The sequence below is a fragment of the Megalobrama amblycephala genome, linkage group LG20 (genome assembly GCF_018812025.1).
Source record: "Megalobrama amblycephala isolate DHTTF-2021 linkage group LG20, ASM1881202v1, whole genome shotgun sequence".
Lineage (NCBI taxonomy): Eukaryota > Metazoa > Chordata > Actinopteri > Cypriniformes > Xenocyprididae > Megalobrama > Megalobrama amblycephala.
Genome location: NC_063063.1, coordinates 35029988 through 35102076, shown reverse-complemented (window position 1 = coordinate 35102076; position 72089 = coordinate 35029988). Strand labels below are relative to the sequence as shown.

General features: G+C 36.5%; 4 protein-coding genes and 3 long non-coding RNA genes across 13 annotated transcripts in view; 4 read left to right on the top strand and 3 right to left on the bottom strand.

The window, feature by feature from the left end:
• Nucleotides 1–2235, top strand: part of LOC125255252 (testican-2-like) — a 113386-nt gene extending 111151 nt beyond the window's left edge. For all 4 annotated transcript variants that reach the window (XM_048170302.1, XM_048170300.1, XM_048170299.1 and 1 more), the window contains 2 exons: nucleotides 1111–1248; nucleotides 1362–2235. In XM_048170302.1, the coding sequence (XP_048026259.1) occupies nucleotides 1111–1248; nucleotides 1362–1504 (281 nt within the window). In that variant the 3' untranslated portion in view covers nucleotides 1505–2235. The remainder of the gene's footprint in view (nucleotides 1–1110; nucleotides 1249–1361) is intronic.
• Nucleotides 2236–14975: 12740 nt separating this feature from the next.
• sar1aa (secretion associated, Ras related GTPase 1Aa) lies at nucleotides 14976–22033 on the bottom strand. Its single transcript, XM_048171255.1, has 7 exons — nucleotides 21841–22033; nucleotides 21271–21340; nucleotides 20152–20271; nucleotides 19989–20054; nucleotides 18176–18279; nucleotides 17556–17687; nucleotides 14976–15794 (listed from the first exon to the last, which is right to left on the bottom strand). The coding sequence occupies exons 2-7, from the start codon at nucleotides 21326–21328 to the stop codon at nucleotides 15678–15680; spliced, it is 597 nt and encodes a 198-aa protein (XP_048027212.1). The 5' UTR covers nucleotides 21329–21340; nucleotides 21841–22033; the 3' UTR covers nucleotides 14976–15677.
• Nucleotides 22034–22654: 621 nt separating this feature from the next.
• On the bottom strand, nucleotides 22655–51225 carry ppa1a (inorganic pyrophosphatase 1a). 3 transcript variants are annotated; one of them, XM_048171387.1, is made up of 12 exons: nucleotides 51167–51225; nucleotides 44457–44605; nucleotides 41259–41323; nucleotides 39030–39083; nucleotides 34502–34621; nucleotides 34125–34211; nucleotides 32754–32880; nucleotides 32555–32682; nucleotides 30815–30900; nucleotides 27418–27487; nucleotides 25817–25856; nucleotides 22655–23783 (listed from the first exon to the last, which is right to left on the bottom strand). In XM_048171387.1, the coding sequence occupies exons 2-12, from the start codon at nucleotides 44515–44517 to the stop codon at nucleotides 23752–23754; spliced, it is 870 nt and encodes a 289-aa protein (XP_048027344.1). In that variant the 5' UTR covers nucleotides 44518–44605; nucleotides 51167–51225; the 3' UTR covers nucleotides 22655–23751. The 3 variants fall into 3 exon arrangements, with proteins under 3 accessions (XP_048027344.1, XP_048027343.1, XP_048027345.1); XM_048171386.1 differs by lacking the exon at nucleotides 27418–27487; XM_048171388.1 differs by lacking the exons at nucleotides 25817–25856; nucleotides 27418–27487 and having other exon boundaries at nucleotides 23649–23783.
• Nucleotides 25458–36711, top strand: LOC125255880. Of its 2 annotated transcripts, XR_007182018.1 has the most exons (7): nucleotides 25458–25869; nucleotides 27091–27137; nucleotides 30329–30439; nucleotides 32608–32738; nucleotides 34144–34297; nucleotides 36268–36367; nucleotides 36661–36711. It is a non-coding gene; the product is annotated as an uncharacterized LOC125255880 (long non-coding RNA). The 2 variants fall into 2 exon arrangements; XR_007182017.1 differs by lacking the exon at nucleotides 32608–32738 and having other exon boundaries at nucleotides 25466–25869.
• Nucleotides 36755–40592, top strand: LOC125255881. Its single transcript, XR_007182019.1, has 3 exons — nucleotides 36755–36815; nucleotides 39056–39466; nucleotides 39661–40592. It is a non-coding gene; the product is annotated as an uncharacterized LOC125255881 (long non-coding RNA).
• Nucleotides 51226–51454: 229 nt separating the features above from the next.
• Nucleotides 51455–61917, top strand: LOC125256017. Its single transcript, XR_007182035.1, has 3 exons — nucleotides 51455–51691; nucleotides 52050–52137; nucleotides 61813–61917. It is a non-coding gene; the product is annotated as an uncharacterized LOC125256017 (long non-coding RNA).
• Nucleotides 54145–67641, bottom strand: LOC125256016 (neuropeptide FF receptor 1-like). Its single transcript, XM_048171644.1, has 4 exons — nucleotides 67442–67641; nucleotides 61695–62021; nucleotides 57389–57488; nucleotides 54145–55119 (listed from the first exon to the last, which is right to left on the bottom strand). Exons 1-4 carry the CDS (start codon nucleotides 67464–67466, stop codon nucleotides 54339–54341), a joined length of 1233 nt encoding a protein of 410 aa, XP_048027601.1. The 5' UTR covers nucleotides 67467–67641; the 3' UTR covers nucleotides 54145–54338.
• Nucleotides 67642–72089: the final 4448 nt, after the last annotated feature.

Below are 72089 nucleotides of genomic sequence, written 5' to 3'. Positions count from 1 at the left end.
GAGAGAGAGTGTGTGTGCGTGAGAGTGTGTGAAAGTGTTTTTGTGTGTGTGTGTGTGTGTGTGTGAGAGAGAGAGTGTGTGTGCGTGAGAGTGTGTGAAAGTGTTTTTGTGTATGTGTGTGTGTGTGTGTGTGTGTGTGTGTGTGTGTGTGTGAGAGAGAGAGTGTGTGTGCGTGAGAGTGTGTGAAAGTGTTTTTGTGTATGTGTGTGTGTGTGTGTGAGAGAGAGAGTGTGTGTGCGTGAGAGTGTGTGAAAGTGTTTTTGTGTGTGTGTGTGTGTGTGTGTGAGAGAGAGAGTGTGTGTGCGTGAGAGTGTGTGAAAGTGTTTTTGTGTATGTGTGTGTGTGTGTGTGTGTGTGTGTGTGTGTGTGAGAGAGAGTGTGTGTGTGAGAGAGAGTGTGTGTGAAAGTGTTTGTGTGTGTGTGTGTGTGTGTGTGTGTGTGAAAGAGTGTGTGTGAGAGAGAGTGTGTGTGAGAGTGTGTTTTTGTGTGTGTGTGTGTGTGTGTGTGTGAAAGAGTGTGTGTGAGAGAGAGTGTGTGTGAGAGAGAGTGTGTGTGTGTGTGTGTGAGTGTGAGAGAGTATGTGAAAGAGTGTTTTTGTGTGTGTCTGAGTGTGTGAGAGAGTGTGTTTTTGTGTAAGAGTGTGTGTGTGTGCGTGTGTGAGTGTTTTTGTGTGTGTGAGAGAGATGTGAGAGTGTGTGTGTGCGTTTGTGAGATTGTGTATGTTTTGTGTGTGTGAAATAGTGTTTGTGTGAGAGAGAGTGTGTGTGTGTGTGTGTGTTTTTGTGATTAATGAGGACACAAATGTGTATAATGTCATGGTTATTACACTGGTATTATGACATAAACATGTTTTATGAGGACATTTCATGAGTCCTCATATTTAAAATAGCTTTAAAAACACACTAAACAATGTTTTATTAAAAATGTAAAAATGCAGAATGTTTTCTGTGATGGTTTAGGAGTAGAGGTGGAGTAGAGGGAGAGAATGTACAGTTTGTACAGTATAAAAACCATTACGCCTATGGAGAGTCCTCACTAAGATAGCAAAACAAAACTGTGTGTGTGTGTGTGTGTGTGTGTGTGTGTGTGTGTGTGTGTGCGCGCGCTCAGGCATGTACATCCCCAGCTGTGATGAGGACGGCTACTACAGGAAGCTGCAGTGCGACCGCAGCCGAGACGAGTGCTGGTGCGTCGACCCTCACGGATCGGAGGCCACCGGGTCACGTATCCATGGAAACCCAGACTGCGGTGAGTGACAGCAGGTCTATCGCTTTCACGTCTCCCTGTTACACGGGCCGTTCAGTGACTGTGTGTGTGTGTGTGTGTGTGTGTGTGTGTGTGTGTGTGTGTGTGTCCTATAGACGAGCTGCTCAGCTCTGGAGATTTCAGCAGCGGCGTCGGATGGGAGGACGAGGAGGAGAAAGACACAGATGAGAACGCAGAGGAGGAGGAGGAGGAGGAAGAGGAGGCAGGAGAGAGTGATGATGGTGGATACATCTGGTAAAACACCTGCATCATGTGATCAGATGAAACACGTGCCGTCCAGCGCACTGACAAACCACCTTTTATACGCTTCCTAAAATATTTGCCCAACATTTATGTTTGTATTTTAGTGTCACTGATTTCCTGACTAGTGATTGTCATTGATTTAAAGAGGTCATGTTATGCCCTTATACAAAGTCTTGATGTTGTTTTTGGCTTTACTAGAACAGCTTTGATTATGCTTGAATGTTGATTATTTTCCTCATATTCTCCATTGTTGCAAAAAGCATAATAAGACCTCTTTAACTCTGACACACAGATCATTCGTCCTCATTGAGATGCAAGAAAGACTCAAACTCTAACGAAAGAACCTTGAAGTTTATGTTGACGTCTACAGATGCATCTTCATTAACAGGGTATTAATTTATTTGACGTGATTTATGCAAAAGAACTTGAAACCTCTGGAGATCAAGTTCAACACTCACTGTACAGAAGTTCATCTGTGTGTTTGTGAATGTAGCCTGTAAAGAACACGTGTGACGGGCGTCAGCAGCTCCGACGCACTGGAAAGAAGATACCGACACTTCTGCAGATGTGTGCGCTCATTCGATGAGTTTAAGACTCAGACTATGGAAGCTTGTTTCCGCCACTATTCTGACTTTTCTTCTTGCAATTGCGAGTTTGAATCTTATAAATGAGTTATAAAGTCAGAATTGTGAGATTTAAAGTCGGAATTGCGAGATATAAAGTTGGAATTGTGTGTTATAAAGTCGGAGTTGCGAGTTATAAAGTTGGAATTGCATTATATAAAGTCAGAATTGCGAGAGATAAAGTCGGAATTACAAGATAAATCATAATTGCGAGTTGTAAAGTCGGAATTTCATTATATAGAGTCAGAATTGGGAGATATAAAGTCGTAATTGGGAGATATAAAGTCGGAATTGCAAGTTATAAAGTTGGAATTGGGAGTTATAAAGTCAGAATTGAGAGATATAAAGTCGGAATTGCGAGATATAAAGTCGGAGTTGCGAGTTATAAAGTCGGAATTACATTATATAAAGTCAGAATTGCGAGAGATAAAGTCAGAACTGCAAGATAAATCATAATTGTGAGATATAAAGTCAGAATTGCGAGATATAAAGTTGGAATTGCGAGATAGAAAGTCAGAATTGCATTATATAAAGAAAATTGTGAGATATAAAGTCGGAATTGCGAGTTGTAAAGTCGGAATTACATTATATAAAGTCAGAATTGGGAGATATAAAGTCGTAATTGGGAGATATAAAGTCGGAATTGCAAGTTATAAAGTTGGAATTGGGAGTTATAAAGTCAGAATTGAGAGATATAAAGTCGGAATTGCGAGATATAAAGTCGGAGTTGCGAGTTATAAAGTCGGAATTACATTATATAAAGTCAGAATTGCGAGAGATAAAGTCAGAACTGCAAGATAAATCATAATTGTGAGATATAAAGTCGGAATTGCGAGTTGTTATAAAGTCGGAATTGCGAGTTGTAAAGTCGGAATTACATTATATAAAGTCAGAATTGGGAGATATAAAGTCGTAATTGTGAGATATAAAGTCGGATTTGCAAGTTATAAAGTTGGAATTGCGAGTTGTTATAAAGTCGGAATTGCGAGTTGTAAAGTCGGAATTACATTATATAAAGTCAGAATTGGGAGATATAAAGTCGGAATTGCAAGTTATAAAGTCGGAATTGCATTATATAAAGAAAATTGTGAGATATAAAGTCAATTGCAAGTTGTTATAAAGTCGGAATTACGAGTTGTTATAAAGTCGGAAATTGCGAGTTGTAAAGTCGGAATTACATTATATAAAGTCAGAATTGGGAGATATAAAGTCGGAATTGCGAGTTGTAAAGTTGGAATTGCATGAGATATAAAGTCGGAATTGCGACTTGTAAAGTCGGAATTTCACGAGATATAAAATCAGAATTGCAAGTTATAAAGTTGGAATTGTGAGATATAAAGTCGGAATTGCATGAGATATAAAGTCGGAATTGCGAGCTGTAAAGTCTGAATTACATTATATAAAGAGAATTGGGAGATATAAAGTCGGAATTATGAGTTCTAGTCGGAATTGCATTATATAAAGTAAGAATTTACGAATTTAAGAATCACGCAATTCTGACTTTATATCACGCAATTCTCATTTTATAACTCACAATTGTGACCGTATATCACACAATTCTGAGAAAAAAGTTGAATCGTGAGATAAAAATAATAATAGTAATTACCTTCTTTATTTTTGATTTCATGGTGGAGACAAGCTTCCATTTCAGTCAAGAGAGCTGTGTATTAAGATTGAGTTACGCAATGAAATCAGGTGTGGAGCATCTAAAAGTCTCAAAATGAATTCTCTGATTCAAGAAAATGTAAATTTGTGCATTAAATGTGCAAACATACTTGTGTATTTATGAATTGTGTGTTGCATTTGCAAATCATATTTTGTGAATTTATCTATTGTTTGCAAATATTTAAACTTTTTTTGTAACTTACGTAAGTGTATAAAAGTATATATTTATTATTTATAAGTGATGTATTTCGTATATATTTGCAAGCAGAAATTGACAGTCATAACCTCATGATTTGCAAATGCACAAAGTACGATTCAAAACCTAATTCATAAATACACAAGTGTTGTTTGAAGGTTTCTACATGAATAAAGCAATTTATTTTGATAATGTGAATTAGCTTAAGCATGTGTGAATCATATTTTGTAAATGCATCAATTTTGAGACTATTTTAGCTCCATATTGTTCTGCCAACAAAAGAATGTATGTAGCGAACACGGACGGAGAAATACAGTATCAGAACTCTTTAAACAGGAATGTAACTGTTGTATAATTTATTATGACTGAAGGCTGCAGAATAGATGGTTTCACACTTGTTTCAGCTTCTGAATCAGAACTGACTCCGGATTCTTGAATGTACAATTCAATGTATGTGTATTTCTGTTCATTTAGACTGGGAGTTGAATGCAGTAAAAAAAAAGAAACGTTAATAATAGAAATGTTTGAATTGCTTTATTTTTCGTATTGCATGATAGTTCACAACAAAAAGCTCTTTTATTGGCTCCTTCTCTGTAAAATAAGAGTAAAACCGTGATGTCTAATGTTGAGATTGTGGCACTATGGCTGAAGTCGGCTCCTCTAAATCTGTGAAATAAAATGTTGTAAATAATTGAACCGTCTCTCTGATACATTATCAACTGTGTGTTCGTGTGTAAAAGACATATTTGATGTTGCCAGACATCTTAAGAAACTCCTGAGGAGAAATATCTCACGACGCAGCTCGTTCATTTACTCCGCATTGACTGAGCTTGACACAGCGTCTGAAAATCAATATCTGGCAGCGTTGCTGTTTGCAGTGAACTGAATTATTATACAGCCTCAAAGTCACTGAAAGCACATTCCATGACCGTGTTTCAGCTTTATTCAGGGCAAGGTAAAAAAAAAAAAAAATCATGCAATGTAGTAGATCTTCTATAGCAATTTGCTCAGTATACATTCTATACTGCGGGACTAGTAAGAGTAGTATGCCTTTACGTTCATGCATTTGGCAGTCGCTTTTATCCAAAGCAACTTGCAGTATTTTAATGCATGCATTCAGATACTGAATATTTTTTATTCATGCATTCCCTGGGAATCAATCTCATGACCTTTGTGTTGCTACGTAATTAAAGCTACGACAGTTGAATGCCTGAAGTGTCAAACATTCCCTATTTGTTTTTGTTTTTCTTCAGTTAATTAAATGCGGGTATTTAAAATCGCCATGAAATAAAAATGGAAGTTTTTTTGGCTTTTAGTATGGATATGTTAGCTTTAAGATTATCTATAAACTAGTGTTCCAAAACAATGGCAAAATTGCATTTAGAAGATATAAGCATTCAAAACAACGCAAGTCTCGTCACTTCCGCCAATATGGATCAACAGTTTTGATGGCATCACCCTGCATTTCAGCTTCTCTTCAGATTTTCTGACCAATCATTCAATTCTGGGAAGCGGAAGTCGTAGTTGGGTAAGATTCTATGGCGGTGAATGAGAGAATACATTAAATATATTTTTGTGTCCCCGTTTTCTCAAATAGCAAAAGAAAAACTCAACAACAGTGTTTTCACAACTTTCAAAAAGAGGGAAAAAAATATAGAGAGAGAGTGATAACGGCAGTCAGAAGAGAAAGATATCAACTTTACGTCACTCCCACAGCCGCTGTATTATTAGAAACATTATTAACTATTATTATTAACATTAGATGTTATTTATTTATTTTTTTTTGTAATTTGATGAAAAGGTAATACAGTACTAGTGTTATAAATGTACACACATCAAAAAAAGAAAAAAACATTGCAAGATTTACCATGATGATAACCATTAAATCGCGTGATCACAGTCCGTGAAAAGGGTCCATTGGTTCTATTTTTGTAACCTAAAGAGAACGTTCCCTGCAGGTTATTTATTTATTCATTTATTTTTTATATTATTATTATTTATACACAAATCCGCCGCGAACTCTATGGGCGCCGCCATCTTGCCTGCCGCCATTACTGCGTGCCTGCGAAGTGTGACGGTGTGACACTTGCCGGTGCCCTCTAATGACATTTCATTTAAAGCGCATCCTGCTCATTAAAGAAAATGTCTGGTGAAAGGGAACATGGGTAGATGATGTCAGGCAGTGGCCAAAACTTACAGATAAAGGTAATTTATTGACAACATAAGTAATAATGTAAAAATGTAATGTAATGTAATTAAGAAGTGTATTAATTGATGACAACAATAAAACCGAATGCTGTCATTACTAGCTGTGTTGCTAATATGTTCACAAGCTTAAGTTTCAAATAATTATTAGGCCATCCTTAAAAATATTCTTGTTTGCCATAACCCGACCGACCCTGTCAATTTAGGACCGACCAAATTAATTATTTTTTTCCCCTTTTAGTCCGACCGACTTGACGATTGTAATTGCGTTAAGACCCACGGATTTTTTTTACTCTTCAAACAGCTAATACAAATGCAATAAAATGTGAGACACACGCAATTGACGCTTTTCACACGCTCTCACGCCACACATCCATTTTCTCACGCACAGAAAAATCGCGAAGTAAAGAGGACACAGAGACCGACAGACTAGACAGAGCAGGTTACTTATGATAGAAAAAAATCTCAGCTCTCAGATTCTGTCAATTTTATTACGAAATTCAAACAATAAATACCGTTTTGGTGCTTGTAAATGTGACATGCTAGAAATACAGATTAAAAAATATTACAACATCAAACGACGTATAATGTTATGTTCTTGTAAACATGTTTTTCAAAATGGATTTATGTATTCACACTTACCTTCGTCTGAGGTAAATCTCAGAAATGACCGAACGCTGTCAGCTAGCAGCCCCTCACACAGAACCTGTTTTGGCTGATATGTGTACTGTATTACATCTTTATTATATTTTTACTTATAGCATTAAATAAAGTTGTTATTATAATAAAAAATGCATTATATTTAAATTGTTATTTTTAAATAATACTGCCAGCTGATAGGGCTCTCTGTATGTTTACAGCATTAAGTTAGGTTGTAAGTTGTAGTTTTTTTCTTGAGAAAAATTAATGCCTACCTTGTGTAGCCTAGCTAATATTTATCCAAATGAGTCAATATTAAATCAAATCACAATAATAATTAAATGATAATAATTGAATAAAAATAATAAAAAAGTGTAGCTTACCAGAAATTGTAGCCTACCGTGTAAACATTGTAACATGTCACTAAACCTAATAAAATTCAGCTTAGTTACTAAAATGTTTTGACAATCACAATACACTTAATGTGATGCAATAAAATTTTTTTTTTTTTTTTTTTTTTTTTACATTTTTTACGACCTACCGACCATTTTTTATTTTTTACGGCAAACCAAAATATTTTTAAGGAGCCTTAGTCACGACCAGTTGTAGCAATAAAATACATGTTCTTACAGGTATTGAAGATTATTTTATTAATCATCTGGCATGCGATGAGCCATCTCGGTTTATGTGTTTCATCCACTTTTGACGCACATCTTGGTCCTCCGCTCGACCAGGAACTCTGTGCAATCCGTATGGCAGTAAACATGGGCAGTCAATGTGCAACAAAGCTTCGTGGATTACACAAACGGTTTTATTCCAGGCCTGTAGTTTTGTGCTGTTGTTAAAACAACCAACCACACAACACGCTCTGCCCGGCATCACTGGACAGCATACGTACTAAAAAAACTATATAGCTAACATCTGCTACAGCCTACGGGACCAACACGCTACTTCTGCTACTTCCTTAGCAGCAAGGCACGCAGTAATGGCGGCGCTGCTTTACTTCCGTGTTTCGCCGGATTTGTCTATACAACAGTTCTGTCTGGTTCTCGAATCTGATTGGCTGATAGCCATGCGATATTTCAGTGATAACAGCACTCCTACTGCCTTTTCACCGTTTGTATCACTCCGCTTGAAGTGACCGTCATGGCGGCCGATCAAATCAACCGTAATTTTTACAAATACTACTTCTTGTACCACGAACTGTAGTTTTAATAGTTTTTTAGGCGATAATGTAGTTGTTTAGACCTGAAATATGTGACTCATATTTAATAACAGCGCCTATTTTACAATTTGTTTTGACGTTTTCGGAGATGCGAGCTCGAGTGCGTCAGCGGCCGTTAGTGCTTCTGTAACCGCCGAGAACAGCTTCATCTCGCCAGTGCCTCGGGGATTTGCCGCTGGCTCTTATAGTGGTTAAACATGACACATAATTCAATTTGAGTACATAGAACGGGCAATCTTTGGTCTTATTAATCTATTATTTGTTCCAGAGCAAGTCGAATTGTACTATATTAAATTTGATAATAATAAACGTTACCTTACATCCTTATATAGCATATTGGCTACAACTAGACGGGACATATCAGACTCTTCTCCGCTCTTCAAATACGTAAAACATTAAACTTTATAAACATATGGTTTTTTGAGTAAAGAAAACGCTTTACAATTTTTTCCAAACATCAGATCTTTATTTACCTTTGCATTGCACAGAGGAGATGTCCAAACTGCGTGCGCACTTCATTCAGGAGGTAAGGCAGATTAATGAGGCTTGATTGACAGTTTGAGGATCCAATGGAGTTAGGAGGTTTTGTCATAAGCTCTTTAAAATCATTTTCATTTGTTAAATATTTATAAAAACCCACATACCAGCATAAATGGTGACCTTTTTTTTTTTTTAATAACTAGTGCTTTATGTTTGACTGAACTGTACAGTTGTGCTTATTTGTTGTTCAATAAATATTATGATATATAAATATGTCCATTAAGTAATATGCATTGAGTGAACATTACATTAATACGGCATTAGATGGCGGCAACACTTTACAGGAGAATGAGTCAGTGAAGCACAAGAGACTTTTAAATTGAAAGGAACTTTTGCAAAAGGAAGTTGTTTTAGCGCTGTAAAAAAGGACAAATACAAAGATCGCTTTCCTCGGCGGACATTCAAACGGACTTGTATAATGGATATAATATTATGGACATCGACTTGAAGAATGAATGTAATGCAATATACCATACACAGGTAATAGCCTACTCTCTCTCTCTCTCTCTAATACTGTACAAAATTCAATGTGTTTCAATGAAGCGACTCAACGTTCCTTCGTTACTAGTTCTGAAGTGACGTTTTAGAGTTAGTAACGGAGGCTTGGTCCAACTGACAACCTGAGATTTGAATCCGTGGCGGAAGGAAGTAGTGCTGCACAAAAGAGGGTTTTAAAGACACTCCGTTGTTGTTCTTATTTATTTACACACTCGTGCCGTCGAACTGTTGTATAAACGCAATATCACACTCGTAGCCGTGCGATATGGCTGTATATCAGCACGCTGTGATTACCTACGGCACTCTGCGGCCTCGTGCCTACGGACGAATCACAGCGTGCTGATATACAGCCATATCGCACGGCTACGAGTGTGATATTGCTCATTTATTGCACGCCTCCAAAGACTTTAGAATAACACAAGACGCGTCACTCATATTATTATGAATGGGTGAAAGTTCAACGTGCAATATGGTGGAATAAGTCCCGCCTTCTAAATAAGAGCCAATTGCAGACTGGTAAAGTCATTGCGTCACTGCAGCGGCTGTTAAAAGCTCCGGTTCCTATAGACAAATCCGGCGAAACACGGAAGTAAAGCAGCGCCGCCATTACTGCGTGCCTTGCTGCTAAGGAAGTAGCAGAAGTAGCGTGTTGGTCCCGTAGGCTGTAGCAGATGTTAGCTATATAGTTTTTTTAGTACGTATGCTGTCCTGTGATGCCGGGCAGAGCGTGTTGTGTGGTTGGTTGTTTTAACAACAGCACAAAACTACAGGCCTGGAATAAAACCGTTTGTGTAATCCACGAAGCTTTGTTGCACATTTACTGCCCATGTTTACTGCCATACGGATTGCACAGAGTTCCTGGTCGAGCGGAGGACCAAGATGTGCGTCAAAAGTGGATGAAACGCATAACTGAGATGGCTCATCGCATGCCAGATGATTAATAAAATAATCTTGATATACCTATAAGAACATGTATTTTATTGCTACAACTGGTCGTGGCTAAGGCCATCCTTAAAAATATTTTGGTTTGCCGTAACAGCCAAAAAAATAAAAAATGGTCGGTAGGTCGTAAAAAATGTAAAACATTTTTTTTTTTATTGCATCACATTAAGTGTATTGTGATTGTCAAAACATTTTAGTAACTAAGCTGAATTTTATTAGGTTTAATGACATGTTACAATGTTTACATGGTAGGCTACAATTTCTGGTAAGCTACACTTTTTTATTATTTTTATTCAATTATTATTATTTAATTATTATTGTGATTTGATTTAATATTGACTCATTTGGATAAATATTAGCTAGGCTACACAAGGTAGGCATTAATTTTTCTCAAGAAAAAAACAACTCACCTAACTTAATGCTGTAAACATACAGAGAGCCCTATCAGCTGGCAGTATTATTTAAAAATAACAATTTAAATATAATGCATTTTTTATTATAATAACAACTTTATTTAATGATATAAGTAAAAATATAATAAAGATGTAATACAGTACACATATCAGCCAAAACAGGTTCTGTGTGAGGGGCTGCTAGCTGACAGCGTTCGGTCATTTCTGAGATTTACCTCAGACGAAGGTAAGTGTGAATACATAAATCCATTTTGAAAAACATGTTTACAAGAACATAACATACGTCGTTTGATGTTGTAATATTTTTTAATCTGTATTTCTAGCATGTCACATTTACAAGCACCAAAACGGTATTTATTGTTTGAATTTCGTAATAAAATTGACAGAATCTGAGAGCTGAGATTTTTTTCTATCATAAGTAACCTGCTCTGTCTAGTCTGTCGGTCTCTGTGTCCTCTTTACTTCGCGATTTTTCTGTGCGTGAGAAAATGGATGTGTGGCGTGAGAGCGTGTGAAAAGCGTCAATTGCGTGTGTCTCACATTTTATTGCATTTGTATTAGCTGTTTGAAGAGTAAAAAAAAATCCGTGGGTCTTAACGCAATTACAATCGGCAAGTCGGTCGGACTAAAAGGGGAAAAAATAATTAATTGGGTCGGTCCTAAATTGACAGGGTCGGTCGGGTTATGGCAAACAAGAATATTTTTAAGGATGGCCTAATCATTATTTGAAACTGTGAAGCTTGTGAACATATTAGAAACACAGCTAGTAATGACAGCGTTCGGTTTTATTGTTGTCATCAATTAATACACTTCTTAATTACATTACATTACATTTTTACATTATTACATTATGTTGTCAATAAATTACCTTTATCGGTAAGTTTTGGCCACTGCCTGACATCATCTACCCATGTTCCCTTTCACCAGACATTTTCTTTAATGAGCAGGATGCGCTTTAATAATTGAAATGTCATTAGAGGGCACCGGCAAGTGTCACACCGTCACACTTCGCAGGCACGCAGTAATGGCGGCAGGCAAGATGGCGGCGCCCATAGAGTTCGCGGCGGATTTGTGTATAGAAACAGTCAGATGCGCGCCTCTGAAATGAGGCACAAGAGACGCGCATTTAAGACTCGATTAGCTTGATCCAGCCTAAAAAATACCATTTTTTGTCATGATTCGAGCGTTTAGAAACAAAATTTATGAGACAGTTGTTGTCAGATTTCATTGGTGATTTCAAATATGAAATTTAATCGAAAGCTTGGCAAACAGCTTCAGAGAATTTGATGTTTCCCCATTCAAAGAGATAGGAGTTACACTTGAATGCCCAAGACAGTGTTGCCAGACGTACGATAATTTTGACCTCTGTACAATGTACGATCAATAATGAAAAAATCCCATAATGTACGATAATTTCAGTATTTTGTGACACTTAAAATGATGGTCGTTATAATTGGCTCATTGATCTAGCTGTGTGGATGCTAATGTGAACTTTGTTAGGCACATCTTCCATCTCATCGTTAAGTCTTCTCGGCCAATCATCGTGGAGAATGGATCTCTCTCACGAGCTCAACCCTGCATCCCAATGTGCATACTGTCCACCCTATCCGCCTGAAATAGTATTGAAAATGACTAATGTCACATACTATTTAGGATGGATAGTATGCACATTGAGACTCAGGCCAAGTTAACGTTTCTGCCGCGGTGCTTAGGTCAGTTGTTTCCCACTAAGGTACGCCTAATAATTATTTATGTATTGTGGTAATTTGCAGGTCATGTCAAAAATAGCTGTATTCTGTACGTTTGACTCGTCATGTCACCTTTATTTATACAGCTCTTTTTACAATGCAGATTGTGTCAAAGTATAGTTTTACAGAGATAGAGGGAACATAATTTTGGCTGTACAGCAGGTAAAATAGTGTGATTGTCCAGCTTAAGTTAGTTCAGTATTGATTCTTTACCTTGTAAAAATCATTAGTTATTAATTTAGTTCATTTACCTATACTAAAAAGTCGTGTACGATAATTTTCTTCCAAATACGATAATTTTGAGCTTGGACATTTCCAATCTGGCAACAATGGCCCGAGATGCATTTCAAAGATGGCCGCCGAGTGAAATTAAGGGACTTTGGCGCCTCTGATCTGCGCGCGTAATTTAAAAATTAACGGTCATTTCGTTTTACTGGCTAACATTCGTTTATCGATCTCTTTATGTGAATTGGGACGCACCTAGTCATTGAATCTTCAGGGTGAAGGGGGGAAACTTTGGCAGAAGAGACCAGAAAAGTCTTTCAGCATATTGCAGAGGTGATGCAAGTGTTTCAAACACTCACACATTCACATTTGTGCACATTTTGCATTTACAGCGTGTAGATACACTACGGTTTAACCATTATAAAACCGTTTTATTGACAGCCTGAGGCTTAAACACACATTTATAGCCAATGTGAATGAACATGCACTATTTATTCTGAAGACATCAACTGGTGTTTGCCACGATACTGCTTATTTCTGCTTACAGTCACCAGATTTGATAATAAAACTGTCTCTTGTCTGAATAATCTGTGTGAACTGTGAGATCTGGAGATCACTGCTGCCTCCTGGTGTTTTGTAATGGAACTAAACATGGCTGACGTTACAGGAAATGTTTCAGCCAATAATGAGAATTCAGCAATTTACTCGTGTGTTTTAAACCCATATGAGTTTAAACCACATTATTTCTTCAGTGAAACACAAAAAGAGACATTCTGAAAAATCCCTACGGTTAGTGACCACGTCTGTCAAGCTCCAAAAAGCACCATAAATGATCATAACAGTAGTGCATTTTAATTGTTTGTTAATTTGTTTACTGAAATCTAGCTTTCAAATCTCGTTTGTGTTGATGTACATGAGTTATATGAACTGCTGTTATGCTTTTATCACACTTGTAGAAAATCCACGATTTACAGGTTTATCTTCTGTGACCGTTTCAAAGTTCATCACTTAAAGGGTTAGTTCACCTAAAGATGAAAATAATGTCATAAATGACTCACCCTCATGCCGTTCCACACCCGTAAGACCTTCGTTAATCTTCAGAACGCAAATTAAGATATTTTTGTTGAAATCCGATGGCTCAGAGAGGCCTGCATAGCCAGCAATGACATTTCCTCTCTCAAGATCCATTAATGTACTAAAAACATATTTAAATCAGTTCATGTGAGTACAGTGGTTCAATATTAATATTATAAAGCAACGAGAATATTTTTGGTGCGGCAAAAAAACAAAATAACGACTTATTTAGTGATGGCCGATTTCAAAACAGTGCTTCAGGAAGCTTCGGAGCGTTATGAATCTTTTGTGTCGAATCAGCGGTTCGGATCGCATGTCAAACCGCCAAACTGCTGAAATCACGTGACTTTGGCGATCCCAACCGCTGATTCGACACGCTAATTCATAACGCTCTGAAGCTTCATGAAAAATATTCTTGTTGCTTTATAATATTAATATTGAACCACTGTACTCACATGAACTGATTTAAATATGTTTTTAGTACATTAATGGATCTTGAGAGAGGAAATGTTATTGCTGGCTATGCAGGCCTCACGGAGCCAACGGATTTCAACAAAAATATCTTAATTTGCGTTCCAAAGATTAACGAAGGTCTTACAGGTTTGGAACGACATGAGGGTGAGTAATTAATGACAGAATTTTCATTTTTGAGTGAACTAACCCTTTAAAAGGGACTTTATGTAGAATTCATAAACTTATTAGCGACACCGGTGGCCGTTAAGTGAACTACAGCCAGCTCATGCTCGTTATGTACAAAAGACTGAACGTGATTCAAGGCCGCGATATACTCAAGCTGAAGTTCTTCGTTCTTCGCTTAGAAGTAAAAATAAATTGGAAATACCTTTGCAGCGATACTTTTAACGAACATTGAACGGAAGATAGGTTATCTGGAGCGCACGTTAACGTCACATCCTTTTGATTTTCCCGGCAAAAACGTCCCGATTCCTTCACATAAAAATCAGTCTACAGGCTTTCAGAGATAACCTAGGAAGTTGGGGAAAGTCTCGTTTTTTTTAAGTTTCTTTACAAGCACATATTGGCAATATAAAAAGCAATTAATACATGAAAATTCTTACATAGCCTTGTTCTTGCTTTAATTGCATCGTGGTTCATTTAAACTAGCAAGTTGAAAGATTGATTGCATGAATGATTAAGTAAGTTTTCCCCCTTTTTTGGGAAATATTTGAACACTTGGTTGTATGATCATGCATTTTAATTTGTAGTCGTGATTTTTTAAATTTTTTTTTTTACTCTGAGACAGCCCAGGTCATTTTCATTGTACTGAAAAAATCATCTTGTTTGTGTTTCACAGAAGAAAGTAAGTCCGGTACAGGTTTGGACAGCATGAGGGTGAGTAAGTGACAGATTTGTTTCGTGCAAAAGATACTGAGTGAATTATCAGTTTCAGAGGTTTGAGGATTACTAACAATCTGCAACTGAAAATCAAGATCTTGAATGACTGCAGAAACATTCTTCAAAATATTAATAGTTTATAGATGTTTACAGTCTGTTAGGATGGATTCCTGTACACTCAAGTCAAGGCTATGAACAATAAAAACACATTTATACTCCATTATACAATATTTACAAATTTGCAAAAAAAATTATCACGTGTCTCTGCCATAGGCGTTCTCCTATCAGACCTTCATCTGATGATCAACAAACACTAACGGCATCTGATGACATACACTATATGAACATTATCTACACAAACACTGTACAGTAGAATATATTACAACATACTATACATCTCAAACCACAGATCAGCTTTTTACAACATCTATAGATGAGAGTACGCCAAATAATACTACAACACTCAAGTGTATCAGTGCGACTCGAAGTTTAAAAACTTAAGCAAAAGCGGCAGGAACTGAAATATCACATGTGCTTGTACTTTGATCATCGTTTAAAAACGAATGGCTTGATTCCACTTTGCATCCACATTCGCAGGCTTTAATAAAGTGACAGCATGTTCTTCTGCATTTAAAGCTGCAGTGTGTAAGCTGCAGAAATGACACCCTCCATCTTTAACATGCAGAATTGAGACTAAAATGACAAAACCAATCAGTAATATCCACTAAAACACAATAAAATGGTCAAATCAACACCTCTTATTGCTGATAATCACAGAGCAGGACTAAGATCAGGACAGAACGGATGTAATGGTGTCTGAAATCAGTCGATGTACTGCGAGAGCCATCGGAAACCTTCCCCGTAGCCCTGCTTCTTCAAAACACTGCACATGAAAACCTCCAGCGGCCGCACGCTCAGCTCCTTCAGCGACACGCTGCCCTGTAAACACAGCATGCAAAATGTGAAGCTACATTACTAAGACTGGGCATTGACACAAATTGCATAGTTCGATTCACATTGGACTCAAGCAGATTCAATATTGATTCAGGGTTTGGACAAAATAATGTAAACACCCATTATTATAGGAGTTAATTTCATTTGAGTAGCTACAGTGAAAAACAGTTCCAAAAAGAACAGCCCCAACTCTGACCGGGTGTATCTCTAGATCTACGTAATCAAATTACTTTAAGTAACTAGTAAAGTAACACATTACAAGTAACTTGAATTACATAATCAGATTACTTTAAGTAACTAGTAAAATGATGCATTACAAGTTACGTAATCAGATTACTTTTTCAAGTAACTAGTAATATAACGCATTACAAGTTACGTAATCAGATTACTTTTTCAAGTAACTAGTAAAATAATGCATTACATGTTACATAATCAGATTACTTTTTCAAGTGACTAGTAAAGTAACGCATTACAAGTAACTCAAGTTACATAATCTGATTACTGTAACTAGTAAAGTAACACATTACAAGAAACTTGAATTGCTTAATCAGATTACTTTAAGTAACTAGTAAAATAATGCATTACAAATTACGTAATCAGATTACTTTTTCAAGTAACTAGTACAGTAATGCATTACAAGTAACTCGAGTTACATATTCCAATTACTTTATTAAGTAACTAGTAAAGTAACACATTACAAGTAACTTGAATTACGTAATCAGATTACTTTTTCAAGTCACTAATAAAATAATGCATTACAAGTAACTCGAGTTACATATTCCAATTACTTTAAGTAACTAGTAAAGTAACACATTACAAGTAACTTGAATTACGTAATCAGATAACTTTCAAGTAACTAGTAAAAAAACGCATTACAAGTTATGTGATCAGATTACTTTCAAGTAACTAGTAAAATAATGCATTACATGTTACGTAATCAGATTACTTTTTCAAGTAACTAGTAAAATAACACATTACAAGTTACGTAATCAGATTACTTTTTCAAGTGACTAGTAAAGTAACACATTACAAGTAACTCGAGTTACATAGTCCGATTACTTTAACTAGTAAAGTAACACATTACAAGTAACTTAAATTACGTAATCAGATTACTTTAAGTAACTAGTAAAATAATGCATTACAAGTTACATAATCAGATTACTTTTTCAAGTAACTAGTAAAAATTGACATTTTTGGCGGGGTTCACCTGATAAAATTCAAATTCCAGGGGCTGAATATCATGTTATTTGGGGTCGCTTATTAGAAATAAGAGTGTTGAACTTCCTTCTCCTATATCCTATTCTTCTTTAATCCAGAATGGCAGTACATCTGAAAGATTTGTTTGAGCTGCGCCCTCTACTGTGCACGTGTAAATATGCACTTCCTTCAGCCTGAGACTTATTCATTTCACTTTTGGTGTGAAAGGGCCTTAGTATTTACCAAAAATAGAACTTTTGTTGTTATTAAAAAAAAACATACTTTCCCCAACAATGGGCATGATCATAACATCATCTGCCCTGGTCAGTTTAATCACCTGATATTATTGAACTACTGTGGGCAGTTTAGGAGAGAAGAGAGAGAGGCAGATTCCCTCCTTCAACATCTCTGAAGCACCTGGCAGAGATTGATACTTGGTTTTTAAGAGCTCATCAAAATGAGAATCAAATCAAGAAATCAATATTTTCAACCCAGCCCTACATGTTACCTTACATTAGTGTTATTTGTCTGTAATTGCTTGGCACTGACCTTCCCAGTGGTCTGTCCTTCCAGAGCGAAAACCTCTCGTAGTCTCATTTCACTCACGGCCTCGGGTCGGTCGATCTTATTACCCAACACCAGCACCGGCACGCTGGAGATTGTCTCGTCCGACAGCAGAGCCTGAAAACACAGAGATTCACCTCAAAAAAACGCAGTTACTGAGAGGCACGTCTGCCACGCCATCAGCTGAAGTAGCGAATTCTAGTGCAGTTAAGTTATTCGACATTCACAACGGCACAACGTGGAATTTTAACTCTTTCCCTTCAATGAATATCTGAACATGCAATATATCAAAATAAAGAAAAAGCTGAGAAAATCATGTTTTTTTTTTAAAGACTACAACGTGCATAAGCAATGCTTTTATCGCTTCTTTCTGCTCTTTTTTGTTAAAAGTGAAACCAACAGTATGTTGAAACACTTATTCCTTATTATATAGTACAAGGCTTGTTTTGAAGAGTGCACCTTCAGTCATTTTCAATTGTTTAACTGATTTATGAAATTGATATGAAAAAGTGCAATGCAAAGAAAATCTATTCATGCGTTTCCAAGTTGGTTTGGCTTGAGTATGTGATAGAAGCGGAGAATATAATGGGCATTTCGCGGCTTACGTCAAGTTCCACCTTAGATTCTGCGAGACGCTCGTGATCGGCACAATCCACAAGGAAGACCACGGCGTTGACGGCAGGCAGGTAGTTCCTCCACACTCGCCGTGCTGGAGATGAAAAGAGTGAGCGCAGCGGTCAAGCTCCAGAATTCACATTTGGTGCATTCAAGTCATGTCGGAAAGATCGTATTTTCTTTCGTAACTGTCGTTGTAAACACTACTTCCCACCTCGTAAATACAATCTTCCCAGAAGGACTTGAACGCACTAAAGAGCACTGCAATGATGACGTATTTTTGTAGACCAACACGGAAGTTAGAATCAAACTGGTTCCCTCAACAAAAACCCAATATGGTTTTAAGGGGTTCAAGCATGTAGATCTGAAACCCTATTGTAATTCTTAAAATTTCCAAGGATCAGCATTCTGCTCTAAAATAGATCGGGCAGACCAAACCATAAGTCATAGAGACTTGAAACTTTGAGAGCTGGTAGTACCAGTACGTCACCAAGGCTCGCCCCAATCGGCCTGACGGGGGCATTACAGTGGTCAAAAGTACGAAATGGCTCATAACTCCTAAACTGTAAGTACTAAGTTTTTGGCCCGATCAGAACCAAACCAGTGCAGCAAGATTCTCCGGAGTCTGATTTTCAATAAATATCCCAAAAAAAGCTGAAATTTCAATTCACGGCCCCTAAGGGCTGACAAAACGTTTGAAGTGGGCGGAGCCACTTTTACTAAAATGGCTATAAATCGTGAAAGGAATGAGATATTTTCACCAAATTTGGTACACCTATGTTAGAGCTCATTCGGAGGTTGCATCAAAAAGGATGCGGTGACTGGCCACTTGGTGGCGCTATAACAGGAAAAAAACATGAAAATGGCTATAACTACTTAACCTTTAGTCGGATTCACTTGAAAATTGGCATGCAGTGTCTTTGTCCAAGGTACCATGATTGTACCATGACCATGACTATCAGACAATATTAACGGAGGCCGATCCGAATGAAACTCGCTGGGCCTGTTTGACTCACGGCTCTGGAGCCCTGTGAGAAATTCGAAAGAAATCATGTTTTTCCACGTGCTTAAAGGATTGTGTATCGCGCAATTTTTCGCACACGTCCACGACATTCATACCACATGGTAGAACTCCTCATTCTGAGCAACTTTGACTCCAGGACCGCTGCTGTCCATCGAATCGTTCATTAAATATTGGAGATTATTTCAAAAGCCAACTTTGGTGAACTAGTCCTAGGTTTCTGGCTCAACCTCGATAACTGTTACAAAGCTTTAAAAACCATATATTTCCAATGGTAATTTGCCTGTATTGGCTGTAAATGGTCTTTTCCATCTATGATCGAGATGGTTACAGGCTTGCTAATTAAAACATTATACCTTTTTACGCATGTGCTGAAAAGCCTTAAAGTGCATGAACCACAATAATTGCTCCTCGCAGCTATATTTCCATAGACTTTTGAACTATTGCAAAACATCAACAAAAGTTTATACTTGCAGATTTTGTCCATCAATATAATTTTCACAAAAAACACAACTTCTTGAATTTTGAAGCCTAAAAAGAATCTCCAGAAATAAAAAGCTAAACTTAAAAGCGAAACTACACCATCATCACTCAAGCTAATTCAGTCTTTATTAAAAAAATAACTTTACAAATATTATTCTCCAATGCACGTTCACAAGAGCATCACAATGTATGCGTGTTGTTACATAAACGTGCATCTGAGTTTAATATTTTTAATCTTCTCCTTTGTGTTAATTGAATTAAACCAAATGATCAGATTGATATTGATTTATAATTCTGACCTTGTACATGACCACCCAGATCGAACGTAGTGAACGTCATTCCTGCGATGGTCAGCTCCTCTGACGCTGACATAAAACACAAACAGGATCAGGTCATCAACCGTGAGCGATGCCTGATGGGAATTATTAATTTCACAGTTCTATTGTAGTGATTCGGTCTTACTGGGGTGTAATGTGGGCACATGTTGTCCTAATCTGTCGTCTTTGAGCATGTGCAGTAGAGTCGTTTTTCCAGCATTGTCCAGCCCGAGAAAAACCAGCTTCCCAGACTTCTTATACAAACCTGCAAAAAAACAAAGACTACGTTAACATATATCAAACTATACATATTGCTCTATTAAATATTACTGCCAAAAACATATGCAGGCAGGAGTTAAAGGATTAGATCAGAATTAAAATTTCCTGATAATTTACTCACCCCCATGTCTTCCAAGATGTTTGTTTTTCTTTCTTCAGTCGGAAAGAAATTAAGATTTTTAAGAAAAACATTCCAGGATTTTTCTCCATATAGTGGACTTCACTGGGGTTCAATGGGTTGAAGGTCCAAATATCAGTTTCAGTGCAGCTTCAAAGAGCTCTACATGATCCCAGACGAGGAATAAGAGTCTTATCTAGAGAAACCATCGGCCATTTTCTAAAATAAATAAAAATTATGTACTTTTAACCACAAATGCTCATCTTGCACTGCTCTGTGATGCGCCACGCATTACGTAATCATGTTGGAAAGGTCATGCGTAGGCAGAAGTACCGCATTTTGTCCAACATCTTTGTTTTACCTTTTTTTGTAAAGGCTGTTTGACTTAGTCTTTGCACGTTTGCTTTGTAGACGCTGAATCGGTATTTCCATGACCTTTCCAACATGATTACGTCATGCGTGGCGCATCGCAGAGCAGTGCAAGATGAGCATTTGTGGTTAAAAAGTGTATCATTTTTTTTTTTTTTTAGAAAATGGCCGATGGTTTCTCTAGATAAGACTCTTATTCCTCGTCTGGGATCATGTAGAGCTCTTTGAAGCTGCACTGAAACTGACATTTGGACCTTCAACCCGTTGAACGCCAGTGAAGTCCACTATATGGAGAAAAATCCTGGAATGTTTTCCTCAAAAACCTTCATTTCTTTCCAACTGAAGAATGAAAGACATGAACATCTTGGATGACATGGGGGTGAGCAAATTATCAGGAAATTTTAATTCTGAAGTGAAATAATTCTTTAAATAGTCATGTGACCGATATCTAGATGAGCAGAAGAGACACAAACTCAAGCGTTTATAATCTGAACTCACCTAAAAACTGCAGCACTCCACTAAACCCTCTGTAGATCCAGTCAAATATAAATGACATTGCAGATGTTTCCTATCCAAATAAAAAAACAAAAACAGAAAATATTACTAAAATGTTAAGAACATGGGAATACCATGGTACATTATGTTACTTTTTGTACCATGTTGGGCACTAAACAAAAAAGTACCATAATAATATTAGCATGTTTTTCCACATTTATCAGCGTGCATGTAAATACCATGGTAAAGAAATTCAGTACCATAACATCTTTACTGTACTCTGTAGTGTAGATCAGCTGCCAGTGATGTATTTACACATAAATCATTTGATTCACCTGATTTTAATCATATAACACTCATGACAGCTTGAGCAGGCGACACAAACACAGACACACACACACACACACACACACACACACACACACACACACACACACACACACACATCATATGAGTGACAAAGTCATCAGGTGTAAGATCACACACACACTGTTAATCCCGGGCCTGAATAAAGCCTCATCCGGCTCCAGTACAACTCTCGCTCTGCTTCAGTGTGTTTTTATCATCTCTCACCGTTTATCAGACGCGTGTCACAGCCTCAATGTGTCGCCGATGAATCCTCCGGTTTATGATGCGATTATATTAAAGCGCGCGTGCCGCGGAGCGTCTCTAGTAACCCGCAGAATCTCTCACATGAGCGCGCACGCCAACCTGACACCACTTCCGCCTTGACGCACGTCATCATCGATGCGCGATCTCATTGGTCAGAGCAAGTGGGGTCCGTGAAAATCAGAAATATTTAGAGAAAAACAGTATATATATATAAATATATATTTTAAAGAACTTTATATATATATTTATATATGACATTTCCTCTCTCAAGATCCATTAATGTACTAAAAACATATTTAAATCAGTTCATGTGAGTACAGTGGTTCAATAATAATATTATAAAGCGACGAGAATATTTTTGGTGCGCCAAAAAAACAAAATAACGACTTATTTAGTGATGGCCGATTTCAAAACACTGCTTCATGAAGCTTCGGAGCGTTATGAATCTTTTGTGTCGATTCAGCGGTTCGGAGCACCAAAGTCAGTTTGACACGCGATCCGAATCATGATTCGACACGCTGATTCATAACGCTCCGAAGCTTCCTGAAGCAGTGTTTTGAAATCGGCCATCACTAAATAAGTCGTTATTTTGTTTTTTTGGCGCACCAAAAATATTCTCGTTGCTTTATAATATTAATATTGAACCACTGTACTCACATGAACTGATTTAAATATGTTTTTAGTACATTAATGGATCTTGAGAGAGGAAAGGTCATTGCTGGCTATGCAGGCCTTACTGAGCTATTGGATTTCATCAAAAATATCTGCGTTCTGAAGATTAACGAAGGTCTTACGGGTGTGGAACGGCATGAGGATGAGTAATTAATGACATTATTTTCATTTTTGGGTGTACTAACCCTTTCAATCGCCAACCTCTGTCAATGCAGGTCTGTTGCACATACAATTACTGACCACTAGATGCCACTATTTACTCATCAATTCCAACACCTTATTACTTACTCTGCTCAATCTACTCAACGTATTTTAAATGTTGTATTAAAAAAGTGTAACAAATGGGTGATTTTACTTTAATTCTTATTCAGTCTACATATCAAATGTTAAAACATTAATCACATATCCTGTAATAAAGCTCTCATTTCTGCCTTAATCAATCTTTAAGTGGATTTTAATTTTGTATGATGGTAATGACAGGCTTAAAATTAAATTTTCAATACTTGCTTAAGAGAAATAATTAAAGGGACGCGATAAAGTTTAAAGCTTTTATTTAATTCTTTAAAATCAGAATGAGTTTTTTTTCTTCTGTGTAGAACAGGAAATTTCCCTTAATTGCAGGAAGATAATCTTTATGCATGGTTAACACCATCCTCTAATGACAATGAAATGTTCGTTTTCCTGTAAACAGCAGTTCACACCTGCTTGACATTTGGAGTAACAGATGCTGCTTCATTGATGATGGTTGCCATGGTGATGGTGCATGAAGTCAAGAATAACATCATGTTAGCAACAATTACCTGTAGAATCAGGTGTTGCCATGCAGTTATACAAATTAATCTAATATGCTACAATTAGATGTTCCTTTAACATACACATGATGACCATATATAAATAGATGTGAGAAAGATGCATTATATTAACATGTATTTCAGTAAAATAGTTTATCATAATGACCACCAGAGATGTTTATAAAGTCACATTGTTTAATTCGGATTCACAGTTTGCATGTTCATACAGACTTTCTAACATCCGAGACCTTTCTCAGGCCCTACAACTTTATTAATCAAACTATACAGTGTTGATCAGTAACTAATATAACATACTGCAGAAATATGACAGCCGTGATTGATGGATTCGTTTGTGGTGAAATAAAATGTTTTCTGACAATTTATTGTTCCTGTCGCCGCTGATGATCTTCTATGGTTGTTTGTAATAGAACCATTGATCAGCTGGAAAGAGAGAAAACATGATTTAATTATTTATTCATTCATTATTATTATTTTAAAATAAAATAAAAATGCTTGAATCTTAGAGTCATTTCACTCGGCGGCCGTCTTAGAAACGCATCTCTTTGAATGGCGAAACATCAAATTCCCCAAAGCTGTTCGCCAAACTTTCAATTAAATTTCATATTTTAAATCACCAATGAAATCTGACAACAACTGTCTCATAAATTTTGTTTCTAAACGGTCGAATCATGACAAAAAACGGCATTGTTCAGGCTGGATTAAGCCGTTTCAATAGGTTGTTTTCAATCACATGGTTCTGGTGATGCACGAAATTCCAGTGGAGGGCAAGCAGTGAAAATTAGAATGGAAAAGATGGAGAAAAGTCCTTTCTGTGCTGGTTTAGAAAGGTATAAACAGAAAATCACAACATATGTTGGACGTGATCCTAATGTTATGAAGAGAAGCGACTTTTCCGCTGAACTGAAAAACTTCATTGCCATCGAGGAGGTAGATATAGAGAATGTGAAGCTGCCGTCAAGCCGCATTCAGTTCTAGCGCTGCCTTTCTGCTAGTGAAGTTACGGGCACTATTTTGATTTTCTGTCGTGATTGTGAAAAATTTCGCCATTGTAGGTCATTTATGCTGAATCGAGAATTGCAACAGGAGCTCACATCATCGTTCAGGGAAAAAACTGGACGGTAATACAATTTTTGCCTTTCCTACGTGTAAAAACACACCAAGGTAAGCAGGTATCCATATTCATTTCAGTATCAGCAGACGCAAAACACTATAAAAGGTAACAACTTTTAAAGTTAAAAAACTATATAAGTTATGTAAACAATAAAAGCTCCTTGTGGGTTCTCGGTTTGATCGATTTGAGCAACCATAAATGACGCAAAACATACGAATTTTGAGTTTTTGATAGGATTCCTATAGAAAAATCAGTCCCTGCCCTCCAGCCGCATTTCGCGTGCAGCAGTCGTGTGCAAACAACCTATAGAGGGTATGCACGTGACGTCACCGTCGACTGCGGTTACGCCCACTGAGTGGAAAATGACTGAGCTGCAGCATTGGTTTTCAGCGTGATTGCAGCGAAAAACACCCAAAACGGGAAAGAGCTTTGTGATCGACTGTACAAATAGCTTTGACACAAAATCTGACGTATATAATTAAAGACTCCCGAAAGCTACAGAAAAAAGAAGCAAATATGTCGCGGCAATTCACAACTGGACTCCAAGCAGAGAAACATTTGCAGTTACCATTTTGTGTCAAAACATTGGATTTTGAGGTAAAATCATACCCTATATATATTGTATTGTTATATATTGTGTTGACAACTCATCAATTAAATATTTACCATCTTATATTCTGCATAATTGGGTGTTTTTAAATAAACACTGACAAAAACTATACAAGTTTTAGGGCTGGACAATATTACGATATATATAACATTGATATAAGAGATTACACAGATTTAAACCTACCTATATTGTAGTTATATAAAGCTTTCACTGGCAGATTTGCTTTATGTATTTCCCCCGCGTCAAAATCAGGCACAGGAAACACGACTCCTGGCTGCATGTTGATATCTATGGATTAGGTTTCTTTGACATATCATAAGGAACACTTTCGAGTCCAACCTTTATTGTAATCATTTGTTTTACTACCGTTTTCGCAGTTTCCTCTATTAAATCCAGTCACGCAGCAGGTTCTTTTGCCACTCAGTCCAGCTGAGGGAGCGTGTTCTGGCGGGAAAGTGACGTTTATGTATACCGGAGCTTCTAACGGCCGCTGCGGTGACGCAATGACATATCAATCGGTGATTGGCTCTTATTTAGAAGGCGGGACCGGGCGGGCACTTTCTCCCATTCATACGAGAGCACCGTCTTTTATTGTCTAATAATTCAACGGCCCCTCGTCAATACGGTTTTACGGTTTACTATAATCTGTTGTTCAGAAGAAAATTAAAAAGGTGCTCAAATCCCAAGTTTGCGATCGGAGATCATCATCTGATCGAAGGACGGATCACTCACCTGAGCTGGGAACCGGTTCTGCGTCACCGTGAGGACGAGCCTGAAAACATAAGGTAGATTCTCACAGGAATAATTCAACATAAATGATGATAGAGTGATGCAGGGATGACGTCAAATTCCGCCACTGGTTCCCTCAAGATTTTCCTGTGCGTTTTATACGTAAACTTTTTATACATAAACTAACGCGAAAACGAAATTTTAAGCTGTTATGTTAAAAAAAATGTTCTAGTAGCTAAGTAACTAGATAAGTACTTTCATGTATGTAAGTAATTTATGTTGTAGTATCTCAAATTATGTTTAACCACCGACCTTATTTTAATAATAAATTTAAAAACCCGTAGGAAAATCTCAAGGGAACCAGTGGCGGGTTATAAAAATGATTTAGTTTGTAAAAATTAGGTTGACCTAGAAATATTAAATAGCTAATATTTTTGACTTGAATAAAACCAGATGTTAACTTTTTCTTGAATGAGTGAATATTTTGCATATATTTTGTGTTCAACTTTAATCAGACTTAAACGATTAGTCCACTTTTAAATAAAATTTTCCTGATAATTTACTCACTCCCATGTCAACTAAGATGTTCATGTCTTTCTTTCTTCAGTCGAAAAGAAATTAAGGTTTTTGATGAAAACATTTCACGATTATTCTCCATATAGTGGACTTCACTGGGGTTCAACGGGTTCAACGTCAAAATTACAGTTTCAGTGCAGCTTCAATGAGCTTTAAACGATACCAGACGAGGAATAAGAGTCTTATCTAGAGAAACCATCAGTCATTTTCGAAAAAAATACAACTGTATATGCTTTATAAACACAAATGATCGCCTTGCACGTGCTTCCGCTTTCTGCATTCTTCAAAAAGCTTACGCTGTATGTCCTACGCCTTCCCTATTCTACTTACGGAAAAAAAAAATGAAACTGGCGCCGCGTTCGTTCCGTAAGTAGAATCAGGAAGACTCTTATTCCTCGTCTGGTATCGTTTAAAGCCCTTTGAAGCTGCACTGAAACTGTAATTTTGACCTTCAACCGTTTGGAGTCCATTGAAGTCCACTATAAGGAGAAAAATCCTTGAATGTTTTTATTAAAAACCTTAATTTCTTTTCGACTGACAAAAGAAACGACACAAACATCTTGGATGACATGGGGGTGAGTAAATTATCAGGAAAATATTACGTAAAAGTGAACTAATCCTTTAAATGAGACTTTAATGGCACTTTACAAATCTCTTATAACACTTTTCTGATGCTTTTTTCTCATTTTCACCGTTCACAGCCCCAGTTTCGACTTTATGCCAAACTTCTGTTCGAAACGACATGAGGGTGAGTAAATGACTGACGTTTAATTTTTGGGTGAAACTTTAATGGCTTTTTAAAGGTTTAATCAGACCACTGACAAGATGATTAAACTCTCACCACATTATTCTTTTATATAATTCGCAATCGCATGATTATTAAATCCAAACAGACTCCTGGAATTGTTTGAAAAGAATGCAATCAGCGGTTCATTATGCTCAAAGGTTCCCCAAAGTCTCGATGATTCAGCGAGATGGAATTATAATGCTTGGTATGTGTGACAGAAGAGTTGATAGAAAACACTCACTGAATCGACAATGACTTTGGCTTCGGTGCCAGAGCAGCAGAAGGGACTGTCGGAGACACAGGTGTTCATACTGCGGGACACATACATTTGAAACAGAAGCGTAACATTGAAATATGGACAAAGCAAAATGAGTTGGTGAAGGTGATGTGAACGAAACAAACCCAGACGATCAACTATTGAAATCTAATATCTGTTCTCAAATCCGCCAACTCCTTCGGAAAGCTGGACGACACGATTTTCAATCACAGCGTGACAACAAAGGCCGTCTTGCGTCTAATGTCTGCATTATGATCTTTCTTTTTAGAAAGAATGCTTGCCTTCATATTGAACACCTGTTGCATGAAGCAGAAATTTCCAAACCCAATACATTCAAGTGGTGTATGTACTTTAGTGAAGTGTATATTTAAAGAAAAGCCATAATAGTGTCTTCCTTTTAGAGTAGCCTTCACATTTGGACCATAGCCCCTTTAAAGGGGTCATGAATTGAGAAATCAACTTTTCTTGAGCTTTTGTTATATAAGAGCTCATCATACTATAAGAATATCCTGTAAGTTTCAGAACTGAAAACATCTTTGTTAGTCCAAAAAAAGCTTTATTGACACCAGGCCCAGCGAACGATTTGTGAAACTCCGCCTCCGCAGAAGAAATCCACGCCTACTTCATTATTGCAACATTAGCCCCGCCCACTGGTGTGTTAGTGAGAGGAGAGAAGAGCAATACAGGACTAAAATAACAGTACCTTTCAAAGGATCCTAATGCAGGAATATGGTTATTTATTTTCAACAATGTGAATGTCTCAGTTGAGCTTTATTTATTTGCATTCACGATTTCTTTGGTAAATCAATCGAATTTCGGTGCAAACAGACTTTTACGATATGGATTTGAGAGTAATGCAACAACATGTCAGTAACTGTGTTCATTCTAATGCCTGATCTGATATTAATGATTCATGTACAGTCAGATGATCTTTGTCTATGTGTCAGTAAATCAAACCAGTGACTAAACGCTCAAATTCACATCGTTTAAATTATATATAGAAAGTGATCAAAGAACGCTGCCTTCACAATCGCTGGAGCTGTCAATCAAACAGCACAGGTTTATTAGTGACTGAGTTCTGGACTCGTGCCAAAACTCCTGTTTTATTTAACGAATCTCTTAGTTACATTGCGTTTGCAGTTAGTTATGATGAAAGCTTTCATTAGTGTGCAGAAATTGACAAGATCACTGCTTTCATGCGTTCAACAACATGTCTGTGATCGACTACAATGTTCATCACTGCAACCTTTCATGCCACGATCTCAATATAATGCCATAGATCTAAATGTAATGCAACACTTTTCATGATTAGTGAACCTTGAGAGCTGTAATAGTAAAAACGTGCTAAAGGTTTTTGAAAGAGTAATAAATAACTATTTAATATGCAAATATGTTAACCAATCACAACAGTGGGCGTTTACACTGAAGTCTCACAGCAGACACGCCCCTTAAAACAGAACATTCTAATCAGAGGGCCAAAATCAGGGACGGAAAAATGCCTTTTATTTCTAAATTATGACAATTTTTGATGTAAAAAGCATGCTAAAATTATAAGTGCACCCCAGGAAACATTATAAAACAATAAAACAACACAGTTCATGACCTCTTTAAAGGTTATTTATGGAATCATCGCCAATAAAGAAGCTTTATTTTTGAGAGTGTAGGTTTTGAATTCAAGTTTAATTTAAATTAAAATCTCGTGATTTTCATGGTCTTTCATTATTGCTACACTCAAAAAATGAATGCATTACCCTTCATTTAAGTGCTTAGACAAAATTTTATTTGTCAAATTAAATCAGTTTAATTGTATTAGGTCAAATTAATTTAATGTAGTATGTTTAACTTAACTTTATTACATTTATTTTACAGCCTGACAGTGCAGTTGAGCACTTTTAAAGGTGCCCTAGAATTAAATATTGAATTTATATTGCCATAGTTAAATAACAAGAGTTCAGTACATGGAAAAGACATACATTGAGTTTCAAACCCCATTGCTTCCTCCTTATATAAATCTCATTTGTTTAAAAGACTTCCGGAAAACACGCAGATCTCAACATAACACCGGCTGTTACGTAACAGTCGGGATCATTAATATGTATGACCCCAATATTTGCATATGCCAACCCATGTTCAAGGCATTAGACAAGGAAAGGCAGTATTAACGTCTGGATCTGTGCAAAGACAAGGTAAGCCAGCAAGAACAACAGCGAAAAATGGCAGATGGAGCAATAATAACTGACATGATCCATGATATCATGATATTTTTAGTGATATTTGTAAATTGTCTTTCTAAATGTTTCATTAGCATGTTGCTAATGTACTGTTAAATGTGGTTAAAGTTACCATCGTTTCTTACTGTATTCACGGAGATAAGAGCCGTCGCTATTTTCATTTTTAAACATGTGCAGTCTGTATAATGCATAAACACAACGTCATTCTTTATAAATCTCTCCAGCAGTGTAGCATTAGCCATTAGCCACAGAGCATATAGCCTCAAACTCATACAGAATCAAACGTAAACATCAAAATAAATACTTTACTCACATAATTCGAAGCATGCATACAGCATGCATGACGAACATCTTGTAAAGATCCATTTGAGGGTTATATTAGCTGTGTGAACTTTGTAAATGCACTGTAATATAGTCGAGAGCTCGTGAGGCAGGGAGCAGGCGAATTAAAGGGGCGGCGCTGCCAAAATCAGTGTATAGTTAATGATGCCCCAAAATAGGCAGTTAAAAAAATTAATAAAAAAAAATCTATGGGGTATTTTGAGCTGAAACTTCACAGACACATTCAGGAGACACCTTAGACTTATATTACATCTTGTGAAAAAGCATTCTTGGGCACCTTTAACACTGTTTTCTCTCCATAGTGTAACTATAAATCCTCCAGAATCCGCTCAGACACATTCTTCGAAGAAGACGTGTTTCCCTGGCATGATCACGTCTGGGTTATCGCAGCCACAGAGAACAATCACTATGAGGTACGTGTTCATTTCCCAACCAAAGAGCAGTGGCCACATTCACAACACGTACGGTCCTCTCTGTTTGAGCTCAGACGTATGGCCTCAGAGAATGTGAATGCAGACGGACCACGCTGGGCCTTGTCAATGAGATCTGTCCTCATTTATCAGGCAAAAGAGAACATCTCGAGCCCTGTTTATAATTTGATCCTGCAAAATCTTTTCAAATGAAATCAGAAATAAACATTGACTAGTCATTGGGTGATATGTAAGTTTTTAGTGCAACATCACAGATGCTCGGTACATCATGTGATTGAACAGAATAACACAACTGAGCAGTTCTGTGTCAATTATAGTTTGAGCTAAAGCTAAACTATAGACTGACTGCCATCTTACCAGTTGAGTTCTCCAGCGTCTGTTTTCTTGGAGATTAGAGCTTTCCAGAAACTATGAGTGTCCTTAACTGTTTTAATGGCAAAATCCTGCAAACCATAAATGAGAAAAGACATTTTAAAACATTTAAATTATATATAATATATTTGATATTTTTGTATGCGTTTAAAAATGTTTTTACTAGAACTAATCATTTTAAACATTTAAAACAGATGTAGTATATTTGCAAAAAATTTCATTTAGTATATTTGCTCAAATTAAACATTTTAAAACATTTAAGAAAATATATAGTATATTTGATACATTTTGTAAAAGCATTCAAAAATAAAAAATGATTTAATATATTTTCAAAAATTTAAACATTTTAAAACATTTAAGAACATATATAGTATATTTGCTATTTTTTTTAAAGCATTCAAAAATAAAAACGATTTATTTACTAAAATTTAAACTTGTAAACTTATTTTTTAAAGCATATAAAATAAAAAATTATTTAGTATGTTTAGTAAAAATAATCATTTTAAAACATAATATATTTTAAATATGTATTATTTACTCAAAATAAACATTTAAGAAAATATATAGTACATTAACACATTTTTAAAAGCTTTTAAAAATAAAAAGATAAACATTTAAAACATTTAAGAAAATATATAGTATATTTGCTAATTTTTTAAAAGCATTCAAAAAATTATTTAATATATTTACTCAAATTTAAACTTGTAAACTTATTTTTTAAAGCATATAAAAATACTAATTTTTTAGTATGTTTAGTAAAAATAAACATTCTAAAACAAAATATATTTTATGTAAATAATAATACGTATATTATAAATGTATTATTTACTCAAAATAAATATTTAAGAAAATATATTGTATATTAACACATTTTTAAAAGCATTCAAAAATAAAAAAGTTAAACATTTATAGAATAACATAAACATTTAAAGATAAACATAAACAAATAAACATTTAAGAAAATATATAGCATATTTGCTAATTATAAAATATTTTAAAATAGTACTATAGTATATTTACTAAAAATAAACATTTTAAAACATTTAAGAAAATAGTGTGTTTGCTAATATTAAAAGCGTTTAAAATGTAAAAAATGAGTGTATTTACTCAAAATAAACATTTAAGAAAATATATCGTATATTTATACATTTTAAAAAGCATTCAAAAATAAAAAATATAGTATTTACTAAAAATGTAAAATATTAAAAAATATATTTGCTGATTTTAATGCATTTAAAAATGATTTAATATATTTACTAAATATTTTTTAAAAAATTACATATATAGTATATTTGCAAATTATTTGTAAAAACATTTTACATTCTGTAAATAGAACGATGTATTCTAGGCGGTTGCCAGGACATCGCTATGCAGTTTCTGAGGTGTTTTCAGTGGTTGCTAGGTGGTTGCTAGGGTGTTCTGGTTCGTCCATCAGTAGTGCATTTTTTTCCTGATGTTTTCTACCGAAATGAGAGCTGACCTTCTGAATGTTTAGAAACTCACAGCTGTCTTTTTGAGACATGCTGGCTAATTTAAAATCTGTGCGAATGCGTCTAGTAATTTAATCACTGACACGATCACCTCCTGAAAAAACAATGCTGAAAATTACATGCTTGAATTCTCTTCCCTTGATAACATGATGAGAAAAACATTATTAGCCATCAGGGAAAAGTCATTAATCAAATGTCATCTCCTATCTTTCCTGTTGCACACGGCTCTATTTACCCTGTTCTTAAATTCACCATTGAAGGCGAATTGGTTTGCTGGCTTCCCATCAGGCACTTTATACATCCTGAACCAATCAAGCGTGGCCTCCAGGTATCCGGGCTTGAGTCGTCGGACGTCGTCGATATCTGTGAATGACAGAACTCGCTGAGATTTAACGTCATACTAATTACAGATGCAGAAGGTAAAGGTGTCAAACCGTTAAAGTCTTCAGCCTCTGGGTCCTCGACATTTATAACAATGACTTTCCAGTCGGTTTCTCCTTCGTCTATCAGCGCCAGAGTCCCCAACACCTTCACTCGGATGATTTCCCCTCGAGAGCAGACCTGACCACAAACACACATGAAGGACACGCTGCACACCAATGCATTCCCTTCGCCTTTACAGTCAAGCATGATTATTATAAGATTTTTAAAATCATTTCGATTCAGATATGATTCGCAAATGATTCATTTAGATCAAAGTGTGAAGCGGAACGACTCGATTTTCTCACAAATCAATCATCTCTGTGGCCTAACAGCAACTTTTACACTACAAAAGATCAGCTTTATAAATGGAAAATTCACTATAGAAACGTCCATGATTTTTAAGATTAATTAGTTTATTTTAGACATTTTTCTAATGACTAAATTTAGACTTTTTTTATTACGTTTATTTATTTATTTTGCATGCAATTGAAGAGAAAAATCGGACATTCTTATATATAGAATAAAAATTTGAATAATTTATAGAATTTGTAATATGAATACATTTATATATTTAAAAATGTATATATTTAAATTTGTTATTAATACATGTATTTATTAATATAAATTATACATATATATAATTTATAGAATTAATAAATTAATAAACTAGAATTTACTTGAAAGAATTATGTATTTATTAATACATTATTAATAAATACATATTAATATAAATTATATATATATATATATATATATATATTTATATTTAAAAATTTATATATATTTATATTGTATTAACACATGCATGTATTAATATAAATTATACACATTATTATACACATTTATAGAATTAATAATATAAATAATAATAAAATATAAATTTTATTTTATAAAACTATATATATTAGTATTAATACATTATTAATAAATGCATGTATTTTTTAATATAACATACACATATAGGATTCATATAATTTATACAATTTCTAATATAAATAAATTATTAAAATTGTTTATCAGTGTTTATTTTCTTAACTATATATTGTGCTTTATTTAATTTAGTATCTGCAGTCATATATGCTCATTCATGTTTATTTCTAAATATCATAATTATTCAGATTGAAAGTGTTATTTACAATTATTATTTTATTTAGTATCTGATGATGTTTTAATTTTTAATTTTTATTGTTGATTTTATATATATATATATATATAAAGTGTGTAATTTGCTATTATTACAGTTTAATATCTTATGATGACTTCATTTTATATATAATATTATAAATAATTTTGAATATTTTTTTGTATATAGTGTATGTAATATAAAATATGACTGAAAATCAGTTCCAAGGGTTGAATAAATGTCTGACCCTGGTCTGTACCTTATTCCCAATGTCACAGATATCGATGGGATCGTTATCGCCGCAGCAGCCCGTGTCTCCGTCCCTGTGCCCTGGATCCTCCCATGTCTGGAAAAGATGAGAAATAAACTGTCCATTCATTCAGCATTTCTGAGCATGTCATTTATATGGATGCACACACTGATGTGACTGAGGTGAGTTCTGCTGCCGCTGATAATATTCCCTCAGTAATGCCTCGAGACAAATCTGTGTGCCTGCTTGGGTTGGCATCTAAATGTGCATGAAATTTCTCTCTCTGAGCTCGTTCATGCATCAACCTCTCTTTTCCCTGGAGTTTTTCCACACTTTAATCCTGCATGCTTCACTTCTAAGCGTCTGGAACAGACGTGGTCACAAACCTGAGGAATCGCTCCATAGTTCCAGATGTAGCCCTTATGAGGAAAGACATTGCTAACGTAACGTAGATTCCCTTTCTTCACGTCCTGCTTCAGTGGATTGAGGGGATCTTTAGTGGCGATCTGGAGAAATGAGAGGAATATTTAAAAATTGACTCCCCCTTATTTCATTATAAAGCCTGTTTGATGTTCTTACTTCATAAAATGTCAAGCAGAATGTAAACACATCTCAGAAATTGAATGGTGGTTTATACCGTCAAGCCTCAAAAAGGGCCATAAAATGACTTGCACGCTATATTCAAGTCATATGATTGAACTGAATCAAATTCAAATTTACTTATAAAGCACTTCAAAACCACAAAGTGTACCAAAGCGCTGTAAAATCAAATAGAATACCATAAAATACAGTATAATAATTGACAGACAACAAAAAACTCCCTGAAACTTCCTAGCTCTTCCATCCAGATAGCGAAATTCTCTGTTTTTACTGTTATTTCTATTTATCATGCGTTCCATTTTTATTATGTATTTGACTCTTCTTTATGTAAAGCACTTTGAATTACCATTGTGTATGAAATGTGCTATACAAATAAAATTGCATTGCATTGCATAATAGAAAAAAGGAAATATAGCTGTAAACAGCAAATAAGAGGCCAAAAGCATGTTATCCAAGTATGACCGGGAGCTTCGGAGCAACTGCAACAAAATTAATCAAAGACATTTTTAGATTATTTTAGTCAAAAATGGCTGAAAATTCAAAAATGTAATCATTTGTAATGTGATTAAATTGCTCATCACTTTTGACCAATAGGTGGCACTGTTACTAAATTGATGATGTGTGGTCAGTGTGAGGTGACAATGTCACATGCAAAGTTTGGTGTCAATATGGCAAAGCGTTACAGAATCAGCTTGGCACCGTTGCATTAAATTTGTTGCGTTATTCGAGAACAGTTTGGTCAATCAAAACGCTTTTAATAGCTTTTTTGCCAGCATGATCTGAGCCAATTTTGGTGAAAATCAGACCAACGGTCTAGGAGGAGTTTGAAAAAGTGCAAAATGGTGGGAAAATTGCCAATTACGTCATAGTTTGTCTTGAGCCAAGGAATTGGAGGAAAAAAATATTTTGTTTCTTGTGGTTTAAAAGTTGGTGGCGCTAAAGGGATTGAGTTAGAGACTCCAAATTTGCTGTGGTTACTGTTGGGACTGTCCTCTATCTGTGTGCCAAATTTCACAACTTTTTACTAGAAGAAGAAGAAGAAGAAAACAAACGTATACTAAAGGTGCCTATGCTCCTTTGGTGCTTGGCCCCTAATAAATCATATTAGAGTAAAAGATAAAGTAAACAGAAATGCATCTGCTCAAACATAATGGTCTCATTAAACAAATACGTCTTGAGACAGGCTTTAAACAGAGGTAGAGGAATTAATAAAAATTAGTAATACTTCCACAACTTGGGGGCAGCAACTGAGAAAGCTTTGTGTGAGGAGCAGACTAAATTATTATTAAGCATTATTATCTATTAAATCTCATATGCATGCATTAGCAATTCAAATATGACACATTTAGACATGTTGAAACAAAGTGGTCTATGGATTCATAGCTGCCCTAATTTACATCATTTTTTCTCCTGTGCTCAAAGAATATGTGCTTTAGAAGCTCTTTTAAATGTTATTCTTCATTTTTCCCCTGTTTGAAATCAATAATTCTGTTAAATATGCCTGTTAACATGCTAGATTGATTGGTTTCTCCATAAATGTGTTAAAATGCAGAAAATCCAGCTACTGAACAAATCCTTCAGGACTCCAAAAGCTTTGAATTTAATCTACACTCTTGGAAGGAAAGGTTTTATATAGAGCTTGGTAATTGAAGGTAAGATCTTATGGATTTATGAATGAATCGCTGGTTTTAAAATCTTCCCGGTCTACTGACATTTGTTATGATATTCGCTTCAAACATTACAATGCTCATGATAACTTTTGTTAACTCTACAATAAGTGAATCTACTTCACCATCAGTTAATTACATTTCAACAGCGAGGACCTATTATGATCATTTATTATAGCTTGTCAAATTTGCCCCTATTTGGGTGTGAGCAAAAACACGCCGTTTTTGTGTGTGTCCCTTTAAATGCAAATGAGCTGCTGCTCCCACCCTCTTTCCAGACGGGGGCGGAGCTTTAACAGCTCGACAACAACAAAGCTGGAGAATCTCACACAGCCAAAACGACGAAAGTGTTCAGCCTTACATTGTTCAAACCGGAGTCGACACTGATGGAGAGACTCAGGAAGAAGTTACAACTTTTAGACGTTTCTGAATGGTTAGTGGATAAATTGATGTAGTTGCTGTGGAGTTGATTCAACTCATCGTCTAGATCATGTTAATCTTTTGTGCAAATCCAGTGTTGAATTGACCCTCATTTGTGAAGCAGTCCGGCATAAAATGACGGCATGACAACAACACTCTACTACAACAACTCTTCCTCTTCTCTAAAGCAGCCCGACATGGCCCCGCCCCCTTTGTTACATATTCTCGGGGGCAGGGTTTATGTAAATTTTGGGGTTAGTGATGTCCCAAAATTGGCAGATGGAGCGAAAAATGGCAGATGGAGCAATAATAACTGACATGATCCATAATATCATGATATTTTTAGTGATATTTGTAAATTGTCTTTCTAAATGTTTCGTTAGCATGTTGCTAATGTACTGTTAAATGTGGTTAAAGTTACCATCGTTTCTTACTGTATTCACGGAGACAAGAGCCGTCGCTATTTTAATTTTTAAACACTTGCAGTCTGTATAATTCATAAACACAACTTCATTCTTTATAAATCTCTTCAACAGTGTGTAATGTTAGCTTTAGCCACGCAGCATAGCCTCAAACTCATTCAGAATCAAATGTAATACATCCAAATAAATACAATACTCACATAATCTGACGCATGCATGCCGCATGCATGACGAACACTTTGTAAAGATCCATTTTGAGGGTTATATTAGCTGTGTGAACTTTAAGGCACTGTTTAAGGCAAGCGCGAGCTCTGTGGGTGGAGAGCACGGGATTTAAAGGGGCCGCAGCATAAATAGGCGCGTTTATAATGATGCCCCAAAATAGGCAGTTAAAAAAATTAATAAAAAAAAATCTATGGGGTATTTTGAGCTGAAACTTCACAGACACATTCAGGGGACACCTTAGACTTATATTACATCTTTTAAAAACATAATCTAGGGCACCTTTAAATAATTAAAGGGTTAGTTCACCCAAAAATGAAAATTCTGTCATTAATTACTCACCCTCATGCCATTCTACACCCGGTAAGACCTTCGTTCATCTTCAGAACACAAATTAAGATATTTTTGATAAAATCCGATGGCTCAGTGAGTCCTCCATTGACAGCAAGATAATTAACACTTTCAGATGCGAAAGCTTCGAAGCTTAACAAATCTTTTGTTTCGAATCAGTGGTTCAGAGCGTGGATCAAACTGCCAAAGTCACGTGAAGCATTGAAATTTCGAAACACTTATGATATAACCAAGCCTCGTTTACTGAAATCACATGACTTTGGCAGTTTGATTCACGCTCCGAACCACTGATTCGAAACAAAAGATTCATAAAGCTTCATGAAGCAGTGTTTTGAAATCACCCATCACTAGATATTGTTGAATAAAGTCGTTATTTTGTTTTTTTTGGTGCACAAAAAGTATTCTCATCACTTCATAACATTAAGGTTGAACCGCTGTAGTCACATGAACTGAATTTTAAATATGTCTTAAGTACATTTCTGGGCATCTGAAAGTGTTAACTGAGCCATCGGATTTCATCAAAAATATCTTAATTTGTGTTCTGAAGATGAATGAAGGTCTTACAGGTGTGGAAGAATTTTTATTTTTGTGTGAACTAACCCTTTAATTTTGTTTTAATTTTAATTTTAATTAAATGTTGTGAATTAAACAGCTCGTAAACATACTTTATCACTAGAAAAAATTCAACCTGTTAAACATGAAAGCATTATGCAATGATTTAAGACATTTTCACCTTATATAGAACCTTTAAAAGGTTCTTTAAAATTTAATCAAGGACCCAAGTGTTCTGTATATAGTTCTAAGAGTTTAGTGCAGTTCGACTGTAAAGCAGCAGAAGTTATCTCTCAGAACACATAAGTGATATTTTTGATCTTCTGAAAGGCTCCTAATGAACAAAAATTGCATTCACGCTTCAGTAGAATCGGTGAGAGGATGTCTGGACTTAAGATGAAGAACCCGTTTAATCAGTCCAGTCCTGCGATTGTCTTTAAGAGACACTTTGTTCATGAGCCTTCCATCAGAATTCTTGGAAACCCTATATTTAGTTCAGATAATTAAATATGAGAAGTGAGCTTGAACACGACACAATGGTTAATGTGATCTAGGAATGATTTTCTTTAATGTACTCTAGTGCATGTGAAATAAATCATATGATATAGCGGCATGTGTGAAGATGGAGAGCGAACGGAGGCTGATGTGAGATTACTGGGATCTGCAAGAATATTTCTTACCTCCATTTTTGCATTTGTCCATCTAGGAACCTCGACAACAGCGTGGAAGATGTTCTGAAGGAGAAACAGAAGATCACTACTCATGTCTGCCATGTTTTACAATCAGAGGATAAAGCAGATGCTCCGCAAGCCTTCAGTTCCTCAATGATTCTACAGAGCATGAACTAATGACCTTGTGTCATGCGCATACATGCAATTAAATTTGCATCAATTAAAGGCAGTAAAATAATATCATGTTGCACTCAATATACTGTATATTTAATTAAGGATAGCATATTTGTGTAACTCCTTAAAATAGGCTTCACTTTATTTAAGCAAAATATTTGTTTCTTCTGGTTTCAGTGTGTAATCTGATCTGGCCGAGTTCTTTGCATGAGTGCACATGTGTATTGAATGATTATTTTAATTCACGTCTTTTGTGTGAGAGACTTTATAAAGTAAGTAAGTTCATCCGCTACGGATGATTCTTTATATAAATTTGTACTGACATGAAATCATTTCATCTGCTGTTAGAAAAATGTTTGTCATGTGCATCTCTTTCTACATACTGTGCTTATGGTGACTTACTTGTTACACAGTAAGTAAGTTATATTTTTATGCTAATCTCCTCTGTTTTTATTTTCGCTTGCAGGATTTGAGTTCGTGTTTCTGCAAGATAATTCTGGCCTGTGTAATTTATATTGAACAAATCCCCTGGGATCTCACATGGCAAAATCTACTTCCATAATTCACCTGACGTATTATTGTCATGAACTCCAGGACGATTACTGTGAGAGAATGCATCAAATTTTATTTCATTCACACACACCTCAGGGAGAAACACACACAGATACACACTCAAACACACACAGGTTTGTGAATGATACATTCACTGATTTTATATCAGGTCAATGATATTTTCTATCCCTGATATGACTTTTCTGTTTATCATTGCTTTGGCACAAAATGCATTCAATGACGACATCTTTCAATTTACATGCATTCTTTTCTCACATATACACAAACGCCACCAAAGGTTTATGTACTATACAGGCCAATTTGCACGTTTACATACTCTTTTCAAAACTGTTAAACTTAAGTTCAAAACCTAAAAAAACACAAAAATGAATAAGACAGATATTTGCAACATTAATACCATATTGAAGTATATTCTGAATCTAAAAAATCAAAAACATGTGTCTTTCGATTCATTACCATCCATTCAAAAGGGGAAAACTTGTGAATAATTTTGTACTGTAATGTAAACATGGGCTTTGTAACATATACTACAGTGAATTAGTGTCATTCGGCAGTTGAGAGTGTCATTCTTGTTTTGTAAAGAAATTCTGAAAAAAAAGGCCAAAGTATTGAAAAATGTGTCCTAGTGATTGTAAAAAATGCTGGTTGAGATGCTTTTGCCTTGTTACTGTAGACTGCTTAAATTTCTAAGTTGATTACGTGATCATCATTGATGAATCAGTCAATCTGTGTGTTTTTCCACAGTAAATGATCAGAGTTGAAGGGGGAAAATTTCTGTTTCTCATTAAAGGGATAGTTCACCCAAAAATGAAAATTTGATGTTTATCTGCTTACCTCCAGTGCATCCAAGATGTAGGTGACTTTGTTTCTTCAGTAAAACACAAATGATGATTTTTAACTCCAACCGTCTGTCAGTCGTATAATGCATGTCAATGGGAACTCCATCTATAAGAGTCAAAAAAACATGCACAGACAAATCCAAATTAAACCCTGCGGCTCGTGACAACACATTGATGTCCTAAGACACGAAACGATCAGTTTGTGCGAGAAACCCAACAGTATTTATATCATTTTTTACCTCTAATACACCACTATGTCCAACTGCGTTCAGCACTCGATTAGTAAGGTCTGAACGCGCTCTGATGCCGGAAGTGATCTTTCACGCTTATACTACTTTTAGAGGTAAAAAATGACATAAATACTGTTCGATTTCTTGCACAAACCGATCGTTTCGTGTCTTAGGACATCAATGTGTCGTCACTAGCCGCTGGGTTTAATTTGGATTTGTCTGTGCATGTTTTTTTGACTCTTATAGATGGAGTTCCCATTGACATCATTTGTGTTCTACTGAAGAAACAAAGTCACCTACATCTTGGATGCCCTGGGGGTAAGCAGATAAACATCAAATTTTCATTTTTTGGGTGAACCATTCCTTTAAAAACTGTTCCAAAGATCTCATCATAAATCAGGATTAAATCATACATACTGTACCTCGGCTTCATCAGCGTAGATGGGGATGTCATGGAATGGAGAGATATATTTTCCCTCCACGTTTTCTGCGAAATGAGATAAAAGACCTTTTCAAAGCACCGTACTGTTCCTAAAATACTCAGAGATGAAAGAGATTTTCATCACTTTCTGATGTCTGACAGTGAGCACAGCATGGTTTATTGTGATGTTTTGAAACCAAGACAGAATTCATTATGCTCAACACTTATGGATTCACCAAAAAGCTGATTTTCTCTGATACATGCTGATTGGTCACATAGCAACTGTAGTTTCTTCCTCCTGTTACTGCCACCAGCAGATGCTGAACACTTTGTGTGTGTAGGTGTGTGTGTGTGTGTGTGCTTCACTGTGCTGTCCAGTCCATGTATTAAAAGAAGATGACTAAATATCTCTGTGTATAAATATAAAGTGATAAAATGCTACCAGCCTACACGGGTCATTGCTCTGGCTGTCATGAAGCATCCTCTGTAACATTTATAAATGAATATGCTTTGGTAATTTAAAGGTAGTGTTGGCAATTTTTTTTATATTTTTCTTATACTGGTTGAAACCCTCTTCACATCCTGATAGCGATCAATAATAGAAGTGGTCTAAATATTAAAAATGTAGGCTACACTATATTGCCCAAAGTTTTGGGACGCCTGCCTTTACATGCACATGAATGACATCCCATTCTTAATCCGTAGGGTTTAATATGGAGTTGGCCTACCCTTTGCCGCTATAACAGTTTCAGCTCTTCTGGGAAGGCTTTCCACAAGGTTTATGAGTTTGTGGGAATTTTTGACCATTCTTCTAGAAGCACATTTGTGAGGTCAGGCAGTGATGTTGGCGAGAAGGCCTGGCTCACAGTCTCCGCTCTAATTCATCCCAAAGGTGTTCTGTCGGGTTGAGGTCAGGACTCTGTGCCAGTCAAGTTCCTCCACACCAAACTCGCTCATCCATGTCTTTATGGACATTGCTTTGTGCACTGGTGCGAAGTCATGTTGGAACAGGAAGGGATCATCCCCAAATTGTTCCCACAAAGTTGGGAGCATGAAATTGTCCAAAATGTCTTGGTTTGCTGAAGCATTAAGAGTTCCTTTCACTGGAACTAAGGGTTCAAGCCCAAACCCTGAAAAACAACCCCACACCATAATCCCCCTCCACCAAACTTTACACTTGGCACAATGCAGTCAGGCAAGTACCATTCTCCTGGCAACCGCCAAACCCAGACTCGTCCATTGGATTGCCAGACAGAGAAGCGTGATTCGTCACTCCAGAGAACATGTCTCCACTGCTCTAGAGTTCAGTGGCGGCGTGCTTTACACCACTGCATCCCACGCTTTGCATTGCACTTGGTGATGTGAGGCTTGGATGCAGCTGCTCGGCCATGGAAACCCATTCTTGTTCTTGAGCTAATCTGAAGGACACATGAAGTTTGGAGGTCTGTAGCTATTGACTCTGCAGAAAGTTGGTGACTTCTGCGCACTGTGTGCCCCCGCTCTCTGATTTTACGTGGCCTACCACTTCATGGCTGAGTTGCTGTTGTTCCCAATTCCTTCCACTTTGTTATGATACCACTAACAGATGACCAAGGAATATTTAGTAGTGAGGAAATTTCATGAATGGACTTATTGTGCAGGTGGCAACCTATCACGATACCAATTCACTGAGCTCCTGAGAGCGACCCGTTCTTTCACAAATGTTTGTAGAAGCAGTCCTAGGTGCTTGATTTTATACACCTGTGGCCATGGAAGTGATTGGAACACCTGAATTCAATCATTTGAAGGGGTGTCCCAGTACTTTTGGCAATAGTGTATATTCTGTGGAAGTATTACACTGTGTCCTAACCAGACACAACACCGCGAAACGCGATAAAATGTTTTTTTTTCCATGTTAATCAGAGTATTTCTATTTTTCTGCGATGTCACGGCTGGAACAACAACACAAAGTATGGCAATTATAATCTCAGGTAATGTTTATGTGCTTTATTTAATGTTAAAAGCATCTAATGTGAGTTTGAATATCATTTTGTGTGTCTTTTATAGCCGTACTAAAAGCAACAATGGACAATTCACCTCAGATCTTCAAAATTAATTAAAGGAAACAAGAACGTTCAACCTGTCTGCTCGTTGTGAACAGACAAGTGTATTCTATGACAAAAATAGTTTCAGCGACTCAGTATGTATTTTTAATAATGCTGAAATGGTGTAATATTCATGAATTTGATTATGTACTTATCCATTTAGTTGGAGTGCCGAGCCCGCCCTTTGAGTTTTGATTGACATTATTGGGTCAAATAGTCATGTCGCTTCTGGTGTGGGCAGACAAATTGGTTTTTGCATGGTGTTTGTTTAGGACACGGTATCATGACCAGTTCCTCTGCGTTCACACCATGTCATAACCGTAATTACAAAATGGCAACCCGTGACGTTCTCCCCGAAGCTGTTCACGTCCATAGACTGGGATTTTTGCCTTTCTATGTCAACACTGAAACAAATCTGCAGCAGTCAGTGGTACAAGTAAGAGCTCTTTAAGTTGTTTACGTTCATTATTATTGTAATATTATGTGCTTTGAGACATGAGGCAATTTAAGGGCTTCTCTCGTGATGCTTTGCGCGTGTCCTTTAGAGGAGGCGTGGCTTAGGAGACGCTCTGATGGGAGGGAGGGAGGGAGGGAGGGAGGAAGGGATCTCATGCTTTCAAAGCTAACTTGCTATCTAACCCTATCTTTAAGGAAGCATATATTTTCAGAAACCTGCTTTGTTCAAGACCACTTCAGCTTTGTTAATTAGGACTTGAGGTAATTGTCTTGCCTTTGTGTAAATACATTTAGTCTTTTCTCAGTGATTAACTTAAATGAGCACATCAAAGTGGAAAGTTATATTGGACAGGGAAAACTGACAAATTGAATATTAATTAAAATGTTTACACAACGTTTGAGTGCAGAAAGATCACAAACATCTGCTCAAGTAGAGACATTAATTCACTTCATTCAAAACCAAATAATATAGTTTACATCTTCAAAAAACTGAGTTTAATGTTTGATCTACTATATTAAGACTCATAAAATGTGCTGCATAACAGCAATGAGGCAAAGAGCACATCTCATCTCTCAAGTCTCAGTGCAGTTCTTTAGATTAATCATAAATCAAATCAAACTCTAGTGAGATCAATGATAGGATGTGCTGTGACACTTACTGAAGTAAACTCTGTAGTCTGGAGTATTGTCTCTGCCTCTCTCTTCCACGCTGAAGCTCATGCTTGTTGTTATTCTCGTTCTTTGAACTGCTGACTGCTGTTACTGACGGCTGTTGAGAAGCTGTTAAGCCAATAATCAGACTCTGATCCTGTGGAGGAGAGAGAGCGAATCATTTTGGGTAGAGGATATCTGCCAAAGTTCACCAAACTGATGCTTTCACATTATATACATTATATAACATCTATCTATCTATCTATCTATCTATCTATCTGACTGTCATTATATCTGTTAAATTATTATGTTATGTTTGATACGAATTTGTCATGTACTCCAGTTAAGCCATATCACAGATATATTGTTCTCGTAGTATTACATCATCTACAGTAATAGCATTTGCTGAAGCTTTTAGATCCTTAGCTGCGATTTTTGATAGTCTACCTCCTTTCATTGACACAAATGAGCTGTCTTTACTGTTTGACTCTGTTTGTTCGGATATACTGAACCATATTGCTCCTTGTAAAATTAGACATCAGAAAGTCAAATCTTCCATGGGTAAATTAAATGATACAGTCATTAAGACAAGAATGTAGATAAATTGCAGAAAATGGATAAATTGCAGATTTCTTATATTATGCTGAGGGATTCTTTAACTAAATTTCAGGAAGCAGCAAAAATGGCTAGAGCAAATAATTTTTCTGAAATTATTGTAATATATTCTCACCAGCCTTCAGTTGTTTTTTTATTGATAAAATCAATGGTATTCCCACTGCAATTGCACCAAAGAAGTTAGATCTTGGAGTTGTTGCTGCTCCTTCAAGAGCCTTTAAGATGATGTCGCTTTTGGAAAACACTGAGATCATGGGTATGTTAAAGGTAATCCAAACAAGTCTCTTTACAGAAGTTTTTGATAGACTTGGTCCATACATTTTATTAATCATAAACAAAAGTCTGGCCGAGGGTTGTGTTCCACCGAGTTTGAAACATGCGGTAGTGGAGCCCTTGTTAAAGAAACCTGGCCTAGATCCATTTATACTATATTTATTCCTTTCATTGCAGAAAAGGTGGTGTTTTGTCAGCTTTCTTCTTTTTTAGCAGAGATTGACATAATGGTTAAGTTTCAGTCAGTGTTAAGAACTGGTCATAATACTGAATCCGCCCTTATTGGGGTATTAAACAATATTTTATTGGAAGCTGACAATGCAAATTGTCTTGTTAGACCTGAGCGCGGCCTTTGACACAATGGATCATAACGTTTTGTTGGGGTAAGTGTGGCTTTACATTGGTTCCATTCTTACCTGGAGGTTAGAACTTTTACTGTAAAGATTGGGAATAATTGTTCTTCAGCTGTTCCTGTTGGGGTACCTCAGGGCTTTATTTTAGGGCTGTTTCTTTTTTCTATATACTTGATTCCACTGGCCTCGATATTTAATAAATTTGGCATTTCGTATCTTAGCAGAAAATAATCCAGCTGAAAATGCCTTGAGGAGGTGAAATGTTGGATGAACTCGAATTTTTTAATGTTAAATGATAAAAAGACTGAAATTGTGCTTTTTGGGGGGGGGAAAGCATATTGTTTACTCCAAAAATGAGTCAGTTGACAGTTTTCATCCTGTGTAAAATGTCATGCCACTAACTTAATATTTTTTTTTCTTTCAAATGAGGAGGAATGCAAAATTGAAGTCAATTTTATCAAAGAATGATCTTGAAAATGTTTTACATTTTCACGCTTGGATTATTGTAATGCGTTATATGCAGGGGTTTGTCAGTCATCCCTGTCAAGGTTACAATTGGTTCAAAATATAACTTCATATAACTATGCACAGTGCACAGAAGTCGCCAACCTTCTGCAGAGTCAATAGCTACAGACCTCCAAACTTCATGTGTCCTTCAGATTAGCTCAAGAACAAGAATGGGTTTCCATGGCCGAGCAGCTGCATCCAAGCCTTACATCACCAAGTACAATGCAAAGCGTGGGATGCAGTGGTGTAAAGCACGCTGCCACTGGACTCTAGAGCAGTGGAGACATGTTCTCTGGAGTGACCAATCACGCTTCTCTGTCTGACAATCCGATGGACGAGTCTGGGTTTGGCGGTTGCCAGGAGAAAAGTACTTGCCTGACTGCATTGTGCCAAGTGTAAAGTTTGGTGGAGGGGGATTATGGTGTGGGGTTGTTTTTCAGGGGTCGGGCTTGAACCCTCAGTTCCAGTGAAAGGAACTCTTAAAGGATTAGTTCACTTTCAAATTAAAATTTCCTGATAATTTACTCATCTCCATGTCATCCAAGATGTTCATGTCTTTCTTTCTTCAGTTGAAAAGAAATTAAGGTTTTTGATGAAAACATTCCAGGATCTTTCTACTCATAAGGACTTCAATGGAGCCCAAAAGGTTGAAGGTCAAAATTACAGTTTCAGTGCAGCTTCAAAGAGCTCTACGCGATCCCAGACGAGAAATAAGGGTCTTATTTAGAGAAACCATCACTCGTTTTCTAAGAAAAAATGAAAATTTTATACATTTTAACCATAAATGCTCATCATGAACTAGCTCTCTTCTTCTTCTCTATTAGAATTCCAGCAGTGTAGACACTGCTAAGTGTATTACTGCCCTCCACAGGTCAAAGTTTGAACTAAATTGTCATATACAATACGCTAGTGCAAGTATATAACAATTAGTTCAAACTTTGACCTGAGGAGGGCAGTAATACACTTAGCAGTCTGATCTCAGAAGCAGTGTCTACACTGCTGGAATTCAAATAGAGAAGAAGAAGAGAGCTAGTTCATGATGAGCATTTATGGTTAAAATGTATAAAATTTTCTCTTTTTTTAGAAAATGAGTGATGGTTTCTCTAGATAAGACTCTTATTTCTCATCTGGGATCATGTAGAGCTCTTTGAAGCTGCACTGAAACTGTAATTTTGATCTTCAACCGTTTGGGCTCCATTGAAGTCCACTATATGGAGAAAAATACTGGAATGTTTTCATCAAAAACCTTAATTTCTTTTCAACTGAAGAAAGAAAGACATGAACATCTTGGATGACATGGGGGTGAGTAAATTATCAGGAAATTTTAATTTGAAAGTGAACTAATCCTTTAATGCTTCAGCATTCGAAAATTTCATGCTCCCAACTTTGTGGGAACAGTTTGGAGATGATCCCTTCCTGTTCCAACATGACTGCGCACCAGTGCACAAAGCAAGGTCCATAAATACATGGATGAGCGAGTTTGGTGTGGAGGAACTTGACTGGCCTGCACAGAGTCCTGACCTCAACCCGATAGAACACCTTTGGGATGAATTAGAGCGGAGACTGCGAGCCAGGCCTTCTCGTCCAACATCACTGCCTGACCTCACAAATGCGCTTCTAGAAGAATGGTCAAAAATTCCCACAAACACGGATTAAGAATGGGATGTCTTTAAAGTTCACATGCACGTAAAGGTAGAGTGCCCCAAAACTTTCTCTATATCTTTATATCTATCTATCTTTTATGGTTCACTTCATCTGCAGCAGCAGACAATCTTATCTAAAGAATGCTTCTAAAAGAAAAGCATTATTCTCCTCAAGCTCTTCCTGCTCGACTCCTGCAGTCTGAGACCTCAATATCCATGTGTTTGATTCAGTCTGTATAAAACAGTGGCTCTCAACACTCTGACCTTCACATGTGCTTCTTATTTTCTCCGTCCCTGCCGCAGTGCCGTATCCTAAGGGCAGGTCGACACGCGGATCGCTCGGTTAGCACATCACCATGTGTAAATGTCAGTGTGTGAGAGGAAGACTCTCTGTGATCCACCGAGAGCAGCGGGTGGGATAGACGGGAGTTTAGCGCAAAGCCAATTACACCCGGATTACCCAGAGAGCTCCAGCTGGTGTACGTACTATGATTTCACCAGGACTCTTTGATAAGGTGCTTATATAAGCTCATTTTTAACCTAGTAACATTATAGATAGTAACACAGACTATAAATAAACAGGCAGGGGAGGTTCTTCCTCATTAGAGTGCAATTGAACAGTCAAATCTGTGTCACGGATTGTGTAGGAAGAAAGTTGACAAAAATGGATGCAAACAGTTCAGTGCTGTATTTACAGACACGTTTGTCTGAACTCTTCTAGAAGTGCAGTCAGCAGGGTTTAATGAAGTCCCACTGAGTGCAATTAAAAACAGTATGAAGTTGAATATATTGCACTTGTATCTGCAGAATCTACTATAATGGGATATTTTATCATAATAATGAAGTGAACATGGAGTGAATTTTAAAGAATTTCTCTACTTAGGTTTGACTGGATTTAAAGTCCCTGTCAAGCAAAGTCTGTTTACTCATCAGCAGCCATTTTGCAACACCTCCTATCAGCTATTTCGGGCATCCAAGACCAAGTCCTACCTATTTGAATTGGGGAATCCTGAAATCTCCAAAACTGTTTGTCAAACTCACAATTAAATAACGTATCTCAAATCAGCAACAAAATCTAGACATGAACTGTCCCATAAATGTTGTTTTTTATGCTCTTATGCACATGACTTCACCGTCGACCGTTATGACTGAGGTCACGCCCACTGAGTGGCACAAAGACTGAGCGGCAGCATTGGTTTTCAGTGTGAATGCTGTGAAAAACACACGAAATGCATCCAAAACGGGAAAGAGCTTTGTGATTGACTGTACAAATAGCTTTGACACAAAATCTTAGATATATTTTTACAGACTCCCAAAAAGCTACAGAAAAAAGAAGCAAATGGATCACTGCAATTCACAGAAACAGCTGGACTCCAGCAGAGAAACATGGATTTGCTGTTATCATTTTGTGTCAAAATGTTGGATTTTGGGGTAAAATCATACAGTATATCTTGTATTGTAATATATTGTGTTGTCAACTCGTCAATTAAATATTTACCGTCTTATATTCTGCATAATTGGGTGTTTTTAAATAAACACTGACAAAAACTATACAAGTTTTAGAGCTGGATGATATGAAGATATAAATAACATTGATAAAAGTGATCACTCAGATTTAAACCTACCAATATTGTATTTATATAAGGCTTTCATTGGCAGATTTGCTTTATGTATTTCCCCGGCGTCGAAATCAGGCACATATCAGGAAACACGATTCCTAGCTGCATGTCATTATCCATGGTTTAGGTTTATTTGACATGTTATTCGAGCCCAACTTTTAGTGTAATCGTTTGTTTTACTCGCGTTTTCACAGTTTCCTCTATTAAATCCAGTCATGCAGCAGGTTCTTTTGCCACTCATTCCAGCTGAGGGAGCGCGTTCCGGCAGGAAAGTGACGTCGATGCATACCCTCTATAGCGTTAAAAAGTTTTTTTTCAGGCTAGACGAGCCAATGCGCATGTGCGGTCATAAGTGCCAGTCTCATGCTGTGTTCACACCAAACGCGAATAGAGCGTCTGGCGCGAATGATTTCAATGTTAAGTCAATGTAAAGACGCGTTTACGCGCGTCTTTAGGTCTCGCGGCGCGAATGAGGCGTTTAGCGCAGCGTGGAAGACACGAATTCGCCTCATTTGCGCGTCTAGTTCGAGACTGGTGCTTTTTGTGCATTTACGCGTTTGACGCGAATTCGCGTCTGACACCCGAGTTGAAAATTTTTAACTTTGCCGTAAATTCGCGCCGCGTTAACCAATCAGGAGCCTGCTTGCTGCTGTGGCGGCAGGCCCGCCCGGAGTCACTCATTCAAAATGGAGGAACGACTGATATTATCAGTGAGCAGTCACCCAGAGATTTATGACACAAGTTCATACTTCTACAGGAATAAAAAGGACCTCGCTTGGAAGAGTGTCGGTGAGGAGATTGGGCAACCTCGTAAGTTGTAAATACACATTTCACTTTTGAGTCACGTACACGTTTATCGACCCGCGAATACAAAGCGGTAGCTCTCTCAATGAACGCACGATCAACATCAGCCATCTTGCAAACAGACAACCGCCTAGCACTTGCCCCTCCCACAAGAAGCGGATTTCGCCTCAGACGCGCGTCAATTTCACTTCAAACGCTTGTTTTTTTACACGCGTCTATTTCGCTCTAGACGCGCGAATGCATTCAAAATGTTCAAGCGGCAAACTAGACGCAAATTTGACGCTCTATCTATTCGCGTTTGGTGTGAACGCAGCATCAGGTTTCTATGGGAACCAGAGCTTCTAACGATGCAATGACTTTATCGCTCATCGATTGGCTCTTTTACCTAGAAGGCGGGATGTATTCCGCCATATAGAGGGTATGTACGTGACGTCACCGTCGACCGCTATGACTGCGTTATGCCTACTGAGTGGCAAAAGACTGAGTGGCAGCATTGGTTTTCAGTGTGAATGCCGCAAAAAACACACAAATCACATCCAAAAGAGCTTTGTGATTGACTGTACAAACAGTTTTGACACAAAACCTGAGGTATATCATTAAAGACTGGCGAAAGCTACAGAAAAAAAAGCAAATGGATCACTGCAATTCACAGAAACAGCTGGACTCCATGTTTTGCAGTTATCATTTTGTGTCAAATTGTTGGATCTTGAGGTAAAATCATACAGTATATCTTGTATTGTAATATATTGTGTTGTCAACTCGTCAATTAAATATTTACCATCTTATATTCTGCATACTTGGGTGTTTTTCAATAAACACTGACAAAACTATACAAGTTTTAGGACTGGATGAAATGATGATATATATAACATTGATAAAAGTGATCACTCAGAATTAAACCTACCTATATTGTAGTTATATAAATCGTTCACAGGCAGATTTGCTTTATGTATTTCCCCGGCGTCGAAATCAGGCACATATAAATGTCAGGAAACACGACTCCTGGCTGCATGTCAATATCCATGGATTAGGTTTCTTTGACATGTCACAAGGAACACTTTCGAGTCCAACCTTTAGTGTAATTGTTTGTTTTACTCGTGTTTTCGCAGTTTCCCCTATTAAATCCAGTCATGAAGCAGCTCTTTTGCCACTCAGTCCAGCTGAGGGAGCGCGTTTCGGCGGGAAAGACGTCGATGCATACCCTTCGCTTCTAACGGCCGCTGCAATGACGCGATGACTTTACCCGTCGGCGATTGGCTCTTATTTAGAAGGCGGGACTTTATTCCGCCATATTGCACGTTGTACTTTTTCCCATTCAAAGTGACGCGTCTTGAACCGTCTTTCTACATTGTCTGACTGGATATTTATTTTTCCTGGCGCTTACAGGAAGTGACATAATTTTAGAGGGAAACCAGCAGCACAAACATGAGTAAGTCTCTCTAAAACATCCCACCCTATTTGATCAAATTACACAAATCAGATTGATAATATGTAAAAAAAAAAAAAAAAAAAGATGTTATTTTAAAAGATGGTTGAAAATAAACAAGTTGAAATCTTATTAATAACAAGAGATTGATGAAAGTTTTGTTATACTCTTTTATCTCTTAAAATATGCATGTATCCCCCTATTTTCTTTTATTAAACTTACATAACTTACACATGTATGTATTATTTTTTTACGTGACAGGATTAGCGTGACCTCGCAGTAAAGTCATTTTCACTCATCTGTTCAGATAGAGAGTTTGGTATAATGGAATTAATAGTGTCAAGTATGTGTTTCATTTCAGAGCGCAGTCAGATCTGAATGTGAGGGATGAACAAAAGTGACTTTCACACGAAACCACTACACATAAGACTGGGGCTAGTTGTCACAGGGTGAATATTGCACTAATGCTTGTTTTGTCCATCAGTGGCTTTGTGTGTTGGTTTCAAATATCTAGAATGATGTAAGTGATATAAGATGACACAAGACAAGAGTCATGGGAGAAGATTGAACTGTGTTCAGGTCGGGGCAAGTTGTCACATGGACATTTAAACTGTTGTAGTTGTAGTTTGTTTACAATTTCTATAGGCAAAAAACAACTTTTACATTTTTGCATTGTTTAATAATTGTTTTACTGTCTGAAAGCCTTTAATAAGCTGTTTAATGGCACTGTGACAAAATGCCCAACTATATATTTTCCACAAAGCATTACTTGCATGTGAGTTTTTTCAACTTAATTTCACTAATTGTCTGTCAGCATCGTTCTGAAGGAGCAAACAGACACTTCACAGGGTGAATCGCAATTGCTATTTGTTTTACAGAGCAGATAGTTTTACATACATCTGTATACCAAACAACACCATATCATCAGAACAGCACAGCAGACACTAACACAATCCTCACTAGCACATATCAGTCCATGAATAATTTAATACATTCACAGTTTGTCTTGTATTTAATTTAATGTGTGATGCTCATATCTGCAGCATGCACCGGTCTGATAAAGGAAACAGATTGTCGTGCCAAACCCAAAGGATATTGTCACTTTTAAACAGTCATGGCAGTAACTCGTATATGAACCATGCAAGTCAGATGAACAGGATGAATATGCATTGAATTGTTAATTTTGAGCAAACTATTCCTGCAAATATCCAATCACGCCGGCTGCACTTTAATGAAATAAATATATGAGCTGCGTGTTTTAAGGTGAAGCACATCACTGTTCATTTGCACACACTGAGAATAATAAATAAATAATAATAATAATAAATAACAATATTTTTATTTTTTGAATTATGAGATTAAAAATCAATCATTAGATTGGAAATTATGACAAAAAAATTGAAATGATGACATAAAGAACTGAAATTATGACACACCAGTCATAATTATGACAAAAAGTTGAAAATAAAAAATAATCTTTTGTTATAATTTTGACTACGTATTTTTTCATAATTTCAAAATTGTAATTATGGCATTGAATGCCATAATATGGGAAAAAAAAATCTAAATTATGAGATGGAAATGTCAAAATAATGACATAAGTCAAAATTATGGCATAAATTGTCATAATTATGAAATAGTAATGTAAGAAAAAAATCATACTTTGGCAAATAATAATTAAACGATTATACATATAGTTAAAAAGTTAGATTAAGAAAAGTCATTCTGACTCATAGTTCCATAATTTTGTTTTAATTTTGGCTTTTTAATGTCATAATTTAGACTTTTATTTCATAATTGGCCCTTTTCCAACATGCAAGCAAAAAAATCATGTTTGTTAAATCAAATCAGTCAGAATAATGACATGAAAGTCTAAATTATGACATAATTATGAAATAAAAAGTCTGAATTATGAGATTAAAATGTAATCATGAGATTAAAAATTGGAATTGTGACAAAAAAGGTGAAATTGACATAATTATGACAAAAAGTTGAAAATGAAAATCTCATAATTTAGATTTTTTTTAATCTTGTCATTTTGACTTTTAATCTCATAATTATGACATTTTATGTCATCATTTTGACCTTTTCATCTCATAATTTGGAATTTGACATTCATAATTTCAACTTGATCTCAAAATTATGACTCAGGATGTTATCATTTTGACCAAAAAAGTTGTCAAAATTATAACAAAAGAAAAAAACCTATATCAATGTCAACTTTTTGTCATAATTATGATTTACTGTGTCATAATTTCAGTTCTTTATGTCATAATTTCAACTTTTTTAGTCATACTCTCATAATTTTGATTTGTAATCTCATAATTCTGACTTTTATGTCATTTTATAATAATATTATAATATAATAATATTGTTTTAAAGTAACTTTTTATAATAATAATATTAATTATAATTATTATTATTATTATTATAGTCATATTGATATATACTGTATTCAAAAAATTTGACCAAACTTTGCAGCACTATAAACAAGCATAACAAACCTGGAGCTTTTTAAAACATTGACTTTTTTATCAGAAAATTTGCAATTCCATTTTTTCGTGCAGCCTTGCCTTTTTTTTTTTTTTTTTTTTTTTTTTTGCATTTGGTGTGTTGCCGGCATGTGCCGTAGAGTGTTTGAAACGCTCCTTCAGTCCAGATCCTCCAGCACCAGCTCATCCTGCTGCTGTCCGGTGCAGAAATCTCTCCTGTCGTGACCCTGAGCGTTCGTTCCATCTCCGTCCGCAAACACGCGGTTGTGTTTCCAGGTGCCGTTGCGTCGGGGCTGCGGCGGCTCCACCACACACATGCCGAACTGAAACGCCGCCTGAAATCCACGGCGGAAGTTCTCGTTGAAGTAGCCGTAGACGATGGGGTTCACGCTGCTGTTGAAGAAGGCCAGCCAGTGGGCGAACGGGAAGATGTAGACGGCCACCAGGTCCAGCTGAGCGTTGGACAGATTCCCGTAGTCCGTCAGCATCATGAGGATCCAGAGAGGCAGCCAGGACACGGTGAACAGCAAGGCCACCATCAGCAGCATGTTGACCACCCGCAGCTTCCTGCGGAAAACCCTGCGGCTCTCGTCCTCCGCGTGCGCGTCTCGGATGGAGGCGGGCGATTTGACCAGCTTGACGGCGATGCGCGTGTACATGATGACGATGAGCGTGACCGGAGCCAGGTAGATGTGCGAGAACAGGACGGTGGTGTAGATCTTCCTCATGCTCCGGTCGGGCCAGGCCTCCCAGCAGGTGTACAGGGGGTACGTGATGTTGTCCCGGTCCACCATGAAGTGCAGGACGTCCCGGGAGACGGTCAGCGTGATGGCCGAGGGGCACATGATGGCGATGGCCAGCGCCCAGATGAAGGCGATGGTGACGATGGCCTGACGCTGCGTCAGCTTCCTCTGGAACGGATACACGATGCACCGAAACCTAGAAGAGAGGAAGAGGAGGTTATATGAGCGGCCCTTTTCCAACACGCGAGCAAAAAAAATCATGTTTGGTAAATCAAATCAGTCAAAATAATGACATAAAAGTCTAAATTATGACAAAATTATGAAATAAAAAGTCAGAATTGTGAGATTAAAAATCATGAAAAAAAATGTAAAATTGGGAATTATGACAAAAAATTACATAAACTGTCATAATTATGAAGTAAAAAGTCTGAATTATGAGATTAAAAATTAATCATAAGATTAAAAAAATTGGAATTGCAATAACATTAAACTAAAATTATGGCATAGAATGTCATAATATGACAAAAACCCAAATTTTGAGGTTTTCATCTCATAATAATGACATAAAAAGTAGAAATTTTGACAGAATTATGAAATAAAAAGTCATGAGATTAAAAATGGGAATAATGACACACCAATTCATAATTATGACACAAAAAGTTGCAATTATGACATAAAGAATTGAAATTATGACACACCAAGTCATAATTGTGACAAAAACTTGAAAATGAAATGTCTTTTTTTTACTTTATTGTACAAATTATAACATACTAAGTTATAATTATGAGATAATAAAATTGACATCAAAAAATTCCAAATTATGAGATGAAAAAGTCAAAATAATGACATAAAAAGTTTAAATTTAGACATAAATTGTCAGCATTATGAAATAAAAAAATGGGAATTATGACAGAAAAGTAAAGAACTGAAATTATGACACACCAATTCATAATTATGACAAAAAAACTGAAAATGAAATGTCTTTTTTTTTTAATTTTGACTACTTTTTTGGTCAAAATTATAACATATTAAGTTATAATTATAGATGGCATTATGACATAGAATGTCATAATATGACAGTTTTTATTTAAATTGATTGAGAAGTCAAAATTGTGACACAAAACGTCAAAATTTTGACATAAATTGTCAAAATTATGAGATTAAAATGGGAATTATGACACAAAAAGTTGCAATTATGACATAAAGAACTAAAAATTATGCCACACCAATTCATAATAATGACAAAAAGTTGAAAATGTCTTTTTTTATTTTGGCTACTTTTTTGGTCAAAATTTTAACATATTAAGTTATAATTATTAATTATATTAAATTACATTTTTAACCCAACGGTTGGGGTTGTCCATATTTAACTCCAAACAAGGGTTGAAACAACCCAGCACTTTTTAGAGTGCAGAGATTTGAGATTTCCTCCTCAAAAGCGCTTAACAACCAAGTTCCAGAGAGCGAGCGGATACACTGATTATAAACCCTGAGCTCACACCGACTCGTGGAGGCTGAGGAAACCAGCGGGTCAGATTGAACCTGCAATTTCTACTTCTGCGTACAATATGTACTAGACAGTCGGTGAACAGACTGTGGGCGATTCATGGACGTGACGTCTGAGGACGAGACTAGAGTGTGAGACTTGGTAAATTACTGCTTTGTTAAAAACAAAAGACTGACACAAAAATGTGAAATAACCATCAGATGCTTTATGTTTGTAAAGCTGTGTGTGTGTGTGTGTCAGGTCTGTTGCATCAAGCTCTCATCTGCTACTTTTAAGGGCTTTTAAGACTGTTTTGTCTTGCTTTCTTCTGTTCGACACAATGGAAATGCTCATCTTTTGTTCTTTTCCAAACAAAGCCAGCATATATTGAACACGCCTGTCAGTGTCTAAACGCACGTTTTAATGCAGTCTTCGAGTCTTCTGTCACATGATGGCTGAATGTTTTTGCGTTTCACAGAAGAAAGAGAATCAAGGATTTTTTTTAAAGCTGAAGTATATTTTGGAGTCAACTTTTCTACTTCAAAATTTCACATTTAATTCAGTGTGTTACCTGCTGTTTGTGAAATTGTCTAGCAATTTCTACACCAATTTTGAAGGCCAGTAAAGGAGGCCAGAATGATCATTTGGCCTAATTATGAAAGAAGCACATTGTGCCGTTTTACAAAGTCTCTATGTTGTTTTTTGGCTCTACTGGAACAGGTTGATTATTTTCCTCATATTCTCCATTGTTGCAGCTCCTCTCTTCCCAGTCTGTCAGTAACGCTCTGTCTCTATGAAGCCCCTCCTTCTGAAAAGCACACTGTGCTCTGATTCTGGCCAGTTGATAATACCTAATATCAAATGTACTGGTTTTGCATTCACAGTACTAGATAACTTGCATCATTATAGCTAAAGAGTTTCATCCGGAAGAGGGTGTTTGTAATCCCGTGTGAAATGCAGGCGGGTGAGAGTTATTAACCTTTCCACTGCAATCGCCACCAATGTGAAGACCGACGCGGAGACTGAAGCTCCCTGGACGAGTCCACTCATTTTACAGATCACTACATCAAACGGCCAACCTGCGGCAGAAATAATGAGAGCAGGGAGAAGAGCACTTCATATACAGCTCACAGAAAACACATTTCTGCACCTCAAACCAAACAGCTGTGAGGCGAATTCATAACATTTCATTTGAAGCAACAATGTGTTTGAAAACCAGAGAAAAATGACAGGTGTGCTGTCATTTGTGAGTGAAAAACAACTCTTCCCATGATGCTTATTCACAAGTGTGATCAAAACGATAAAACTGACCATATAAAGTATGAAACTCTTACTATGGTGAGAGATTCACTTTATAGTGGTGCAGTTCTTTTGGTGAGATTTCTGTTTTCATGGTAATGCTAACTTCCCTAATTGGTGGAGCTTGGGATTATGGGTAGTGTAGTTCTCCACTGGTAATTCCACTGATAAACAGTTTTGAAATCTCATTGGCTTGCAAATATAATTACTGAGGTACTCACGGCTCATGGTAAGTTTTGCATTTTATATCATTCTTAAAAATCAGTACTTAAGCGTATGGATGCTTGTTTCCGGCATGAAATAAAAAAGGTAATTGTGAATTTTTATCTCACAATTCTGACTTTTTTGTGAGTTATAAAATCGGAATTGCGAAATACAGAGTCAGAATTGCGAGTTAATAAAGGAATTGCGAGTTATAGAATCTGAATTGCGAAATATAGAGTCAGAATTGTGAGTTATAAAGTCGGAATTGCGAGATATAAAATCGGAATTGCGAAATATAGAGTCAGAATTGTGAGTTATAAAGTCGGAATTGCGAGTTATAAAGTCGGAATTGCGAGTTATAGAATCTGAATTGCGAGATATAAAGTCAGAATTGCAAGTTATAGAATCGGAATTGCGAAATATAGAGTCAGAATTGCGAGTTATAAAGTCGGAATTGCGAGTTATAAAATCGGAATTTCCAAATATAGAGTCAGAATTGTGAGTTATAAAATCGGAATTGCGAAATATAGAGTCAGAATTGTGAGTTATAAAGTCGGAATTGCGAGATATAAAGTCGGAATTGCGAGTTATAGAATCTGAATTGCGAAATATAGAGTCAGAATTGTGAGTTATAAAGTCGGAATTGCGAGATATAAAGTCGGAATTGCAAGTTATAGAATCGGAATTGCGAAATATAGAGTCAGAATTGCGAGTTATAAAGTTGGAATTGCGAGTTATAAAATCGGAATTTCCAAATATAGAGTCAGAATTGTGAGTTATAAAATCGGAATTGCGAAATATAGAGTCAGAATTGCGAGATATAGAATCTGAATTGCGAGTTAATAAAGGAATTGCGAGTTATAGAATCTGAATTGCGAAATATAGAGTCAGAATTGTGAGTTATAAAGTCGGAATTGCGAGATATAAAGTCGGAATTGCAAGTTATAGAATCTGAATTGCGAGATATAAAGTCGGAATTGCAAGTTATAGAATCGGAATTGCGAAATATAGAGTCAGAATTGCGAGATATAGAATCGGAATTGCGAGTTAATAAAGGAATTGCAAGTTATAGAATCTGAATTGCGAAATATAGAGTCAGAATTGTGAGTTATAAAGTCGGAATTGCGAGATATAAAGTCGGAATTGCAAGTTATAGAATCTGAATTGCGAGATATAAAGTCGGAATTGCAAGTTATAGAATCGGAATTGCGAAATATAGAGTCAGAATTGTGAGTTATAAAGTCGGAATTGCGAGTTATAAAGTCGGAATTGCGAGTTATAAAGTCGGAATTGCGAGTTATAGAATCTGAATTGCGAAATATAGAGTCAGAATTGTGAGTTATAAAGTCGGAATTGCAAGTTATAGAATCGGAATTGCGAAATATAGAGTCAGAATTGTGAGTTATAAAGTCGGAATTGCGAGTTATAAAGTCGGAATTGTGAGTTATAAAGTCTGAATTGCGAGTTATAAAATCGGAATTGCGAAATATAGAGTCAGAATTGTGAGTTATAAAGTCGGAATTGCGAGTTATAAAGTCGGAATTGCGAGTTATAAAGTCGGAATTGCGAGTTATAGAATCTGAATTGCGAGATATAAAGTCGGAATTGCAAGTTATAGAATCGGAATTGCGAAATATAGAGTCAGAATTGCGAGTTATAAAGTCGGAATTGCCAAATATAGAGTCAGAATTGTGAGTTATAAAATCGGAATTGCGAAATATAGAGTCAGAATTGTGAGTTATAAAGTCGGAATTGCGAGATATAGAATCGGAATTGCGAAATATAGAGTTATAAAGTCGGAATTGCGAGTTATAAAATCGGAATTGCGAAATATAGAGTCAGAATTGTGAGTTATAAAGTCGGAATTGCGAGATATAAAATCGGAATTGCGAAATATAGAGTCAGAATTGTGAGTTATAAAGTCAGAATTGTGAGTTATAAAATCGGAATTGCGAAATATAGAGTCAGAATTGTGAGTTATAAAGTCGGAATTGCGAGTTATAGAATCTGAATTGCGAGATATAGAGTCGGAATTGCGAAATATAAAGTCAGAATTGCAAGTTATAGAATCGGAATTGCAAGTTATAGAGTCGGAATTGCGAGTTATAAAGTCAGATTTCGAGTTATAAAGTCAGAATTGCGAGATATAAAGTCAGAATTGCGAGATGTAAAGTCAGATTTCGAGTTATAAAGTCAGAATTGCGAGATATAAAGTCAGAATTGCCAAATATAGAGTCAGAATTGTGAGTTATAAAATCGGAATTGCGAAATATAGAGTCAGAATTGTGAGTTATAAAGTCGGAATTGCGAGATATAGAATCGGAATTGCGAAATATAGAGTTATAAAGTCGGAATTGCGAGTTATAAAATCGGAATTGCGAAATATAGAGTCAGAATTGTGAGTTATAAAGTCGGAATTGCGAGATATAAAATCGGAATTGCGAAATATAGAGTCAGAATTGTGAGTTATAAAGTCAGAATTGTGAGTTATAAAATCGGAATTGCGAAATATAGAGTCAGAATTGTGAGTTATAAAGTCGGAATTGCGAGTTATAGAATCTGAATTGCGAGATATAGAGTCGGAATTGCGAAATATAAAGTCAGAATTGCAAGTTATAGAATCGGAATTGCAAGTTATAGAGTCGGAATTGCGAGTTATAAAGTCAGATTTCGAGTTATAAAGTCAGAATTGCGAGATATAAAGTCAGAATTGCGAGATGTAAAGTCAGATTTCGAGATATAAAGTCAGAATTGCGAGATATTAACTCAGCTCTGAGAAAAAAAGTAAGAATTGCAATTCTTAGAAACAGTTTATATCTTGTAATTCTGACTTTATAAGATGCAATTGTGTTTGTATCTTGCAATTCGGAGAAAAAAAGTCAGAATTGTGAAAATAAATTAAAATAATTAATGAATGCTTTTTTTTTAAATATCCATTTTATCTGGCATAAGTTTTGACAACAGCCACAATTTGTCATGAGTTTTCCTCAATTACAAGAATTTCAAAATTGTTCCTGCATTTAAATATGAAATAATTCTCTATTCTATTTGACATGACTACATGTTTCTTTTGTGTCTGACAGTGTCGACACATTGATTTACAGCAAGAAAACAGACATTTTGTGTGTAAACTTGAAGAAGCAGGAGGCAGTGCCAAAAACAATCCAATTCGTCATTACATGTTAAATATTAATCAAATGAATTAGATTTTAATGATCTACTGCGGCTCACTAGGTGTGATATCTGTGTTTAAATCGCAACAAGTCAACAAAATCAGATGGCATACGGTTGCTTTACACAACACATGGTCTGTATGCAAATTATGAACAACAAAGGACTTAATCTGAGTCAACAGTATGTAATTATGACATCATGCATACAATGCATATGTAAATCTTGTTTACATTTGCTGAGCGGCTGAAGTGACTCATTTCCTGCTGTTGACACCGTCTGCAGTAAGAGCACAAACACACACTGTACTGTGAACTGCTTTAAAAGCCTTACATTACATTTCTTGTTTTTTTCCTTCCTTTTCTTTGCTTCACCCTGACAGTAATGACTGCATGAAAGCACTGAAGTCGTGTTCATTATACAACAGTCATCCGAATCACGTACAGGAGCAAGCTGCTGCTACCTGCTCCGACTATTGTATTCATTCACCCCTCACACTTTGCGATAAATGACTGATATGTACTGAAAAGTCTCAATAACACATATGCATATGTGTTTTTTTGCCGAGTTTCATAATTGATCCATCAGGCTCATATAGTAACATCATTTACCTGTGATCAGATTGTCCACCAGCGTGATGGGAAGGCATAAGATGCCCACTAACAGGTCGCTGATGGCCAGGTTGAGTATGAAGATGTTGGTGACGGTTCTCATCTGCCTGTTTTTCAGCACGATGAAGCACACCAGGATGTTTCCCACCATGCACAGTGAGAAGATGAGCACATAGGCCAGGATGAAGACGGTGGCCACCACGAGCGAGTGCTGGTAGTACGGTAAGAGCGTGATGTTCCTGCTGTCGTTGAAGAGCGAGGTGTGGTTAACGCTGATGTTCTCGGTGTAAAGGACGTCGAGATCCATTGCTGAGAGAGTTTCCGAATCTAAGGCAGAAAACAGACGTTTGCTCAGATCGACTCGTGCAGAAAATGAATGGATGATTCACTGCTGAAAATGACTTTGTTTCTTAAGGTTTTCGTCTTGTTTTCCAGTACAAACTTCTAAACATTCTAAAATCAAGATGCATTTACTTGAGATGCAAAATGACAGATAAAAAGTCTTGTTTTCTGATTTTCTGATTTGCCATTGGGGTCAGAAAAATAAACTTTTCTCTTTGAATCAGGTATTTTTCTGATCCATTAGCAGATATATGTTCTTGTTTTAAGCAATTTAGAAAATCGTTTTCTTTGTACAATTTTCAATAATAACATAACTTGATGCATTAAGCACAAGTGGATGAATAAATAAATGAAAATGTATTCATTGATTATATATTGATTGATATATTAATGATTATATATTTAGTGCTGTTAAATGATTAATCACATCCAAAACAAAAGTTTGTGTTTACATAATATATGTGTGTACTGTGTATATTTATTATGTATATAAATACACACACATGCATGCATCTATTTAACAAAAATATATTTATTAATAAAGTATTTATATATAATATAAATGATATCTAAATATATAAAATACATTTATATATTAAATATAAATTAAATATAATATAAAAATAAATGTTATATATATATATTTCTATATAATATATATAGAATTTACCAGCTTACTTTAAAGATTATCTGATTACAGTATGAAAACTCAAAATGATAGTGCATGATAGGCCTATTAGCAGCATTAATCTCATTTAAGGGTCGATTCACAGGGAATGCATGAACTGAAAAAAACAATGTGTAGCTTCAATGCAATGTAAGTTGTTGAAATGTTCCTGTAAATGTTTTGCACTCAAATACTATGCTAATCCTGTTTGCGAAGCAGAGTTTTGCCGTGTAATAGTGTTTGAGCTGAACTAAGCTGAATTTGAGCGTTTTCTGACATGTAGCTGTATCTGAGATAAACAGGTCTAAACTTCAACCTGCTGCATGACAGCATCTCCTTGGTCTCTTAGTTGCAGCATGAATGAAATCTGCTTCCCACAGCGAGCACACGGGCATCAATGCTCCCAAAATGACTTTAACTGCTAGAAATAAGTGACAGTGAGTGCTCTGTGTGTCGTCTATTTAGTGATAATCAGAGAGCAATCTGTCTCGCCCCTGCAGCGGGTATTTCAGCCTCACCTGGGCGGGCGACTGCAGAGATTCTTCGTATGCGCTAAAAACAGCTGCATGCTTAGGTTATGTGAGCCAAACTTTTTCATGTTGTTGATTTGAGTCTTGATGCCGCAGACGGACGATAACCGGAGAGGGACACCACACCGTTTCAGTTTGACAGAACACCATTGCTGGAAATAATAGATCACTGTCACCAGTGCCGGCAGGCGGGTTAATTTGGCGCCTCTGTGTCAATGAGCAATATTGCACTCATACTCTTTTAATTATTCATTGTCATGGGAACCATCAAAGTGTCTCACCTGTTGCTTCCTGAAACATGTTTAGCTCTGTTGCTTGAGGAGACGCTCTCCTCTGCATCTGCTAATCCTGCTAATGTCCTCTTAAAGGGGACCTATTAAGACCCCAGAATGTGTCTGTGAAGTCTCGGCTCAAAATCCCCCACAGATCATTTATTAAATTTGCCCCTATTTGGGTGTGAGCAAAATCGTTTTTGTGTGTGTCCCTTTAAATGCAAATGAGCTGCTGCTACCGCCCCCTTTCCAGAAGAGGGCAGAGCTTTAACAGCTCAACAACAACAAAGCTGGAGAATCTCACGCAGCCAAAATGATGAAAGTATTCAGCCTTACATTGTTCAAACCGGAGTCGACACTGATGGAGAGACTCAGGAAGAAGTTACAACTTTTAGACGTTTCTGAATGGTTAGTGGATAAATTGATGTAGTTGCTGTGGAGTTGATTCAACTCATCCACTAGCATGTGCCGTCATGTTCATCTTTTGTGTTGAATTGACCCTCGTTTGTGAAGCAGTCCGGCGTAAAATGACGGCATGACAACAACACTCTACTACAACAACTCTTCCTCTTCTCTAAAGCAGCCCAACATGGCCCCGCCCCCTTTGTTGTGTGTTCTTAGGGGTGGGGTTTATGTAAATTTTGGGTTTGTGATGTCACCAACCTGGGAAGAAGCTCGTTGTAGTCCTTAAAATGTGATTTCTGTAAAAGAATTGAACTTTGAGCGTCGTAACTTTGCAGATGTTCAAACAGCAACATTACACACTAACTAAAGTTAAAAAAGTGAAATCATAATCAAGGTCCCCCTTCACACCCTTATCTTCATAGCTCTTCCCCTAAATTCACTAACATGCTATACAACACAGGCACCTCCCCCCTCATGAGTGGCCACGCCCCTTACTGCTGATTGGCTACAAGTGTGTTGTGGTGTTCAAATCAACAGCGTTTCTCAGAAATCACTTACTGCACATTTAACCCTCTGGAGTCTGAGGCTGATTTGGGGCTTAAAGAAGTTTTGACATGCCCTGACATTTGTGCTTTTTTCAGTTGTTCATAAACATATAAATGACAAAAGTGTCATTACACTGTATTCAGCACAAACTAGGCTACCATAATATGTGAGGAACATGTGTGTACATGTTTGTGTTTTTGAAGGAATAACGTTTATGCGTGGTTATTGAAAAAACAAAAAAATTAAGTCACTGAAATAAGGCCAAAAATATATATTAAATCTGTGTTTACAAGACTTCTGGGTATTGGAGGTTGTAGGCTAGAGTTTTTGCTTCAAAATTATGTAAAAATTATAATGCCTACTTGTTCATATAACACAATATATTGATTTAGTTTTTGTAAGACACTTTTTGTCAAGAAACACAGTATGCGTGGAGGCGTGAATCATCATGAATAATGGATCATTTACACCTGAGAAGACAAAAGAATCGCATAAAGAACCTCTAATGGTGCTGCATAAAAATGAGGCCTTTCAGTCAGGTAGGCTGTGAAAAAAACCTCTGTAATCATGTCTCAGCTCAATTTAAAATAATGGTATTCTATTATATTCTTTAAAATATAATGTATTTCTGTAATGCAAAGAGTCTGACTATAGGTTTTTAGTTTAAAAGCATGCACATTTGGAGAAATATTGATGGATTCTCATATGTTTATGTCAATTTTCTATACAGATTTTATTCTATACAGAGTTTATTCTATATTCATTGTTATCACTATGAGCGCTGGTGTTTTCAATTCATACTTGCAGCCGGATGGGGGCTCTTTACACCTTTAGTCCACAAATTATTTTAAAGAAGAAGAGGACATATCAGGAACTAATGGCATGTCTTCCAAAGGTCGTTAACCATGGCTTTTACATACAGATAAACACTTTTCAAGAAAATAAATACATGATTGAGATGATGTATGCATGTATTGCCTCTGAATTTGCATCTGAATAGCGCTGGCTCCGTGGGCGTGGCCGCATTAGCGGGTAATGAGCTGAATCAAGGACTTCTGACATGGCTCTCTTTTCATACATATTACATAAACACAGAATTTTTGTTTTCGATTTGACTTGCACGATTTAAAACCTGACATTTCAACGTTTCTTTTGACATAAGTCTTATTTTTTTTGTCATTAGTATTCATTAAGTTACAGTTCATTTTCTGAGAACTATCAGATTGGACTTTGTTCAGAGGGAGACGAGAGATCATGCATCATTTTAGTTTTCTTTATTTTGCAAAAAGCACAACATTGTGTTTTTACTCTGAGTGTATACAAATAAAAGAAGATATTCTATAGTTTTTGATATATTACTTATGTCTCTATGACAAAAAATGACGGAGTATTTTAAGTCTGTTTTGCTGCAATGTGAAAAAAAACCTGCAAAACGCACCGGCGCGTTTTCAGACCTCAGGGAGTTAATGATATTGATTGTCTGTTCATTTCATCAGACTTCATCTGCATCATACACAAACTCACCTGATGCACTTATTCATGTTTTATGGATCATGTGGATGAAAATAACAAAAATTCCAAATAGAATTTTTTTTTTTTCAAATTTCTGCCTTTTTTTCTCTCCTAAACTGCCGACAGTAGTTGAAATAATATTCCAGTCCGGTGATTAATCTGACCAGAGCAAATGATGTCCAGTGGTGTTTGAGATTAAACGTTTAGCACTTGCAGCTCTTTCACTGTTGTTGGCTTTGTGAAGTTCTCAGTGCTCAGTGTTTGTGATCATAATGGTGAATATTGAGGTTTGCTGTCACTTTTCTGCAGTCGTTCTGTGTTATTTGGACACAATCCTTCTTAGTGTTCGACTCATTAACCTCTTTTCCTCTTCGCTGATGAAGTCTCACCATGCTTTGTGTTCACAGTCGTTCTTAAAACACATAGTTATTGGGCAGATGCTCTTATTTATGAATGTATTTTTAAATCTTAATTTTTTTTTGACCGTCTGAATGAAACGTTCTTTCAGACTGCAGTGAATACAAGCAATTTTGTGAGATGACATGAGATAAATCATGTGAATGTGCATGTCTGTATCAGACTTATTCATAAAAGTGAATACAAATTAAGTCATAAAATTGCTTTTCAACTGAAATACATCAGAACGCTGCACTCTGACCATTTGAAGGTTTGTGAGGTATCATGTAATTTCATCTGGTGTTATTTTACCAACATAATTCATCATATTTGATCATATTTCCTTTAAATCTTCAAGTCTCAATTTAATGGGTAACTGGGATTTATTTTTCCCTCACACTTTTGGGTGGATGACATGAAATTTCAGGCTGTGTTCATGCAGTGTAATGCAGTATTTAATACTATAACTTAAAACTTTATTAAAATTATATTTTCTTTTTCTTTATGAGCTCATATTGAGATAACATTGAATATTTATACTTTATGTGTCAAACTACAATATGCAATAAAGTGAAAACTTAAATCATGCACTTTCCCTTATACATTATGCATGATTTTTACCTTACAATATTGATGCTGAATAGCAGAATTCCTGGACATATGCTGTAATACCTGCGGGCAGCAGTAACATCTGTAACGTCATTGTTCAGAGAGTCCAGAAACATCATGACAGGTTTTCATCTGTCTGAGAGCATCTGAACCTCCATTTCTGCTCTTAATATATAACGGGGTTACTGTCCTATAATGACAATCTGTTTTACCCCTAAAGGCCAAACGTATATAATAATAGTAATCCAGATAAATTAATTTAGCATACATTGCATTTAATCATGTTTTGCATACATTATGGATTTAAACATTAATAGTCTATGAATATTGCATAATACTGCTTATAATTATTTTAATGTTGATATCAAATCATTTTAGTTTACAGTGCTACAAGTTTACAGTGTGATTTTCGCATACTGTCTGTTAGCTGTACAGAAATTAGATGTGATATAATGAAAAAGTTCTTACCTTGTAAACTGTGCAGATCCTGCATCTGTCCTGCTGACGGACACTGTTGATATGAGACACATCAGCACTGAATCCCAGCACTCATTAATTGCCTATCACATGATAATTAGTTCCCAGGCAGGTGGAAAGTGCTGAAATAACACTGATCAAATGAGGATACTTTCACATATGAAAGATGAAACACATTCCTGCTCGGATATACGAACCGCACTGCAGACGACTGACAGACAGAAAGAGAGAGAGAGGGAGAGTCTGTGTGAGAGAGTATGTAAATATAGAGAGAGAGAGAGAGAGAGAGAGAGAGAGAGAGCCAATCAGTAACTGTGTAACTTCTCAAACAGGCTAAATGTTCTTACTCTTTCTAAATATTTTAAAAGTAGACATTTTGCTTGCATTTAATGTGCTTTCTATGTATATACAATGACTTTTCTTTCTATTGATGCGGACATCTAAATGTGATAAATATATATATCTCAGCAGTCTATCAGCGCTTGTCAATATGATTGAAATGGCCAATCAAATCAAAGTGGGCGGCGTTTACGCTCTCTTTTGGCTTTCTACACAGACGGGCACATCAATGTATCGCTTAATGCTGTTGCGGAGAGTCTATTCTTTCCAGTGAAATCAAAAAACAAAATGCAAACAAATGTGATATACAAATCTTGATATATCTTGATGAACATCTTTGATTTTAATGAGGAAAAAAAACCTATACGAGGGCGGATTAGAACCCAGAAACTTTGACATGATTAACAAAAGTTCTACCACCAGACCACCTGGGAATTCAAATGATATTAGTGGATCTATGTATTTATTCACTAACATGAAGAATCTTGAGACTAACAATAAATTGTATTACAGATATAGTAAAAGTACATGTATGCATATTTTAATGTACAAACCCGATTCCAAAAAAGTTGGGACACTGTACAAATTGTGAATAAAAAAGGAATGCAATAATTTACAAATCTCATAAACTTATATTTTATTCACAATAGAATATAGATAACATATCAAATGTTGAAAATGAGACATTTTTAAATGTCATGCCAAATATTGGCTCATTTTGGATTTCATGAGAGCTACACATTCCAAAAAAGTTGGGACAGGTAGCAATAAGTGGCTGGAAAAGTTAAATGTACATATAAGGAACAGCTGGAGGAACAATTTGCAACTTATTAGGTCAACTGGCAATATGATTGGGTATAAAAAGAGCCTCTCAGAGTGGCAGTGTCTCTCAGAAGTCAAGATGGGCAGAGGATCACCAATTCGCCCAATGCTGCGGCAAAAATAGTGGAGCAATATCATATCATAGTGGAGCAATATCAGTTTCTCAGAGAAAAATTGCAAAGAGTTTGAAGTTATCATCATCTACAGTGCATAATATCATCCAAAGATTCAGAGAATCTGGAACAATCTCTGTGCGTAAGGGTCAAGGCCGGAAAACCATACTTACCATACTTACGGCACTGCATCACATACAGGAATGCTACTGTAATGTGTAACAGTTATAAACCTGTTAACATGTTTTTTTGTGTGTGTAATTGTACTACTCTCCATGAGGGGGCAACAGTGAGCTATACTCTCAGGTATAAAATGAGTGTAAAGAGTAGAAGAAGTCAGATTCGTAATGGAGGGACTAAGCATGGCTTATGGCTCCAAACAATCATTGGTCCTGATTGAGAAACCGTGAGTTTTATGCTCAATCGGAAAAGGACTCCACATTCTGTGGAATTTATCTCTTTATTCGTATGCCTGTTGTTTTTAACCCGTGTCAGAAAGATGACACTAAAATGGGATTAGAGGCAAGGAGTTGATTCAACTACAGTGGATCCTTAAACCGGATTCTGCCACTTGGGAATTGAGAGACTTTTTATTCGGCGTGGACTGATAGGAGTACAGGTTGCACTTTTGGATGGCGTTCTTGGACATTGTTTTTCATGGACATTGATTCATAAGCTGTGGTGAAGGAACATTCATTAAGATTTTCATCTCTATGCTGCTGGTTATTGATTGGTGAAAAATGTATGTTTTGTGTATTGGGTATAAACGTGTTTAAAAGATAAAAGGATGTAAATGAATGAGAAACATTTATTTATTGTTGGGGTTTACTGATCACAGGGTCTTGTCAATGCTTGCCAAGTTAACAACATAAGTTCTTGATGTTCTGTTGTACCTTAAACAAAGTCTAGTTGGTAGTTCCCTCCCTTTACAACAGATATATAATTAATACTTTTGTGTGATCAAAGTAACGGTTATAAATGGAAATCACAACATGGGCTCAGGAATACTTCTAGAAAACACAATCCACGGTGCCATTCGCCGTTGCCGGCTAAAACTCTATAGGTCAAAAAAGAAGCCATATCTAAACATGATCCAGAAGCGCAGGCGTTTTCTCTGGGCCAAGGCTCATTTAAAATGGACTGTGGCAAAGTGGAAAACTGTTCCGTGGTCAGACGAATCAAAATTTGAAGTTCTTTTTGGAAAACTGGGACGCCATGTCATCCGGACTAAAGAGGACAAGGACAACCCAAGTTGTTATCGGCGCTCAGTTCAGAAGCCTGCATCTCTGATGGTATGGGGTTGCATGAGTGCGTGTGGCATGGGCAGCTTACACATCTGGAAAGGCACCATCAATGCTGAAAGGTATATCCAAGTTCTAGAACAACATATGCTCCCATCCAGACGTCGTCTCTTTCAGGGAAGACCTTGCATTTTCCAACATGACAATGCCAGACCACATACTGCATCAATTACAACATCATGGCTGCGTAGAAGAAGGATCCGGGTACTGAAATGGCCAGACTGCAGTCCAGATCTTTCACCCATAGAAAACATTTGGCGCATCATAAAGAGGAAGATGCGACAAAGAAGACCTAAGACAGTTGAGCAACTAGAAGCCTGTATTAGACTAGAATGGGACAACATTCCTATTCCTAAACTTGAGCAACTTGTCTGCTCAGTCCCCAGACATTTGCAGACTGTTATAAAAAGAAGAGGGGATGCCACACAGTGGTAAACATGGCCTTGTCCCAACTTTTTTGAGATGTGTTGATGCCTTGAAATTTAAAATCAACTTATTTTTCCCTTAAAATGATACATTTTCTCAGTTTAAACCTTTGATATGTCATCTATGTTGTATTCTGAATAAAATATTGAAATTTGAAACTTCCACATCATTGCATTCTGTTTTTATTCACAATTTGTACAGTGTCCCAACTTTTTTGGAATCGGGTTTGTAAATTAATGCATATAATATTTGCAAATTGTTCCAAAATTACTAGAATTAGACTTAGAATTTCTTTCACTGTTCTGTTTCTTTATGCTTTATAAAAATAAAAAATCTGGTCCCCCACAATGTTCAAGACATGATTACGGCCTTTATATATATGCTGTCTGCTTGTCAATCATTTGTTTGCTTAAATTTGCTGACATCAGGCTGGCTGAAGTGTGCTTGAAGGGCGGGGCTTTGAGGAGGGTGTGCATGGTAAACTTTTATCAGAAAGAGGCCTGCACACAATTTAAATTTACCGTATTTTTCTTCCACCAAATTAGATGCCATCATCTTGTTCACAGGGGGGTGTGCAAATACAAATAAGTATATATTATAAAAGTTATAAAAATAAATAGAGCTGCGAGTAGCAATTATCAGGGTTATTTAGCAAGCCTGTAACCATCTCAATCATAGATGCAAAACCATTTACAGCCAATACAGGCACTTTACCATAGGAAATATGGTTTTTAAAACTTTTTAACAGTTATCGAGGTTGAGCCAAAAACCTACGACTATAGTTTGCCAAAGTTGTTTTTTGAAATAATCTCCAATATTTAACAAACAATTCGATGGACAGCGGTGGTCCTAGAGGCAAAGTTGCTCAGAATGAGGAGTTCTACCATGTGATATGAATATTGTGGGGATGTGCTAAAAATTGCACGATACACAATCCTTTATGCACGTGAAAAACGCGAAGCCCCCCCCAGGTGGCCGATTTCTTTCTAATTTCTCACAGACCTCTACGGCTGTGAGTCAAACAGTCCCTGCTCAAACTTCATTGGCCGATAGCGGACATGTTTTTTGAGATGCATCAATGTCCTCATAGACAGTCATGGCACCTTGGACAAAGACACTACATGCCAATTTTCAAGTCGATCGGACTAACGGTCAAGTTGTTATAGCCATTTTCATGTTTTTTCATGTTATAGCGCCACCAAGTGGCCAGGTGCCACGTCCTTTTTCATGTAACCACAGAATGAGCTCTTACATAGGTGTGCCAAATTTGATGAAAATATCTCATTCCGTTCACGAGTTATAGCTAAATTGTAGACTGTGTTCAGGTTCATTTGTCTCATTAACATTGTTAATGTTCAATGATTAATTAAAATCCACGTTCTAAAGCTGTCTCAATACATCGGCTGCTCTTCTGTTGTTCCTGTCATCTCAGATCATCTTTCCATCACATTTATTTCTGCTTTCAGTTGTTCACTCTTCCAAGTGCAGCCGCTGTGAAATCGTTCTTTACGGTTTACTTTGAGTCTTTCCATATGCATCACAATGAATCAGGATGAATGATGCTTCTCACTCTGACAGAATCCATAGTCATGCCGGTCTCCGGAGACACGGGCATATCGGCACAAACAAACCGCATGG

What these genes read in the sequence shown, in the direction of transcription:
- sar1aa (XM_048171255.1), bottom strand. Translation starts at nt 21,328, where the DNA reads ATGTCATTTATATTTGACTGGATCTACAGAGGGTTTAGTGGAGTGCTG. An exon ending in TGTGCCCACATTACACCCCA is followed by an intron (nt 20,055 to 20,151) that starts GTAAGACCGAAT and finishes GTTTTATGTCAG; the next exon opens with CGTCAGAGGAGCTGACCATC. An exon ending in TCTGGGTGGTCATGTACAAG is followed by an intron (nt 18,280 to 19,988) that starts GTCAGAATTATA and finishes TTTCATCTCCAG; the next exon opens with CACGGCGAGTGTGGAGGAAC.
- ppa1a (XM_048171386.1), bottom strand. Translation starts at nt 44,517, where the DNA reads ATGAGCTTCAGCGTGGAAGAGAGAGGCAGAGACAATACTCCAGACTAC. An exon ending in GGACAAATGCAAAAATGGAG is followed by an intron (nt 34,622 to 39,029) that starts GTAAGAAATATT and finishes TCATTTCTCCAG; the next exon opens with ATCGCCACTAAAGATCCCCT. An exon ending in TCTGTGACATTGGGAATAAG is followed by an intron (nt 32,881 to 34,124) that starts GTACAGACCAGG and finishes GTTTGTGGTCAG; the next exon opens with GTCTGCTCTCGAGGGGAAAT.
- LOC125256016 (XM_048171644.1), bottom strand. Translation starts at nt 67,466, where the DNA reads ATGCAGGATCTGCACAGTTTACAAG. An exon ending in GGATCTGCACAGTTTACAAG is followed by an intron (nt 62,022 to 67,441) that starts GTAAGAACTTTT and finishes TTTCTGCCTTAG; the next exon opens with ATTCGGAAACTCTCTCAGCA. An exon ending in GTGGCGATTGCAGTGGAAAG is followed by an intron (nt 55,120 to 57,388) that starts GTTAATAACTCT and finishes CCTCTCTTCTAG; the next exon opens with GTTTCGGTGCATCGTGTATC.